This window comes from Natator depressus, chromosome 13 (assembly GCF_965152275.1).
Source record: "Natator depressus isolate rNatDep1 chromosome 13, rNatDep2.hap1, whole genome shotgun sequence".
Lineage (NCBI taxonomy): Eukaryota > Metazoa > Chordata > Testudines > Cheloniidae > Natator > Natator depressus.
In genome coordinates, this window is record NC_134246.1 from 12,500,316 (window position 1) to 12,561,263 (window position 60,948).

Below are 60,948 nucleotides of genomic sequence, written 5' to 3' on the forward strand. Positions count from 1 at the left end.
TTGTTGCATTGATTCTATTGCTTCACTAGACTTCATGAATGATTAAGGAGGGAGCAGTCCACCTTCCTGTTTCTCAAAGTGTCACGTTCCCCTTCAAGGCCACATTGACTACAGTGAGGCAGGATCAGGCCCCATGTTAATAGTTCTGGCTGAGTATCTCCCAGCCTAACTGCATGAATGAGAAGATCATGCCACTTTGCAATAAAGAGAGTCAATGTTTGAAAAATGGTATGCCTGATGTAATCTTTTGTTTTGTGACATACACGTGTTAGTGGAGTCACGAGCCATTGCTGCCCTTCCACAATGTATAGTGCAGAGAGCCTCTGGACGGTCACACATTTTCCCTGCCATATGACCAATTCTTAGTGTTCCTAGGCCTAGAGTCTTCATGATCATTGATTCATGCCGCTTATGCCTACCTTATTTCTGCCATTAGAAGTGTGTGGGCTCCTTCTTGGATTACAAACATATAATTACAAAACTCACTGATTTCACGTACCCTCCTTCCCTAGTTCTTCATCCTGCTCCAATTGATGGCAATAGCAAATCTCCACTTGATCTAAGTTGTGCAGGATCAGGCTCATAACAGATTCCCTGCTCCTGCACAAGAACAGAAGGCTAATACTTCCACCCTCTTTTGAGAGCTAAACAAATGCTTACCCCCATGTCAGCCAGCAGGAAATGTGTGTAGAGAACAATATCACCCGCTTTCTCCATGAGCGCACACACAGCACCTCTATGACATGTCTGAGCTCCAGTTCCTCTTTCTCCTCGCATGCAGGCAGGCTGCACCAGTAGAGTACTTCCAGAACTGGAGAAAAATTATGGTCAGCCTCTATTTACTTTGACTTTCCAGTTACTTTGCAAAAGCGGGCTCAGCTGCTGGTGTGACTTGGCTGAGCCACATCCCAGAACACAGGACTGTAGTAAAAGAACTGTGTTGCCCCACAATGTAGGTGTTACGACCGTAGCCAAAAGAGCCCTGACTACCAGCAATCATACCAGAGAGGGAAAGAGTAAATATGGTGAAAATAAAGTGGGCAAGGCTACCTTTATGGGAGGTGAGAATGAGGGAGGAAGACTAGTCAGAGCCCATTAGGGTGAGTGGACTTCCTCCCAGACCAGGGGTGGCCAACCTGAGCCTGAGAAGAAGCCAGAATTTACCAATGTACATTGCCAAAGAGCCACAGTAAAAAGTCAGCAGCCCCCCATCTGCTCCTCCACCCCCAGCACCTCCCGCCTGCCGGCAGACTCCACCAATCAGCGCCTACTCCCCCTTCCTGCCTCTCCCCCGCAATCAGCAGTTTCACATGCGCAGGAGGCTATGGGGGAGGGAGCAGGGAGGAGCGAGGGCATGGCAGGCTCAGGGGAAGGGGCAGGGGCCTTGGGGAAAGGGGTAGAGTGGGGACAGGGCTTAGGGCAGAACAAGGAGTTGAGCACTGAGCACCTCCCAGCACACTGGAAAGTTAGCATCTATAGCTCCAGCCCCGGAATCAGTGCCTAGGTAAGGAGCCGCATATTAACCTCTGAAGAGCCGCATGCGGCTTTGGGGCCACAGGTTGGCCACCCCTGTCCCAGACAATTCTAGGGCTGCTGAGGAAGGACCCCCCCTGTGAGCTTTTCCAAGCAATTCCCCATCTCTCTCTGGTTTCTCCTTGGGAGAGGCCTGTGAAGTATGTTTCTATCATGGGTCTGATCCAATGGCCATTGAATGCCCCCATTTCAGTGGGCTTTGGATCAGGCCTCATCACACGGAACTGATGATTACTATTTTTAAAACTGAGCAGAGCTACTGTGGAGCTTTGGCCTATTTCAGTTAACGTTGCTGTTTTTTGCCGGGCTCTAAGGGCTTTGCACTTGGATTTGCTATGGAGACCTTGCTTGTTGGTTACTGCAGCAACCTTGGATGGGACATCCCTTTCGGACGCTCTGTGGTTAAGTTAGTTATTCGAAGAACAAGAAATATACTGTGGGAATTGTTTGGCTTATCAGTTTTACTAATGCTTAATCTGGATGCTGGCCATTATCCAGGCTGAGAGTGGCAGAAGGGTTGAGACATCCTGGGGGGAAGTTGCACTGAGTCATATTTGGTTTGCTTTGTAGGAGGAAATACACTCTCCAGCCCTTTCTCTTTCTCTTAGCTTTTCAGCTTTGGTGGCCTGAATGCATGGTGACCTTTGCTCATCTCTGTGCTGCTGCTGCTCCAATAGACCTGCTTTTATAATCCTTTGTGGGTCACTTTTAATAAAACATTCAAACAGAGGATCTCTCCCTTGCCCAGGTGTGTTGCTTCGGTTGGAGTCTTTTGATGGGAACAGCTTAATCTTCTGAGTTATTTCAGAATTGGGGATTCACAACAGACATTGCACAGTGCTTTGAAAATAGGTATTAGCCTGGATTCGGTATTCTCCAACACTCTCACATCTCCAGACTTAATTTGTTACAGCTTACTTTTACCTTCGATGGAATGTCGGTTGGCAGCAGAATGTGACCCTTAGGCCATTGATAACACTAGGAAAAGAGGCCATGGTTGATGCTCTTAGGTAAGCTCCCCACTAGAGTCTATCATGACCAGCTATTTATTTATTTAAATTATTAATTATTATTATTTCCACAGTGGTAACAAGTAGGATCCCCAGTCATAGATTCCAGAGCCAGAAGGGACCATTCTGACACAGGTCAGACTAGATGATAACACAGGCCAGGGAACTTCCCCAAAATAATTCTTAGAGCATATCTTTTAGAAAAACATCCAATCTTGATTTTAAAATGGTTAGTGATGGAGAATCCACCACGGTCCTTGGTAACTTGTTCCAATGGTTACTTAATGTCCTGGGCCTGTTGTTCTAGTGGCTGTACAAACACAGAACAATGAGCTTATAGTTTAATCGCTGTCTACACTACGGACAAAGTCTTGGTAGTTGATGTGCTAGGCAGCATAGTGCCAATCACAATCTCTTGTCCTAGCGTAGCTAAGGCCTAACAGGTTTCTGTCTACACCCCTATTGGGAGCATGCCTCCCAGCTTGGGTAGCCAGACATGAGCTAGCTCCGCTCCAGCTAGCGTACTAATAATAGCAGTGTTGATGGGTCATAGTCGGGGGCAGAGTGGACCACAAGCTAAATATTTCTGTAACACTGTTGCAAAAAAAGCGAACATTCTGGGATGTATTAGCAGGAGTGTTTTAAGCAAGACACGAGAAGTAATTCTTCTGCTCTACTCTGCGCTGATTAGGCCTCAACTGGAGTAGTGTGTCCAGTTCTGGGCACCACATTTTAGGAAAGATGTGGATAAATTGGAGAAAGTCCAGGGAAGCGCAACAAAAATGATTAAAAGTCTTGAAAACATGACCTGTGAGGGAAGATTGAAAAAATTGGGTTTGTTTAGTCTGGAAAAGAGAAGACTAAGAGGGGACATAACAGTTTTCAAGTACATAAAAGGTTGTTACAAGAAAGAGGAAGAAATATTGTTCTTCTTAAGCTCTGATGATAGGACAAGAAGCAATGGACTTAAATTGCAGCAAGGGAGGTTTAGGTTGGACATTAGGAAAAACTTCCTGTCAGGGTGGTTAAGCACTGGAATAAATTGCCTAGGGAGGTTGTGGAATCTCCATCATTGGAGATTTTTAAGAGCAGGTTGGACAAACACCTGTCAGGGGTGGTCTAGATAATATTTAGTCCTGCTATGAGTGCCAGGGACTAGACTAGACTAGACCTCTCAAGGTCCCTTATAGTCCTATGATTCTATGTTGCAGCATGGGCTATCAACCCGAGTACAGACCCAGGGGTTCAGGTGGGCTTGTACTCAGATGTACACTGGTGCTGCAACATCCACACTGCTATTTTTAGCATGCTAGCTCAAGCGGAGCTAGTGTGTATTTGGCTACTTGGGCTGGGAGGCATGCCCTCTGTTGCAAACTCATTAAGATGTGCCAAGCCCAGCTCTTGTGAGCACTTGTTAGACCACAGAAGTACTCTGCTTGCAGCCTATTTAGAGCAGGTATTGCAAAGGATCCCCTGAGTTCAAACTGCAATGGCAGGTCATACAAAATGCTTCCACAGCAAGCCAGGCTCCTCTCACCAAAGCTCTCAGCCTGCCAAGGTCCATATATTGGATGCAATAGATAATAAAGATCTTCGAAGAGGAGCACAAAAATTATACATACATGAAACTTAAATTATACATACATGCTGCAGGATTCAGTGCCGTGTAAACAGCTTTTCATCTGAGTTCCATGATTGCTTATTTTTAATGATGTAAATAATTTTCATCAATAAAAAGTAAGGGGACATGAAATTTGTGCAGAATGTAGGTAACTGAGAGACTGACAGGAGTGACATCCCTAGATAGGAAGGGCACGTGTAAGGCACGCTTCTCAAACTCTGATACCCCATGAGCATGCTTTACACCGGTTTCCCAGGATGGTATGGGATGGGGATGAGAACTGGAGTCTTCATCAGAATGGCTATTTCTGTTCTTGATCCCAAGATGGTCTGCAGGAAGTTTCTCATTTGTGCCAAGACCAGAGACACATTTTATTATACCTACTAAACATATATTGTGCTTTATGCCTGTAAACATTCCTCCTCTGGCCTTTTATCTAGGCTTAGGTGTTTTTATCTCTGAGCACTTAGGTAGGTCTTGAATTGGGTTTGTAGGCAGGTTTCCATGTATATTTACTCACCAACTGTATCTATAACCACACCTTCTGGTGTAAACCACTTAATAAAAACAACAAACTATAAAAAGTGTTTTTAAATCGGCGGCGGGGGGGTGGGAGACGACAGTTGTGTGCCCAAAATTAATACCTAGAGGAGAAATCACAGAGCTCAAACTCATTTGAGCATTCCTGCCACAGAGACTGAATTGCAATGCATACCTAGGACACCTGGGTGGGGTCAAAATGTACCAGTGAATTGCGGCTTCTTATATGAAGAAGCCATGCCACCTGGGCTCTTCCCACACCCCCAGCTGTCACTACAGAGAATCTGCGTAACTAGGAGCTTTGTGATTTGCTGTTTATTGAACCCAGCACGTCCTGAGAGTACCACAAAATAGCAGAGAATGCCATTTGTACTATTCCCACCCACTTAGTTCAGGTCCCCCAGGGTTCACCAGGCATCCGAATCTCATCCATGCCAGGAATTGAAGTCAGCTGGGTGGTAAATCCAGTTGTATGGTACCTTCAATTGCTAATGTTGGGTGGTGCTGTTTCAGAACCTCCTCTTGTCGTGTCTGCCAGGAGAGGTGGATTATGGATCAGGTTGGCACCATCACTGCTTCTTGCCAGCTTCTCATAGTCTGGGCTCAACTGCAGAGTGCTAGCTTGGTGTTTTCTCTCCCAGATACTCTTGCGTTGTGTGTGGGTGTCACAGATAATCTGCCCTGTTGGGCCTTGGTTGGAACTTTCCCAGGTGTGGCCAACAGATACCCGGTTTGCCAATGTGTCCTTGACCAAGATGGTGCGAGATGCTGAAAAGGGGTGGGTGGACCGTTCAGTGGTGCACTCTGGGCTGGGAGGCGGTGGGTTGACAAGATAGATGTAGACTTCGGCTCGCTGGACAAGTGGCAAGCTCTGGTGAAATTCAGTCCCAGGATGGTGCTCAGGACTCCTCTGATGATATGCCTGGGACACTGGGTGGTGGTAATCATTGTTGAGACAGGTTCTGGACTCTGGGGTGGGAGCCAGGGCAGAGTACACTACCCGCTTAGGGCCTGGGAAGATTGGGCTGGGTATGAAGTGTGCCTCACTGACTTGGGGGTGAATGTGCACAGCAGAGCACTCTGAATGGAGGCCGATGGGTCCCTCTGTGTTTGGAACAGCAGATTGATGCAGGGAACTCTGCCGTTGCGTAGCTTCTCCTGCACTGTCCAGGCCAAGCTCTTTATCCCCAGTGACCCTCTGTGGGTTGTGTATGTAAATGCCCCAGTCAACCAAGCTGCCTCTGGCCTTGGCAACCTGCTCTGGGGTGCTGATGTGAAAACGCACTGATGACACAGTGGATCCGGCCGGGCACACTGGCTGCGGACTGTCACTGTCTGAGTGACGGGAGCTGGACTGACTCTCCCAGTTATGGTAACGTTGACCGGGGTTAGGCCGGTTGTTCACCTGACGGTGTTGCTGCTGGTGCCCATACCAACTGGCTTTCTCATCATCAGTGTCTTGATGGGTTGGCCAGGAACCATGGTAACCCTTGCCCTTCCTATGACCCTGGGGACAGTGGCTTTTCAGCCCATTTAGGTTGTTCATGTTCACGGTTAGCCTCAGAGGATCCAGAGTGCAGTGGAAGCGCACCATGGAGATATTCCTGTGGCCTTTGGTCAGAACCAGCTCCTTCCAGCTGCTGGATTTCTTGCTGCAGGAAATGGCTGTTAGTGCCTTGATCCATCCGTAGGCTTCAGGGGAATGAAGAGGAAGAATAAAAAATGAAGAAATGAATTAACAGAAGTCCAGTGTCCATGTGGTGGCTAACCTATTGTAGTAAGTTCATGTAATCTCTGGCCAGACAATGTCTGGTTCCTTTCTTCCCTCTTCCCCTGACCTGCCTGCACAGTGACCGTGGAAGAGATGGAGAGGGAAGGTAAAGGACAGAAACAGAAAGAGAGAAAGGAAAGGAGAGTGAAAGAGACACAAACAGGCTACATCTACACTGAAGATTTTGTTCTCAAATTTCCTACTGCTGCTAATCCTGGTGCAGTTCGGCTGGTGGTAGTAATGGTGAGTATGAGGGCTAGCGTAGACAGGGCTCCTGCAGACACCAGCATTTAGAGCACTGTGTCATCTAATAAGAACTGGCCCAAAACAATTTAGAACAAACGAACCAAATTGAACATTTCCTCATCTTCCTCAATTTACCTTTGGTGATGAAATAGTGGAAGATTCTCTTCAGAAACTGACACAGGTAAATCCAGACCTGAAAGAAGGGAAGAAGGAGAGAAAACCAGTGGTCATTGTGGTTAGCAGCTTTTCTCTAGTACAGATACTTTTGCCTCCCTGAATTCCTGTCCCTTTTCAAGTCAATGGGAGTTTCATCATTGACCTCAATAGGATCAGGATATGACCTCTGATCCTAGAGTGGAGCAGCAAATGGTTTTCCCATTCCATGAGAATTTTCAAGATTTTGAAGAATTTTCCCATTTTGAACAAGGACAAAAAGTCAATCTCAAAGTTTTTCACAAACCGAAAATCTGAAAAAAATTTGGTTCAGGTCAATCAAAAGTTTTAATTTTGGTTTTGGCTTTTTTTAAGCTATAATCTGACTTATATTTGGAAACAAAAATACAACTTTCCATTTCAAAAATGTCAATTAATTGTAATCAACCCTTTCCTACAAACAGCTTCAGTTCCAATGAATTGGCATTTTTGATGAAAAAACATTAGTTAAAAAATTCTTGACCTGGTTGTACCTGAACGGCAAGTGTAAGAGCCTTCAAAAAATTCAGTATCCACTGAGCAAACTTGTAATGGGATCGCACCTGAAATTGCAGGGCAAACTTGCTAGGAGTTGCCCACCCATTCTTGTTGCAAAACAAAAAAAACAAAACCCCCACAATCTTCAGGATGCCTTGGCCCTAGTATCACATGGGGGATATTTAGGCAGTCATATCTGTATGAACCTAATTAACAGCAATAGAACAGCACTGTATTCAGAATAGGACTATATCTGTAATAGTGGATCAGACACCCACATCCTGCCATATCTATCCTGTATACCACACCATTGCTTCACTTAATCTGATACTTCCCTCTCCCCCAACCTGCTATATTAAATCAGGCCACAGGTCCATTTGGTCTAGAATCCCAGTTCCTGACAGATCAGATCAGATCACTAGTCCAGCTAATGATCTGATATCTCTCCTCCCGGGTGACCAATGCCTCTAGAAGAAAGTGTTAAAATCCCTAATGCAGCTAGCCAACTGTGGAATGCCATTCAGGGGGAGGAAATGCCCTTTAGCTCTCTGCTGCAGGAGATCAGCATAAGAGCTAATTACCCTTCTCTCTCAGGGGCATAACTACAAATGTTATTAGCCATAAAGTTATCTAGCCTCCTTTTTCAAATACAACAAATGAACAGGGATCATTCACTGCAGAGGGGCAGCCAGCTGTGGGGTGGATTGTGGCAGCTGACCAGGGATAACCACTTTAGGATAGGAAATAAAGACTATATGCAATTGGAACTGAGAGAGGAGAGAATCACCAGTCACTGAGACTGGAATTTGAGCAAGACACCATGATTAAACTCTTGTCTTTTACATAAATTGCCAGATGATCTTAGATGATCATAAGTGCTCAGAAGACCTTTTCTGTCTTTCCAGAAGGTTCAATCAGCACAGCACCACCTAGTGCCATATCAGGGCAGTAGATTCGTTGTAACTTAGGGCAGAATGCCCATACTGAGTCACTCACCACGTTCCATGGAGCACAGCTCCCCCTAGCACCAAGCTATCACTATGGAATGGCAAAAATGCCCAGTGAATCACCCAGTGCAATACAGTGCCCCCTAACGTCACACTGTGGCAGTGGCATCAATACTGACTCAGAGGAGAGAATGCCCCCTAATTAGTAACTCACACCTCTCCCTCCAACACAGCACTGCTTACCACTTTGTTTTTAAGTTATGAGATAAACACCCAGGGCAGGGGATGAACCCCTAAAAATATTTTTCTTAATTCCAGTAGATAAATAAAATGCTTGGACACATGGGTCAGTACTGATTCAGGAGAGGAGCACCTAGCTAGGGCCCTGTGGTTAATAATGACTCAAAGAAAAGTGTCATTGGCCTAATAGAAGAAGTAACCCTCCTCACCCACAACATTGCTTGCTTACCAGGAGAGCAATTTTGATGGCATTATCCAGTAAGGCAAGGAGCCCCAACAAGAGTAGGATGGTAGCTAGTACATTCTGGTAGGACTCACTGATGGAGAGGCAGCTATTGGGAATCTTCTCTCCTAGCAGAGCCATAGTTAGAAAAGGAGTTGGCAGGGGTTAGTACACCATCTTTACTCTTGTCTTCCCAATGGTGCTGGTCATGGCAACAGCATCACCAAAGAAAGGTAGTGAGGTGGATAAGCTAGGCCAAACCATTGTGATGATGGACCTATGTCAGTCCTGAATGTGACTCAGACTGTCATATGGACCAAATATCTTAATAGCCTCTCAAGGACCCAAGGCCAACCAGGGCTTAGTAGAAGGCTCCAATGAAACAGATTTTCTTAAGCAATTCTCTCTATTGATCTCTTCCACCCCATCCCTCTATCTAATCTTTGTCTTTCTTATCTGCCATCTCTCTTTCATTTCTTTTATATTTCAAGAATTAGATAGACAGAGATGTACATTATATTATGAAGCACTGTGCATATATAACTCGTGTATATCAAGTCCCTCTTTTGAATGAGCTAAACTGCTTTACCTGCCCCAAGAAAGATCTGTATTTGTAGGTCTGGTTCAGTTTTTGGGGTCTGAATTCTATCTTGACCTTCTGGAATTTATGTTGGAGTGAAAAGATAATGGTTTGGTTCAAGTTTTGGTAATAAAATTACGGGACCTTATGTGTACACAGAAAGTTGCCAGAAGTTTAAGGATTTGAAAATAAGTTTGGGATGGAGAGTTGAGGGGGTTAACTGGCATTTGAGGGTTCAGATTTAGGGCCAGATTCTCTACTAGTGTAATTCCACTGACTTCTCTGCAGGTGTAACTGGTGAATTTACCTCTCCAAGCCACATCTTATTTTACCCAAACTGCCTTACTCTGCTCCCTAGTATCTTTCCTAGTATCTTAGAGGAGGCTGTAAACTAACAGCCAAAGATTTAGATTTTGTAACCCAAACTTTTATAAAACACTGAAAATAACAAATGTTTCCACCTTAAAATAAAAAGCCAAAAACAAAATATCAACCCCAACACAAACAAAAAACCAGTGGAAACAGTTATTTGAAGACAAGTTAACATTTCCTTCCAGTGCTAGATATTCTACATCCATTGATTTACATTGTGTGAGCTGGGAAATATGCAGAATAAAGAAAGGCAGAAATAATTGTGACATAATTTTAGATTTTAAAAGCTCGCGTTTAATAATTATTACATAACAGGCAAATAAATACTTGTTTACACCCATTTTTTTTTTTATTATGTAGGCTTTAAAACTGAGCCCATAGTGATATCCAAGATGACAGAATATCATCTTTGCACACACCAAATGTGAGAGAGGTTAGCAGAGTGGAGTGTATCCCTCTGTCCTACCGCAGAGGGAAACAGGAGCTGAAAAGGCATGCAGTCTCATTTCTAGATAAGCCCCATTTGAGCATAATCCAATCCAGGGCAATGCTATTGCTGTTCGCTCCAGCAAAGGGGACCTTGGCAGCCATTACAATAATGGAAGCTGCTACTGCCCTTCCCCTGCCAAGATCAAAAAAATGAAGTGATGTTGGCCACACTTTAAGGTCAGTTGGTTGTAATGGTTTTGACGATCAGTTGCTAAATAGCTTCTTGGCATTAATGTGGGTCACCTTCCATATACGGATAAGCAAAGCAAAGGTTCTAAGCTCCTGGGGGATGGAGCCAAGGCACTTGGAAAACAGGATCAGTATAAAATAGCCACATTTAGAGTTAACTTGCATGATGTGCTGCAATGCTTATCTAATATATGGCTACAAGCGTTACAGATTATAGTGCACCAAAGCAGCTTCACTGATAGAGTAGGCCCAGCTCCAGTAGGCAGTGGAGACCAATAATTAGAGCAGTAACACTCAGACCTCAGTGGTTTAGGAACCAAATTAGCAACCAATGTTACCCAAGAGCCACAGTAGTGTGAATTCATAGTAAATAAAACAATAGTACTATTCTTATTTAAACAGTATGACTAGGGAAATATTTAGTTTTTATATATACATATTATTCTCACAGCAAAGAAGTTAATAACTTAGTGCAAGTTGATAACTGAATTGGTAATAAAATAATAAAAGCATCCTGATTGGTTACTAACTTTAAGATAATGTGCTGCAAAGAGCCAAATGAGACACATTAAAGAGCTATTCATGGCTCCCGAGCCTCAGTCTGAGTATCACTGAATTAGAGCTTAAAACTGGAATACAAGATTCCAAAGTTCTACTTCCAGCTTTGTCACTGACTCCCAGCACCTTCAAGCAAGCCCTATTTCTGTGCTTCAGTTTACCAATCTGTAAATTGGAGATAATGCTATCTACCTAAGGTAAATTACCAGGGGGTTTGGACTTGCTTGTAAAGCACTATGAGTGCAAAGTATGCTAAATATGATCATATTCAAAATGGAATATTTCCTAGGTGATGGCCACAGTAATTCCAAATGTTTACTCTGTATTGGTTGTACAAACAGATTTCTTTAAAACAGAAAAGAGATGCAATATTCATCAGTGTCAGCTTTCTACTGACTAATTACTCAGTGTATACATTCAGCTAGAAGAGACACTTCAATAATTTAGTAGGAGTGGGCCAGGTAACCTAGGAGCTTTTGTCTGGTTGACAGTCTCTTAAATCAGGTGAAACCTAATCTCTGGTTTGTGTATGCAAGGAAGTGCTTTGGTGTAGCTCCTGTATCAAACACCACTGAAGAACAGATAAAAGATATAGCTAGAGTTACCTCTAAATAGGGAGAGATTACAGCTGCTTTGTATACATATGAGTAAAGGTCCACGATTCTGCTAGTTATAGTAATAGGAAAATGCTGAAGGTTGCCTGCAGAGGAAGAAATAATTGGGTTGGGGGGATTTTTTGAGCTTCTCTTTTTACATCTTTATGATGCAAAAGCCTGGCAAGGGTGTGTGTTTGGGTTTTGTTTTACACCTTGGAAATTCCTTCTTAAATTCTGCCTTTTTTTTTTTTCCATTAGATTTTTAATTGGAAGAGAGTGATTGAGAGAGGAAATGGTAGGACAGTGACATCAGAGATGCCATATAAGTGAAACATGATAATAAAGAGTGGTTTCATGAACAATATTTTAAATTCGTATTTAACACAACCAGTTGAGAAACACTTGGGAGAAAACCAGCTTTGTTCAAAATTCAAACACCCTTCACTTTTAATTGAACATCAGTTTTCTGGTAGTGTTGGAGGATGCTCTCATCTAGTCCAGTGTTTGTCAAACTCCTTAAAGGCAAGGGATCATTTTCCCCCTCCAAGCTTTGTGAGCCCTTTGTTATCTGCTAATTAATTACAGTCACAGTTTTGCTCTTCTCAATATAGGGATTCAGGCTCTAATGGCCTTTTTTGGGCAGCCATGAAGTAGCCCAAGTAAGCTTATTCAACTCCAAGATACTGACTAATTTGCAACAGTGGAAAATAAATCTTTTGTACAGAAAATAGAAGGCATCCTCCCCTAGGCATTTAAAACAAATATACCTTCTCCTCTGGTGCAACCTAGTGCACTCCAAAAGCATAAAAATTCAATTACACTCTAGAAATGTATTCAAGATCAAGAGCTAAAAGCCAACCCTGACAGGGATGGTTTAACAATATTTGGAGACAGATATAGAACCCAAAAGAAGCAGGAAAGTCACATACAAAGCCCAACTGTGGGAATATATATAGGAAGTGCCCCAGACCCAGTCTTGAGAATCCTTTTTATGAGGATTGTTCCTTATTGCATATTCTCCAGTGCTTTGTCCTGGCCAATTTTATGATGCAAGTGACCTTCCAGAGGCTATTCACTATCACATCCCCCTGAATAACCCTTCCCCCCCCGATATTAAGTCCAAATATACCAGGTTTGGCATGGGTTTTAAAAAAGCATAGGTTATCAATGTACTCTCAAAGCGCTATTTAGAGTGAAGAATCCCACAACATTTTAAGGAACTATATCCACGCGATCCTAATTTCTGGGGTAAAACACTACATAAAAGCCTGGGACAGGCAATAAATACTGTAGCCAATTAAAACAGCAGCAAGAATGTAGTTACTCAAATTGAATTCTGGGCAAGACTGCAGGACCAAGGCCCCCATTCTCTTCTTGCCTCCAGATCTTGAATGACCAAAAACATAAGCTTTATGTTTCATTTGAAAGGAAAGCACCCTGTCCCCTCACACTGTGCTGCAGATCTGATTCTGTTTGGACTGAAAAGGATGACTTATCACTTGGTGATTCACATTCATCACTTGCTGCAGGAGTCTGGTTTAAGAACATTTTCAAGACCATCAACCAGAACCACAAGTTATCTTACAAACCTAGCAAAGCCAACTTTTCCTTCTCCTGCTTAAATGTGTTAGTTCACAGCCTAAAGTGGTATAGCAGCAGACTGTAATTAATTGTTTATGAATTAATATATCTGCTTTTATGGAATGTAGCATATAAGTTTGCAAAGACCAAGAATGATCTTTGTACAATATCTACTAAGAGTTGTCAAACTTTTAGTGTTCGTATATAGTACTTAGAAGCATATTGGCTTGGTTGCTTCAGCTCCTCACACACAATAAAAATCCTGAAGGCCTCAAATGCAGTTTTGGGTGCTCCATATTGGATAGAGTTGATCAGACAAAAAACCCTATTAAATATTTAAGTGATTACTTTATCTGAGAGAGAAAAAACTGGACTCTTCAAAGACCTCAGCTTCATCCACTTCTGCATTCGAAATACAGCAGATACATATTTACATTTTTAATTTCCTACAGAAGCTTTAAGGTACAGTGAGGGTTTGTATATGACAGTCATCCATTACTCTATTTAAAGATTTCCTGGAAGACACCAACAATGGTGCCATCTTCTGGTATAATCAGAGATTTACAACAGCAAGTTTAAATTGAAGGAACTCTTCAGTTGAAGAGCAGAGCATTTATTCAACATAATCAGTCAGTCAGCATGCAGAATTAGCAAAATATGTGCTCATATCCATTGGGTAAATACTTTATGATGCAGCATTAACAATGGGGGTTCCCAAATGGATAGAAAGATTAGCTAGCTTCCTGGTTAAACACATTGCACAATGAAGTTCCACCAAAACAGTTCACTCCTTTAAAATAAAAAAAGAAAGGATTTGTAATTCGTATGTTTTGAGAAGGTATATCTTATGATGCAAGTGAAATTTCATCCACGGCTTAAGTAAACAAAGCCATTGGTTCCCTCATCCTCAGCCATCACAAGCACCTTCCATCCCAACGGTTATGTATCCAAAGGAAGTATCAAATATGTTGTGTTTGAGTAATCTGGAAGTAGGACTAATACAACAGACAAGTAGAATATATAAATTGCCTTAGAAGACAGAACAAGCAGACTTGTTATCTTCATCTGGTTACATCTTTTCAGTCCATGAATTCAAAATAACACAATCTAAGACCTGGCTTCAGGAGAGCACATGATTAACTTTAAAAACATATGCTTAAGTCTCATCAACTTCAGTGAGACTAATGCACATGCTTAAGTGCTCTTCCTGAATTGAGATGGTTCCCTGAATCAGAGCCTCAAGTACTACGTTTGTGATACAAAAATCAGTGCAAAACAATCATTTTTACTGGGAATGTAATATAAATCCAGGTCAAGATTAGCATCAATCCTAGCACATTTAGAAAAAGATTAGACAGAAAAACAGAGTATCACCTTAATGATAATCACACAATTAACCATATAATTAACAAGGTATGTTTGTTATAATTTGGAAGATATTTTTACTAGTTAATTTAGGGTATTTTATGCTTCTTTTCAGAACAAACAACCTAAAATACTACATTTGATAATTAGTTATTATTTAGATGCAGTTCAAAAGGGCATGCCATATCCCAATTTAGGATCATTAGTACAATGATAATCTCTTTCACAAAGCACCAGATCTCTGGGGTGCAAATTCTAAAATCCTTACTGCTTAGCCAACTCTCCAAAACTGATAGTAAGGCTGTAGAAAACCTTAACCTTTTTTCAATATGATAGTGCAGTCAAATACAATTATGAAATTTGCAAATTTCATGTTTACACCTTATAATAGAAAAAGCTGGGGAAACGGGTGATTGGAGATGGACTTTGTAGCCATTTACATCTACAGCTCTACTTCACATCCAGCCAAAGTCAGTAGCAAAAAATAAATAAATAAAATAAAAAAAAGGACTTCTCTATCCCCCTAGTCTATTTTACCTAAGATTTCGTACTGTTAGCACTCATTCAGCTCTACCGACAATACCAATACTGGGACAACAAAAATACATGAGGTGCAAATGGCTGTGGTCATTTTAAGCACCATACAGCATAGACCTTTTGAGCAGGGTTTGACAAAGAGCCTTAAAAAAAAAAAAGCCAGTGACTGCCTGGGACATTGTCTGCACTCGGTTTCTTCCCATCACTGCCACTCCTGGATCTGAACCAATGCTGGCGATGGGGTGAAATTTCAGCAAGAGAGTGTCTTATAGTGACAACTTTTTAAAAGAACACTCAGCATAAGGAATGGCAGGTTTGGGACCCAAGATTGCTCAGTCCTAGTGATTTTTCCTTGTCAGGCAACTCTATGCAAAGTAGAGCTAGTCAGTTTTGTTGTCAAAACAGTAACAAATTTTGAAGATTTTTTTTCCTTGTTAGAAGTGTTTGGTTCTCAGTGAAGTTTTCCTTTTTTGATTGAAAGACCAGAAATTCTCATAAGACATTTAATTAGCATTTTCAGATCAGCTCTAATGCAAAAAGTTTAGAGACACTATTTCAGTTACTGTTCCTGGTAGTGAGTCGTCATGTAGTACAATCATAAATCCAAATGAGAGTCAGATAAATATATCAGTCTGGTTGCATCAGGTCTGCATGTTTGTTACCATTAACTTTTCCTCTGTATGACATACAGGAATATTTCTCCTGTTTTCCCACTCTAAGTCCTGCCATTCTAATCCCATGATTGCATAGGGGCATGCTGTATAACAAGACTATAAAAGCAAGATTCGACCCAATAATTACACAGGAGTGTCAATACTTGAATTCTAATCTTTAAGGATGGCTCATGATGTCCTTTAAATATCAAGACTATTACAAGTGGATTGGGTACATGCCATCCCCCACCAAAATCAAACTTTGTAAGATTTTTTTTTTTAAATATACTTTTGGCACACAACTGCACATGAAAAATACATGGACTAATTTGAACACAGATGATATGATTTCACATTTAAATATGCAACTTCTCAACTTCCATGTGCTTAATTACCGGATTTGTGTGCACAAACATGGCCATTGCATATGGTAATTAGACACAAATAAACACACCATTAAAACAGTAAGCAAATCTGGTCACGTTCTTATGCCAACTGTTTTAGTTTTCTAAACCTACTTTATTAATTGACATCCTTAAATGGCAAAAGTTCAATTCCCTAGCCTAGGTAGCTGATCTGGTCGCTTTTGTAAAGCTTTCTCTCCACACACTCTCATCACTTCCTTTGCTTGCTGATTAACAGGGTTGTTGTATGTTCCTAGATATATTTCTTCTGTTCTACTTAGAATTTGAGCAATATAAACAGAGAATATAGTCATATAAAAGTGAACTCAGAAATTTAAACTAGGTATTGATCTATTTAACTTTAGATACAGCCCACTTCCCTCATATATATTGGCCAGAAATAAATACCATAGTATGCTGTGAATGGGTAAGTTTCCATATGTAATGTTGAGTTGTATGTGAATAAGGTCTTCCTACATGTGTGAACTTGGATGGAGTACGGATCCAGCTGTGTGTATTTTAGATGATGACCCCACAGCACCTCAAGCTGTAGTAACATATTGCCAAGGCATTTTTCTAACCTTGGTAGTTTGGATCCTGACTTTGTCCTCATAGTTAGATATATCCAATATACCGAAGTGCATAGGAAAGCAATTGACAATATTTCTTCCTAAAGCTTAACCTGAACAACTGTAAGTGTGATGGCTAAATATTTTTGAACCTTTGCTGATGGACAGAAGACATGAATTCCTATAGGAATCAGTTTTCAACACATTAACATGCAGCTAAACTGCCAAGCAAAGGGAGTATCACTGTTGGTTCCACACACCATAATGAAAATATAACTTGGCCAAATTCACCACTCCCATAAGCAGCCACAATTCCATTTAAGCTAGTGGAGTTGCACCTGCTTAGCCAGTAACAAATTAATTTCTTTTCTATATTTACTAAAATGTGGCTATTTGAACAAGGAATCAGATTTTTAAACTCTTAACAAAAGACAGTACATTCAGCTTCTCCCTTTTCCCCTGCACAATGGTACCAGCGGGAGTTGCACACACAGGTCAGAATAAAATATTTTGTCATCAATTATTACACTTAACCTTCATCCACATTCGTGGAGTAATGTTGTATCCCAGAAGCACATATGTTGCGATAACTCATGAACAAGTGTCCCTCCAACTATGCTGTTTTAGGACATTGTCACCTACACACATGTACACAACTGAGCAAAAAAAAAAATCATAGAAACATTTTTTCTATTAAAAATATGTGGGGTACAAATGTACTCCAAACGTGTTGCACTGTTATCCTGTCTTTTTAGTAGTTTTATGTACATGTTTGCTTCAAGTGAGAATATCTTGCAGCATAATAGTTAACATTTGCTAACAGCGGTGCTGCATATAGTTACCCTAAAGCAGAAGGTACTCCAGGGAGGTGTCCTTTCAAATTCAGGCTTGTTGGGTATCCCCAACACAAAGCAGAATGATGCTGGCTCTCTTTGCCTAACATTCTTGTGGGGAGTTTTTATCTAGGTATCGTGGCCCTCCAAATACTGCAGACTCAGGAGATTCTTGAGGGGACTTGTGTGTGTTGCGCAATTCAAGATGGCAAATGAAGAGCACAATATTCTGACCATATAAAAATGATTTGCAACTCTGAACGCCAAGTTGTCATGAGATGACAACATATTAGATGATAGTTCCTTTGTGCGAGATTATGTTGACAGTTGCTCTGAGAAGGAAGACCATGTTTCCGTTGATTGTTCATCAAGTTAGTCTTCAGCCAATTAGGATCTTGTGTTCAGTCCTGGTACAAGATCGGATGAAATGTAGTGGGGGATACCTTCTTCACCAGTATTCAGCTTACTGAAGATCTACTTAACAAAAATTTGACCTATGCTGGAACAATCCGATGAAACAAGATAGATTTACCCAATGAGATGTATCCACATAGCAACAGAGAAACATTGTCATCAGTGTTCGGGTTTGCTGGGCTACTCACCCTTTTTTCCGATGCTCCAAAGAAGGGCAAGTCAGTAATAATGTATCAAGACAAGGCTGTTGGAGGAGACAAAAAGAAACCCCATCTAATTCTCCACTACAATGACACTAAAAGCGGTGTTGATAACGTGAATCACCTTGCAAGAATGTACTCCTCAGGTGCAAGATAAATAGGTGGCCAATGGTTCTTTTCTTTAACATGCTTGATATTGCAAGTTTCATCATTTGGGTCTGCAACAGTCCTGCTAGGCACCACGCTTACCCAAGACAAAGGTGCTTGTTCTTGTCAATCTAGGAGAACAACTTGTAGATACAAAGAGAAGAATCCTTGATACCTGTCATCTCACCATGCCCATCAAAGCAGCACTCTCGTCCTTGCCTCCCATAAAAAAACAGCCACCATGGGAGCACCTAGAAAACTTGACAGTGGACACTGCCACATTTGTCCAAGGTCAGCTGACTAGAAGAGCCATAAGCAATGTGGGGAATGAATTTATATGTGCTGACCACTCCACATCGATGCTGATGTGTGAAAACTGCATATAGGCTTACACTGAATAAGACTCCTATTAGTTCTTTCAATTTGCTAGCTAAATTTTTTTTTGCCTAAAACATTGAAGAGTTGTTGTTAGTATCTGAATGCATTTGGGGGACAAAAGTCCCCCACAACACAGTTAATGTAACTTTTTTCTCAACATTGGATTAAGTTGACCTTCAGCCTGCTCAGTACTTGCTGGCATTCATAGCATTAATTCAACTGTAGAAACTAGAAATATGCTTAGCACGAAAGATTACAATACTATTTTTCTTTCAGAAAACGTATGCAAACTTAAAAAATGACATTCAACAAAATAATAACTGCTTAAGCAAACAATCAGTCACTGCTAAAACAGTTGGAAATTCTCATCTCTATTACAAAAAGAATGGGAAACTACTCCATTCTGTGCACTTGAAAACTAAAACCAGACAAACATAGCAGTACAGGGTAGAAACCTATCTTGGATAATTAAACATAATAAAGAGCACCTCTGAGAAATAGTGGCATATTGCATGATTATTCCTCAAAAATGCAGCTAACAGCTGTTAAATCAACACTGCAAACAGAGGAGCACCATTGAGCAAGAGATTTTGATGATAGCATGATTCATTTGTACCAAAAACATGCTGCCAGGTGGTTGACTGTTGAGATACCAAGGAACTTGATTAATTCCATTAAACAAAAGGCCTTTATATTTAATGAACTAAGAGGAGTAGCGTTGAGACAAAAACCACAGGAATGATTTATAATGAAATGGCAAGTGGCAAATGAGGTAGATTTCCAACTCAGGACATTTTTTGTGCAACTGCATTTAGCTGTTGCTTTAGTTTTAGAAGAGAAACCTGAAATTGCAATGAAAGGCCAAGAAGCCACTTTTGGAAATGTGGCACAAACATGCTGGCCTGATGCATTCTGTTCATATTATTAAAGGAGATTTAGAACTACTGAATACTCAAAAGCATTTAGTAAAAATTTTATTTTAAATGTAGCTATGAATCAGTAATCACAAGTGTTACAATGTATATTTTTACAGAGATCTTTACAATAAGACACGTCTTTGTATACATGGTGGCCCCATTTTTTCCCCAAAAATAATACTCAAAAGGAATAATAAGCAGTCAACTTCAAAAAGAAAAAACTTTGGCATGTGTACAACATTTAGTTAACAAAAATAAACAGTAGCAGATTTGAGTCAGAAAAAACCCACATCATTTTTGCTTAACTTCACAGCACTGTTTAGTCAGGGATGAAACCCACATGCACTATAAACTATCCAGTATTAAAGTGATCAGCCTTATTTCAGCCTGACAAAAATGTTATGGGGAAATTGGTGGCACACTGAGTTAAAAGAACAGCCTTTCAACTCTGGAGACATCTGGGTGATCAAACAGTTTAGGCCACAAGTGAAAAATCAGTTTGGTGGTCACATCTTAACCATTAGCTATCTGTCCATGTTACTGAACTATACCACCTGACGCAACTGGCAGTCTCTGCTTAGGACTGGGATAAGGAAGGGCACTGCAAGTTAGGACTGAAGTACACTGTTGGAGTACACGGAAAGAGAAAAGGAGAGTTTGCACAAGGCCCCTCTGTTCTATGTTGGATCTTCGTCACTATTATTGGTCACATACATAAATACCAAATTAATCCAAACCCTGAGGAAAACCAAATTTGCAATGCCTTTCTTTCTGCTATACAGTCGCTAACGCTTCTATATTAAAATCAGAATGACCAGCCCCCTTTGAGACAAGTTATTCATAATTCCCCAAATAGTTAAAAGAAACAGTATCTGTACAATTTTTCCAGAACTATTGTAAATGTACATATTTTATTGTAGTAATGGTAAAATATTGGCATAGACATACTTGCATTTCTAAACAGTAGAGTAATACCAGTCTTGAATTTAGAGATTTTACAGCAATTACTGCAGAGGAACAGATGTACGGTAAGTCATCCTGCAAATATCAGACGCTCCTGTACACATCAGAATACATAATTCAAATGATGTTCTCCAGCAAGTCAGAATACACTTTGGTATTATTTATAGGCTTTCCTGCTAAATGTTAGCGATCCAAAATTGACAACTGCAAGGGAGTCCAGTGGCAGAAAAGTACTGCTGTAACACCAGTCAGAATTATACACATTACTTCTTATTCCTGGGCTTTAACTCTTCTGCTGCATTACGCAGAAAAATGTAGTTTTTCTTTTGTGGATTATAAAATTCATGGCCCTAAAAAACAGAAAAAGTTAGCTATATTTATCTTATTCAAAGTATCAACTTAATCTTGAAATACAAGAAGCTGAACATTCCGTCAATTCGATTTAGTGAGACTTTACAATTTAAAAATATGGACTTTTAAAGATCAGATTTACTATGCAACCCAGGGGAAATATTGGTGGGTGTGCACTATAATTAGAAACAATTCACTAAGCAAGGCAACTTTCAAAACAGGTCTTTAAGCTTAGAGTGAATGAACATTCCTTAAACTTTTGCTTCACATGCAAAATTCAAGTAGTTTGAGAGTTAAGAGAAGTAAAAAGATTGTTCTAGACAGAGATAAAAATGAAGAGGGGACATTATAAAGATACTACAGCCTTACTGTACATTCTGTCTTTTGAGCCAAACAAAAGAGGGCCAAATTTTCAAACAGTGAAGCGCAGGGTCCACACACAATTATACAATTACTTTTATTTATCAATTGTGAATATAAATCTAGTATTCCGCATGTGAAAATGAGTAACTGTCAATACTTATTTGCATATACAAATGCCAAGTGCACACACCCATTGCAATAACATCATGAATAATTCATGTGTTAAAAGGCACGTAAGATCTTAGGTCTCTTTGAAAATCTGGCTCTCTTTTTTGGCATCTGGATTTCCTTGGTTTTCTTTATTCAGACACTGACATTAAAATTATGCATTGGGTTGTAATAGTTAAGTTATGGACTTTCATTCTTGAAAGAAAAATGGAATCTAGAAAGGAGACTTACTGCCTACCAACTCAAGTTTCACTACTAAATATCAGTTCATAATCTACAGATCTGAAAGATCAGTTAGTTCATATAAGCCAACGTGTCCCATTCATGAAAGTAAAAGGCTTATGTCTTTGACTGTAACAATAAAAATAAAATTATAGTGTTTCTCATCCAGCAGGACCATAAAGCACATTAGTAAATTTAACTACATACAGATATCACTTTATCTACAAATGAACTCCTGAGATGTGACATGCCACTGTTCAAGAATGAACAGCAAATCTCCAACAGTTTACAACAGGAAATGAAAGATACTTCATCAAATTTAAAGTACAACACAAGGTATAATAGAAAGAATAATGCTACTGTAAACAACTATTGGTATTGGTTAGATTTCAACCTTCCTTTTTTCAAACTATTAATTGTATTGTCTCATTCTGTGATTCTATCAGGTCTCAATATCTTCGCACCGAGTGCATACTGGGAAGACTGACCTTAAACCATCACAAAGGAGCTGTAGAAAGTGGTATTGGAAATTAAATACATAACACTCACCCACTTGTTTAATAAAAGTAACCATATCCCAGCATGTTTTTTAGCAGTGCTCTAGGTGTGCTCTTTGGAAGAGATGCAGTATCAATTTTACTTATGGTATGATCCCACGGTATTTTTCCCATTAGCATTCACATTTGGAACAAATTCCTAAATCAGGTAACTATGTTCAGCCTATATTCAGTTGGGTAAGATATTCTTTGTTTCTTGGCCTAAACAACTATGTACTGATTCTGTGCTATGTTTCATCTGAAAGGTGGCTAAAGTGATCCCATATCAACCTATTCCCAATCTCCCGAGTGTATTTAGAAGACTTTATTAATACCTGTAAAGAACTGTGAGACTCTCAGATGAAAAGGACTACTGAAATATTGTCTTCTTAGTTCACAACCACTGATATGAAATTTAAATGCTAATTCTTCTTACCTTGGACCAGTCGTAACTGGAAGCATATGCAAAAATATTCCCATTATGGTTAAAACAACAAGCAGATATCGGCTGGTCAAGCTGTTCTGATGTTTTTAGCTTTGTTCGTGCATCTTTATCCCAAAAGCTGAATCTACCATCAGATCCTACAGTTGCAAGGGTGCCATGGGCAGGATGAAATGCTATCCCATTTACCTGCAGTTATACAAACCATCACATAAAACAACCAACAATAGACAAGATGGAGTTTTACACTGCATATACTGTAGTCAGTGAGTGTAAATATATTATGTGCAGATTTACCTAATTTAAATTAAGACTAGTTGCATTTTAGTCTTGACAATGCATTTTTTGCCAAAAATCATTTGTTCTTCCTGACCAGGTATACTTTAAATACAAATTCCCATTAGAGAACACAATAATTCCCTTGATGTTGAACAGATTCTTAAGCAGAGGCTTAATAAGTAGTATGTTTTTCCATAAACAAAAACTTGGGTACAGAAAAATATATTGAATGCATTGTCCTAATAAGTCTTAATAGAAAGTCAGCCAAGTTGTGGGTTTTTTGGTTGTTTATAACAAAGGGCAGAATACTTTGCCTACTCCTATTTTAATATTTGCATATGATAATTTTTCCTCTAAGCATAAGCAAAAGAACACTTTAGGTACAAGAAAAGGTCAAAGAAAAGAGCATTAATGGTAGATTTCATACAAAATTGTTTATTATGTGTATGTAGCTTCTAACTGCACTACAAAAATGATGCAATGATATGTGCTGAATACTTACAGCATAGATATCCTGAGGTGCAGATGTGTTTGTTCCATTGGAGCGATGACATTTAAAAGTGAAGTTATCTTTGGCTCTGAAAAGAAAGATATTCCTTCACATTTTCTTAATTTCAAAATGAACAATATAATGCAGAGTGTTTTAAAAATCACACTTACGGATTTGGTGGGTTGATATAGTGAATTGCTACCCTTCCTTCTATACTTCCAAGGGCAAATCCAGTAGGTTTGTTCACTTTGTCTTTAAAAATAGCAACACAGCGATGCTAAATTTGAGAAAGATACAGAGCATTTTAGACAGAAGCTTAAGGCCAGATGTTCTAAACATTGCCTCTCTATGGGGGCACAACTCACTGCATGTACTAACACCACACGGAGAAAAGCACATACAATATTAGAAAATGGGTCAAAGCCCCTCTGAAAATTTGGACCTGAATATCTACATTTCTGAATTCACTTGGAGATCAGTAGCAGACATTCCCTCAAAACGAACACAACAGCTTTCCTCCTTCACCAAGGAATTACACATACAAAAATCTTTTGCATATTAGGTGACATGACTGAATTTGAAAGATTTCTCAAAATTCCATGTCCCAAACTGTACATTAATATAGTGAGGAAAAATTACTATATTCTAGCAAGATACCATCAATCCTGCTTCTCTGGAAGAATTACCTGTTATACAATACAGCACTGTATTAGTCTTGTTAAGAACAAACAGGAAGAAGGGAGACTGACATTTTGGACCAAAATTAAAAACAATGAAATTGAACTGTGAGCCTGATCCTGCAAGTCTTCCTCTCCACAGGTGCCAAAATGTGCTTGCAATGGGTTTGCAGGATCTGTCCCATTAAGCTGAACTGTAAAGTTTTTACTATTTAACTAAAATAGTTCCTGATTTTAGTTGTAAATATTCAGATATATTTCATTAAAATATTGTAATGCATAGTCTTTCACTGTTCCTTATTCCTATAAAGAAAGGCAGTCAAATTACTTCATTTGAAGTAAATCTTAACACATTTCTTAATGCCATGTGTTTTCAAGAAACCTTTTTCAGTTATCCACTTGGAAGGAGATATGTACAACAGAGTTGCAGAATATGCACCACATTGAAAGTCTAAGTGTACTCAGGGGCACAAACTATACGGAATGAAGAGAATGTAGTTTTAATTTTTTATTATTTTTAAGAATCTAAACCACCATTTTATATGCTGCATTAATAAACTTGTAATAAATATAATTAATGATATAATTAATGATTTACCTGGTGTTTCAGTGGAGATTCTATTCTTCTAAATTCAGAAGGCTGATTCTCCAACTGGTATACTATCAAACCCCTTTCCGCAGTTGCGACAACTGCCATGGGATGCACCTGAACAAGGACGAGAGGGACTGGTTGGAAGAGACTAGGTAGGCTACGTTAATCTCACAACAGAGAATTTTATCTCTGTCAAGTTACTTATTTCACCCAAACCCCTCAAAAAGTCAACTCAAAGGAGCAAGACTGTTAGTTCTGGTAGAAGGTGACCCATAGACTGAAAATTTTATCTGCAGAATAGGTACAGCAAGGGCAATAGTAGCACAGGCTTCTTCCAACATGAAGCATAAATTCTGATATGGGCAAGGAAGCAAGGGCAGTTCAGTTTCAGTGTCAATTCTATTTTTGGCCCCTCTCCTCTTAATGCCAAGAAGGCCACTACTAGTGCTTCATAGGAAGGGAATGTCGATCCACCCGGAACTAGACTGAGACCAAACAGCTGTCAAAGAGTAACTTTTATTTAATAATAACCTGGACTGGTTTCATATGACCTAGGTATCATGGGCTTTGAAGCCATTAATCCTCTGAGAAAACTAGTTCCCACAAATTTCATTTTATGAAACAGGAGTTTATTTATTGGCTTACCACATCAGCACAGTAGCATCTTTCAGGCAGCTGTAATGTCATCATAGGAGTTGGTGATCGTGTATCCCAGAACTAAGGAAAAAAAGAAAATCAATGGACTTAAAAGACTTGAAGAATTTCTTTTGCCATCAAAAATACCACATAAGCAGTTGGAAATATTGGAACTGATTACTTTAGCACAATGAGCCTGGCCACATTTTCATTTTAAGTTGTTTACAACTGGCCAGAGGGGGATAAAAAACACTCATTTTCTTAGGGCTAGAAATTATCACCAATAAAAGTGACCTCTTGATTTTTTAAATTAGTATATTTCAGCAAAATTTATAGTAAACACTTCCAGTTTTACGTATATTAGCATAGTATAAAACCCATTTATCAGGTACAATTTTCATACCTTCAAAGTTTTATCCCAACTTCCTGTCATCACACAGCTATAGTTTGGTGCTTTAATCCAATGGACAGTCTTAACGGGGGCTTCATGCTGAAGGAAAACAACCAAGAACAATGCACATACTTTTTTTTAAAATAACAGCCTGTATCACTTTTTGGTTGTGTACAGCAAAAGAATGGTACAAAGGCAGGATATAAATGTTTATTAAATCACCACTACAACCAAAATTTGTATGCTTCATCACAACTAAACTATAAGAAAAGAGTGAACATTTTCACTTATTTAACTTTACATTAAGCAACAGAAATAAGTGTTTCATATTAGAGTAAAAATATGCATTGAAGTTGAATGTAGGTATCAGATTCTATTAACAGTGCACTTATGAAGTCAATACCCTCATGAAAGAGAACTCAACAATTACATATAAGCTCTGTTTTCCTACAATCTTAGAGCTCATCCAAAATCTATGTAAAAAAAGACTGGAGAGCAGAACAAACTATCAGTGAAACAGAGCAAGAAAGCAGCACAGAGAACTGGGTAACTGAAACAAAGAAAGCGAAGCGGAGCCAAAATGAGGTGGAGAAGCAACAATGGGTAATCAAAGGAGCAATCAGTATGCAGCTGGGTGCTACAGTGAGGCCATAAGGGATGGGGAATCTCTTGGGGGCACACAGGACTTTTGCCTAAGATTTGATTTAACTAGGTCCCAGTAATCATCAGTTACGGCCACCTTAAAATTTAGCTAGCAATTTGACAGGCACCTTCCTCACATTATTCTTCATATAACAGCATCTAATTGGAAAATGTTGAGTGTTATTTTAAATTGACTAGTAAAGATTCCTTTTTTTAAAAGATTTATTTAAAAGAAGTGATGATTTAGCATCTCTCTTGAGGGAAAGAACTTGGGAGTTACTTACCTGTGCAATTTGTATGGCCTGGTTACTGTTGAGATCCCACATTTTGGCAGTTTTATCACAAGAGGCAGTAAATACTTTACTCCCATCCTAAAATGAGAGAAAAATAATTCAGTTTCATAATTTTAAAAGATTAAATATTAACTGCACCACAGTACATGTAATTTTATGTTTGTAATATCCAATACCCATTAAAGAATTGCTGGGCCTGATTCTTCACTGCCTAGTACTTGTGTAGTCATTTAATAAAATGGGTATGTATAATACTATTCTGAGAGTATTTGCATAGGAGTAAGCGACTATATACGGTGCAAGGTGACCTACTCCTGGGGGAATTCTGTGCCACTCACTGCACGTGTACAGAATTCATGTCCCCCGCATAAAAATGACTTTCTGACAGGGAAGCAAAAGGAAGCTGCAAGAGCAGTCACGCAGCACTCCCTAGCTGCACAGGTACATCATTTCAGGCACCTGGACAGCTGGCAGAGAGGTAAACCATCGCAGGCTGGGGACACCCCAGCGAGTGGCTCCTACTCCGAGTCAGGATCAGCTGATAGTCCTGGCTGGGCTGGAGGCAGGAGAGGATGGGACTTCTTTCCCTGCATGGAGTGGCTGGGGCCATGTCAGACCCACCCCCAGAAACTTCCCCCAGCTGCAAGAAGCTCAGCATCCTCCCCACTTCCTGCCCCCATCGCTCCTCAGCAGTGGGGGGAGGGGTCACCGTAAAGGGAGCTGCTCCCCCATCTGCCCAACCCCCATGTATTTGGACCTCTCATACCCAGACACCCCTACCAAGTTTCACCCTGTACACCGAGAACCCCCCTAGCCCTCCATAACTGAACCCCACCCCACTGAACCTCAAGCCCTGCATCTGGAACCCCTGCACCAAGGCCCCCCACCTCCGGACCCCCAACCATGCACCCAGACCACCCCCACTGAACTCCTTGCACTCAAACCCCCACCCTGGTGAGCCCCACCCCTCTGCACCACCTGTGCCCCCCCCATCGAGACCCCCATACCATTGATCCCAAACTAGCTGCACCCAGACCCCCACCCCACCATGCCCTACTCCCCCAGACCCCACTGCTGAGACTCCCACACCCAGACCTCTCCACTAAGCCCCAACCACTTTTACCTGGAAACCCATGCAGAGTCCCATTGCCCTTGCACCTGCCCCACCCCGCCCAATGAGCCTCTGTGCATCCAGATCCCTCCCCCCCCGCCCCGCACTATACCCCCAAGCTGCCTGCACCCAGATGATCCCTCCCCCCCCGCCCCGCACTATACCCCCAAGCTGCCTGCACCCAGATTGTCTCACACAGAATCCTCTTACCCCACATCTGGATCCCCCCCACGCTGAGCCCTTCCACATTTGGATCCTGCCTGGTTAAACCTGCCTGCCCCACACCTGGTGCACCTGGCTCCAGAGTGTTTCTGGGGCAGGCCCAGGCCTTGTGCTGTGTCAGAGTCAGGTGCAGCGTCACCACTGAGTCCGTGTCCCAAAGGTGGGGGGTGGGGAGGCTGCGGGTTGTCTCTCACCTTCGTGCAGCCAGTGGCCTGTGCTCCCCACTGCCATGCTGGAGACTCTGCATTTATTTATTGACAAATAAAACTTGGAGAATATTGCAGAATTTTAAAATACTGTGTGCATAATTTTGAATTATTTGGCGCAGAATGCCCTCAGGAGTAAAGATAATGGAGAATCAGGCCAATTGTCCAAAAAACAATCATACAAAACAGCATTTTGCCTAATGTTCATTATCTGAATCACTCTCTCAACCGTTATGTACTGTTTGTCACTACATTCATCTGAATTGACAAACACGTTGAGATTGCTATCCAGTTGAATAGACTGATATTGTCCTGTTCTACTGCTTAACAGCAGTCCAAAATTCTACTTCATACCTTTCTCCTAATTGTTTTCTAGTCTTATAAATATGCAATGCTTTTTCTAATCAAACAGTGGACACACAAGATAAGATGCCCCAAAAAACTGAGAAGCATCTTAGATCTCAAAGGAATGGCATTTTATTTTTTTTAAAAGAGGATAGCGAACAACATGCCAATATTCCACTGTTTTCCTTTTTCCAATACTTACAAAATATTGTACAGAAGAATATACTGATACTAGTATTTACTAACTTTTGACAAGTGTTTTAATTGGTCAAATCATAACCATGCAGTTTCAAACTGTCATAATAGTCTACTCATGTAAGGAAGTCTCACATATTAATTTAAACAAAACCCTAAAAATAATTTACATTCAAAGACCAAACTGTGAGAGAAAAAACAAAGAACAAAAAAGTGTTGATCAAATCTGAAAGAGCACAAAATTCAAACTATGAACGGGAACGAAACAAAACATTCCGCAATTATGCTTAAAATAGTAAAAAGAAAAGGAGGACTTGTGGCACCTTAGAGACTAACAAATTTATTTGAGCATAAGCTTTTGTGAGCTACATGAATGCATCCGATGAAGTGAGCTGTAGCTCACGAAAGCTTATGCTCAAATAAATTTGTTAGTCTCTAAGGTGCCACAAGTCCTCCTTTTCTTTTTGCGGATACAGACTAACACGGCTGCTACTCTGAAACCTGTCATTATGCTTAAAACAGTAATATTCTAGGGTGAAATTCACTCCAGTACATAAGACTTATGGAAGGCCTTTTGTACTACCACAAATTATTGAAAACTGTACTAGCTATTAACAGCTTAAAACAACCTCCTACCATTGCATCTGCACACCCAAGTAGTAGTCTAATTTATTAAAACAAACGAACCATGAATTCAGACGACAAAAATCTATGCTACAATTTTAGGATTATCTACATTTTAAGTCTGTGTGTGTTTTGAAACTAGAAGTAAAGATATTTGTTTTCTGGATAAAGTTATCAATTTCTTTGAAAATACTTTTTGAAACAAAGGAACATACATCACTCCAACACACATCTAGCACAGGCCCTGTGTGCATCTGCTGAGCTTTCGGAATTGTCTGTCCATTATCTTGAACTTCCCAACACCGAACCTATGAGAAAAGATGCACATACCAATTTAGTAATATATTACTATTGTTTACGTACCCAGGAATGTGCTAGATATCTCTCAGAAACAAGGCAATGCCTCTGCCCTGAAGAACTTACCCTTACTTGACACACTGAATTTAGATGGAGGGGAAGAAGGGAAGAGGAAAGGCAACAGTTACAATCATATAATTGCCAATCATAACCCTTTCTGATTTTGCCTTTGATGTCAGCAACACGGAGCATTTCCTATATTTACCAGTGTACATTTAACTGTGGATAATCCTTTTTCAAATTGTACCAAGCTTTTGGCTTAAACGATGTCTTGTGGCAATGAGTTTCCCAGATTAAGCACTATGTAAAGGAATGTTTTCTATCAGTTTCTTTTATGTTTACAATTTCACTGAATAGCTCATTACTTTTGTATTATGAGAAAGGAAGGATAAATAGGAGCACCTATTAAGAATTCAAATGCTATAGAGATTCATGATTTTTTTTTTAATTACTGAAAATGTTCAGGAAAGCCATTAACTCCCTTCGCTCAATACTTGTTGTTTAATCTAAATTAAACTGGGAACTGCAAGATCTTTGATATTGGACTGAACTTTGTCTAGTTCAGGAGACCCCAATCTTTTAATAGCATGAACATCTTAACATTGAGATTGACTTGTGGACCACGTTCCCTCCCATTCACAATTGCACAGACCACCTCACCTCCTACTGGAAATCAAATAGCATCCATACATAAACTACACCAACTTTTCACTTTGAAAATGAAAATTAGGGAACTACTTAGGCGGGAGCCAGCACCGAGACTAATTCACTGTGGACCACTGGCTGTCCACATACCACAGTTTGGGAAAATCTGCATCTGCTGAAATTCCAACCTCTTACAACAATACTCTGAATCATAACCTGTATCTGCATAGCATACAACAACTGTCTGAGGAACAGATATAGAGAGGAGGGGATTATTTTCTTCTGTTTAGTGAAAGTAGCAGACAAATGTAACAAATACATATGCTACAGAGACTAGTCCTCTCTACAGATATACAAATTGGACTAGCCGTTATAAAGCACAGAATCAAGAAGTAAAAGTCATTCCCTTGAGCTGAAGTTTAAATGACACTGTCAGCTTGAAATGCTGTCAACTTCAAAAAATTTATGAAAAGTAATTTCGGGTACTACGCCTGCCCTTTGCCGATTTTCATGTTTACAGAACCATATTTCTGTTTTTTAGAAGTTATTTTCTGTGCCCTAGAGCTATACAATGACACAAAGAAAATAAGGGAAAAACTGACTTTTCAGATGAAACAACAAAACTTGTTTTAGGCAAACTTCTGTCAATTAAATAAAGGAAAGTGGGGAAAAAAGCTCTTTTCCTCCAATCTTTAAACTCCAGCAATCTTAGGTATAACTTGTAACAAGAGTATGTAAGTATGTATCAGGCTAAAGAGATTTAAACTGTCCTTTTTACAGACAACGCTCATTTAATACTTACATCATTTGCCCAGGATCCTGCAATAAGGAAGTTACCCGGCAATGCTAGGGGACTGAAAGCTAAACAACCAATGCTGTCATCAGGTGGAGATGTAACTTCAATATCCTGTAAAAAGGCCAAAAAAACAAAACAAAACCCCAAATATTTATACGTCATAGAACTTAACAATGTGTCTTCTAGTCATAGTGGAAATTAACAAAGCACTGAGTTTTGCAAAATAGATAGTACATGAAAAAAGTATTAAAAGGGCATATTAAAAAAGGATATTCAGAACTGCATTTGATAACAAACCCTGAAACTTCTCAATACTTAGGAAGAATGAGTTTGGGGAAAGAGAGAAAATAAATAAATACATGATCACGTTCACTCCTAATTCATGGAAAGGAGATTGCCACTGTTTACAAGTAGGTTAATACAAGTACCTTCATAGGGTTGTGATTATCTGTTGCTGTATTTCCAAACATGCTGGTACCACCAGCTCCAAACCCTGAGGTTGATCCAAACAAACTCATCTTGGCCCTGCAAATGACAAGAATGCCCATTAAAAGCAACAGACCTTTACTTGGGGACATAGGAAGTGTTGTACCAAATCAGAGTGGTCCATCTAGTTCAGTATCCTTTCTCTAACAGCCAGTACCAGATGCTCTCTAGAGGAAGGTGCGGGGGAAACAAACAACATAGTGGATAATTATAAAATAACCTGCCCACAAAATAAGTTTCTTCCTATCCCTGTCAGAGATTTAACTTGTGTGTGTGTGTGTGTGCGCGCACGCAAGATTCTGCAATGCTTATTCAGCTCAAGTGTTGGCCTTGTCCTCAGCCTCACCCTCATTTTCCCCAGAAAAATCTGATTTTGGAGGGTCAACAATTCCTCCAATGAGCAATAACTACGCACAGATCATCTTAATCTCATTGGTTATGTCTCTGCACAAGCCCAGAGAGCTTTGAAAAACATTGCTACCTTTGTCTTTCTTATTATTTATGTTAATAACAGTATTTTTGCTCATGCAACACTCCAAACACCCTTTGGAAACAGAGAAGAAACTTCATAAATAAAATCTGTTACATCGGGGAAGGGTACACAGGGAGAGGGAGGAGGATCCTTTCTAATCAGGTAGGACCATTTGCTGAGGCCTGTATAATAAACATTGACAGGTCAGCAGATGGGGGGTGGGGGGTGTAAGATCAATTGTTTCAATCAATTTACATGTCTGAGGAGCAGTTTACATTGAGGCAGGGAGCATTAGGAGGGGAAATAGGGGCACTAGGGCAGGGAGGAAGGAGCAGTTGTTGGCTGACAAGAGAGAGCTGGGGCCAGTTGCTGGGGGATGGGGCAGGAGAGAGCTGGGGCCAGTTGCTGGGGGATGGGGCCAGGAGGCAGCGGGGCAGCTGCTGGGGGCAGCAGGGAAATAGGGAGCGGCCGCCCGGTGCCCATCGGGAGCTCTCCAGAGGAGAGCGGGCCAGCGGCGGATGTGGAGGGAAGGGGTGCCAGGCAGGGAGGCGCTGAGGGGGCAGGGGAGGTGCTGGGCTCAGACACCCGACTCGGCCTGCCCCGGCGAGGGCCACGCCGCACTTACCCAAGAGCCGGGTGAGCTCCTGAGGGAGCGTGAGGCGAGGAGCGCGCTTCGGGGGGCAGGGCGGGACGAAAGCGAGTGAGGCAGCGGCGCAGCACCACCGGCTCACACACGGCCGAGCCCGAACAGGCCGCTTCCCACCGCGCATGCGCTACCCGGAGCTGAGCTCACAGAGGGCGCCCGCGTCTGTTCGGGAAAAGAGGCGGGACTGACTCTGAGCTGGGCCGAGCAGGGCACCAGAGGGCTGCCGGTCATGGGGCGGTAACGAGGTCATGTGACCAGGCACATCGCACACTCACCGGCCTATGGTGTTGAGGGTGTAAGCAAGGCCCATGTCGCAGAGGGGCCGTGGGCAACTCTCTGCTGTTTTTCCCCCATCAAGAAGGAGAACTGTTATCATGCATTTAATTATACCAACTTCTCAGGGGGCCGCCCAAAGACAAGAGGGAGGCACCAGCTAAAAAGGTGCATCTGATCACTTAAATTCTCTTCCCAAAAGGCTAAACAAACCTTTAAAGATTACAAAGATGGAAACATACTTAATGAAAATGCACTTAAATAATTAATACCTTCTGAAGAAGAATGGACATGTAATACACTATGTTGGGATGGTGGAACAGGACCAACTGAGTTGTGATGTTTATATCAAGCAATATAGGACAGGAAATGTGCTACATCAGTTACCAGCTAGAGAAAAGTGGAATTTTAATGATCGTAAGAATTTATTACAACTACTGATTAAACAAAACACCAGTGCATTAATTTTCTGGTTTAGGCTATTTTTGTAGCTAGACACTTGAAGTGATGCAAATGACAGAGTGCCACAATGCAGCAGAACTAAGGTACAGTACAGTAGGTAGAAAAAGTGGTTCTCTTTTAAATAAAAGAACAAGTGATGTAGGCTACAGACATTTTTCTTTGTCAGGTACTAATTTGATGTACTATACTTTAAATTGCAGTTCTATGAAAAGTAACTGTAGCAACAGCACGTTCTTATTCATAAATTCATGGATTCCAAGGCTAGAAGGGACCACTGTGATGCTTTCACTTGACCTCCTGTATAACACGGACCATAGAACTTCCACCCAAAAATTCCTAGATCATATCTTTTAGAAAAGATTCCGGTAGAGTCACTATCTCTGCATTCAGTCATATATAATTACTTAACTTACTTTTTGTCACTACTACTTTTTATTTCTGTCAGCATTTTAGCACCAACAAAACTAAGGGCATGGCTACACTTGCAGATGTAGAGTGCTGTGAGTTAAACCTGCCTTCGTAGAGCACAGTAGGGAAAGCACTGCAATCTGTCCACACTGACAGCTGCAAGCGCCCTGGCGTGGCCACATTTGCGGCATTTGCAGCGGCATTGGGAGCGGTGCATTATGGGCAGCTATCCCAGAGAGCACCTCTTCCCATTCTGGCGCTGTGGCTTGTGGGAAGGGGGTGGGGAGTGTGGGACATTCTGGGTCCTGTCCCAACACCCTGTGATGCATCGGTTCGCATCCCAGCATTCCCTTTGCTTCTGTCCACATTTGGCGCCATCTTTCAACATTTTTTGTCCTGAGCGTTCTGTCTTCCCTTTTGGTCTGCGGGAATGGAGCCTGAACTGCTGAGGAGTATGCTGATGAGTCTCGCCAGCACGTCACGTTTGGCAGTTGAGTTATTCCTTATGATCCAAAGTGATAGTGAGGGCTCCGACAATATCGACTCGAGTAACGCATATGACACGAGTTTGCTTGTGGCATTCATGGACGTGCTCACCACCGTGGAACGCCGCTTTTGGGCTTGGGAAGCAAGCACTGAGTGGTGGGATCACATCGTCATGCAAGTCTGGGATGATGAGCAGTGGCTGTAGAACTTTCAGATCAGAAAAGCCACTTTCATGGGACTGTCTGAGGAGCTCGCCCCCATCCTCTGGCGCAAGGACACGAGATTGAGAGCTGCCCTGACAATGGAGAAGCAGGCAGCTATTGCTATCTGGAAGCTGGCAACTCCAGACAGCTACCGATCAGTCACTAACCAGTTTGGAGTGGGGAAGTTGACCATTGGAATCGTGTTGATGCAAGTTTGCAGGGCCATTAATCACATCCTGCTCAGAAGAACCGTGTCTCTGGGTAATGTGCATGACATTATGGCTGGCTTTGCACAAATGGGTTTCCCTAACTGCAGAGGGGCGATAGATGGGACACATATTCCAATTTTGGCACCAGCCAACCTAGCCTCCAAGTACGTTAATCGGAAGGGGTGTTTCTCAATGGTTCTCCAGGCACTTGTGGATCACCGTGGGCATTTCATTGACATTAACGCAAGCTGGCCCGGAAAGGTGCATGACGCATGCATCTTTCGGAACACTGGCCTGTTCAGCAAGCTGTAAGCCGGGCCTTCTTTACCAGACCAGAAGATCACCATAGGGGAAGTCAAAATGCCCACTGTGATCATTGGAGACCCCGCTTACCCTTTAATGCCGTGGCTCATGAAACCCTACACAGGGAGCCTTAACAGCAGCAAGGAGCAGTTCAACAACAGGCTGAGCAGGTGCAGAATGACTGTGGAGTGTGCTTTTGGCTGTTTAAAGGGCCGCTGGAGCTCTCTGTATGGGAAGCTAGACCTGGTCGATGACAGCATCTCCGCGGTTATATCCGCGTGCTGTACCCTCCATAACATTTGTGAAGGGAAGGGTGAAAGATTCACTCAGGCATGGAACTCGGAGGTTCAACACCTGGAGGCTGAATTTGAACAGCCAGAGAGCAGGGCTATTAGAGGGTCCCAGCGTGGGGCTGCAAGGATTAGGGATGCTTTGAGGGAGCAATTTGAGGCTGAAAGCTACCAGTAATGTCTGGTGCCCTGCACAGGAGTGAAGTGCAGTGGTCCAATGTTAGTAGGAATCTGTGTTTGCTATGCTGAATTGCAATGCCTATTTCTTTCCTGGGCCAAGGTATCTTTTACTTTACGCAATAATAAAAAATGTTTTCAAAGCCGAAAAATCCATTTATTGAAAAGAGACAACTTCTTGGGAAACAGAAAGGGCCAAGGGCATGGGGTGGAGAACGGTACAATCACAGATTTGTGTATGTCCTGTCTGGAGTGCTGTGCAATGAGTGCTAGACTTCAGGTTGGCTATACTGCATGGTGATGAGGGTTGAGTGCAGAGGGTAAGGGTCATAGTTTTCAGGGCTGGGTGGCGAAGCTACAGGTGTTGGAGGCAGCTAGTGGCGGTAAGAACCTGGATGTTGGGGAAAGTGGCTTGGAGGTGACATGGGGGCACAAGGGAAAGAGTTTTGGGACAAGGGCTGCGGGGGAGGGAGGGCGCAATAGTGTTCCGCCTGCATTGCTACGAGCGCCTGTATTGAGTCCGCTTGCCGCTCCATGATGCTTAGCAGTCACTCCGTGCTTTGGTGCTGGTGATCCGCATTCTGCTGGCAGACCCTCCTTTCACTCTCCTGCCACTCCTGCACTTTTTGATTTTCATTACTGGAATGCTGCATTACTTCATGCAACATGTCTTCCTTGCTTCTACGTGGCCTCTTTCTGATTCTTTGGAGTCTTTCGGCTGGTGATAACATGGACGGCTGAGATCTCAAGGTTGCATCTGTAAAGGCAAAATGCAACACTTAACAGAGACAACATTGTTCACACCAGACAGAGCAATGATTCCCCCATACTTAAGGGCAAGCACAGTCTACACAATAGCATAATTTGCCCGTCCCAAAGCGAGTGCACATAACCCACGGGAGCCCCAAAATGGTGAGAAAGCACAGAGTCAAGCATGACTGATTGTTTCACGGCTGTACTTTCCTCTGGGTTTCTGTGCCTTGGGGAGAGCCAACAGTGGCAGGGGGCCCCTATACTGAACACTCTCCCCACGTTTTCCACAGGAGTTCATCCTGGAAGATATCTCGCTGCTGAGGGTGACCTGGGAAGCAAGGGAGGGTCTTCTACTGCAATGTGGCTTCCGCCCTGGCCCATATGCAGCTTGCCTGCGTGCAGCAATGGTCTCCCTGCCCCTCACGGCACAGTGGCATGGACAAGTTAGCCTGACTGGAACAAGGACCACAGTGGCTCTCCCAAGAAACCTGCGCAAGCGCATTGCCCAAGTTCTGGATGAGACTTTTGAAGACATCACTGAGGCCGATTACTGCAATGTGAAAGAGTGCATCAACGCCCTATTCTGCATCTAGGCATGCATGCAGCCCTAACCCTCCTTGCCCCAAGAGCCCGCACCGAATAACTTCCTTCCCAAAATAAAAGCCGCTTACCGGGAACCTCCTCTGGTGTTTGTCCTTCCCCAAACACCAGCTGCCGCGATTGGCTACCTTCCTCCTGGCTTGAGAACAGCTCCTAGCCGCATGTATCTAGGGATTCCCGGGTGTCTTCCTCCGCCTCAGCACCCTCGCTCCTGCTTTGCTCCTCCTCCTCCTGCCTTGTTGCACTGGGTTCTGAAGTGTCCATGGTGGTCCCCGGAGTGGAGGTGGGGTCACCCCCAAGTATCACGTCCAGCTCTTTGTCGAAACGGCAGGTTGCAGGGCCAGCGCCGGAGCAGCAGTTTGCCTCACGGGCTTTGTGGTAGGCATTCTGCAGCTCCTTCACTTTAATCCTGCACTGCAGTGCGTCCTGGTCATGGCCCCTTGCCATCATGTCCCTTGATATCTGTCCAAAGTTATTGTAATTCCTACGGCTGGAGCACAGCTGGGACTGGACAGCTTCCTCCCCCAGACACAAATGAGGTCCAGCAACTCGCCATTGCTCCATACTGGGGCTTGCCTGGCGCGTGGAGGCATGGTCACCTGAAAAGTTTCGCTGATAGCACTCCACGCCTGGCTGAGCAAACAGAAAGGGATTTTTCAAAATTCCCAGAGAATTTAAAGGGCGGGTCTGACGGTTGGTCACCTGAGGGCAGGGCAGTAGAGTTCAAAGTGATGACCAAAGTGGCTAGCACAGGCATTGTGGGACACTTCTGCAGGCCGATCAGAGCGCACTATAGGACCAGGGCGTCCACACTGGCGCTGCGGTGCTCCAGCGGGGGCGCAGCAAACGTTATTACACTCGCCGAGGTGGAGTACCAGCAGCGCTGTAACCGCGGAGTCAGAGCGCTGTACATGCCTTGCCAGTGTGGACGGGTAGTGAGCTAGTGCGCCCAGGGCTCCTTTATTGCGCTGTAACTCGCAAGTGTAGCCAAGGCCTTAGAGTGGTCTATGGATTCCATTGTCCTATACATCGTCAACAGAATTGTTTACTAAATTCTAATCAGTAAAAAGTGCTTGCTCACTTGTGCATTACAATGGGGGTGTAGGAACTGAGGGCATAATTTGGCCTGCAGATCCTTATTACTGTTGCAAATGTGCAAGAATGAAAAAAAACATCTTGACTTTCTGATCTGAGCTAGGGTTTATGGAGTTGGCAGTTAAAAAATTCATCTCTTTTATCTGCAAGGTAAGCACATTTGTTATGGATTCATTTATGAGGAACATGACATGCCATGTTTATAGTAATTTTTCAGGCGATTGTACCTTAAAAATATTACAGTAATTTAAATTACTTCCCTGTCTTCAAAAGTAAAACGTATCAGAAGACACAGACTTAGTTTGATTGTGCTTTAAAGTAGACTATGAATTAACTGACACAAATTTAAACAAATATAACTTTTTAATTTCTCCCCTCAAAATAAATTTCAGTAACTTTTTAAGGATAATACTTTTACAGTTGGAATTATTGCTACAGTTATGTACAGTAGCCACAAAATGGAAAGAAAAAATTGTATTTAAAATATGTTCATGTCCTTAAGGTACACTAGGGAAAAACAATCAAAACTGTAAAGAAATTAAACTGTTGACCTAACTTAAAAAAAATTGAACAAGGAGCTGAAGCAAACCTTTATATCTCTTCACTGAATATGTAGAACATTTGCCAGAAATAGTGCAATGTTATGCAATTTTTGTAAATAATGGCTTATATTATAATAGCTCCAAAATAAATCCACATCAGGAAACAGTTGATCTACAAACAAATATTCATATCCATCCACCAAATTGCAATTTGCTTGGTAGATACACCCTGGAAAGGTAATCTGATGAAAGAGAAGTCAAAGCTTGAATTTCAGCCTTCATTTTAGATGCTGCCATAATTTCCATCTGAAAAAGAAAACATTGCAAATTAATGTGCTGTAGAGAAAGGCCTGACCCATAGGCTGATGTAATTAAATGTTTAAATTACATTAGATTTGATTAGTATTTATCATAAGGAGATGTGCTCTCTATTGTGCAGTCCACAGTAGCAAAATCATAGCAATTCATACAACAGGGCAGTGTAATCAGAAGGGGAAAGCACATAATATGTTTTCCCACTATGTAACCACTATATATTATATCTGCATGAACTGTGCTTTGTGTTCTAAATTATGCAGGCGAAGCTGGAGGTGGAGGTTAAATAATTGTTCCACATGGCATGTTCCCCCTCTTCAAGAGTTGTAATTTATTCTGTGATATTTAAAATGTAATAACCCCCCTCTAAAACATACGATCATGAGATGACCAATGGCAGCAAAGCCTATCATGCTGTTAGTTCTGTGCTGGGGAGGGAACTATGAGGCACACTGGTACAGAGACAGCCTGCATGGCTCTTAGTCCTGACCGCTCCAGGTGGAGTTCAGCAAAACCTTATTGGTTCTGCTGTGTTCAGAGCTCACCATAGCCAGGAGGGACAGCATTGTGGTAGATAGGATTTGTTCTTTAGGGATTAAGAAACAGAAAACAATTTAATTTGTGCATACTTCTTTTTTCCACATTGGTTGGCAAGCCACATAAGGCCTCTTCTGCATACTGGCGAGTTTATTTTGATCTTGTTTAGTAAGTGGAATCAACGCATCTTTGCGTATATTTAATCTGAAAAAGCAGATAAAAGTTTTAGCCCGCTTAATATTTTTTTTTAAAACTACATATCGTTTCCTACTTAAATTCCTATTTCCAACCATCAAAATGCTCTATAAAAAAAACAGTAAGTTTATTGAGAGCAGAATTAACAGTTAATTGTCTTTTGTGGATTTAAATCAGACTTAATGTTACATATACTTTTTGTGATAGAATAGAAGGATAATTATACTCAATCTAGGAAATAACTTACCTTTCAATATCAGATGGAAGGAGACCAAGCCATCTTATAGCTGGAACTGTGAGATGATGGGCTTCAAAAGACATTGACTACAATATGAAATGTCATATATTATGTTCAGTGTCCCTTTAATTTGAATTATTTATGTTTGTCTTTGAGAAAATATTTATGCTTTTTTTAAGGACAGGGTCAGGTTTTGTAAAAATGAAGCTAACTCTATTCACAAGTAGAAGTCTTTATGAAACTCAGGCTTGTAGAAATTGGGACAAGTGGCTGCAGTAGGTAAACTACAACTCAGGGAGGGAAAGGGGGGAAATTAAAATCCAGCTGGGGTTCTGGGGGTACCACTTCCTGCACCCTCTCCCAGAGAACTGTGCAGAGGACAGTCTGCCCCCGTTAGCCATGAGAGCTTGAGTACAGCCAGTCAGAAATGCAAGTCAGCTGGAGCAGAGACAAGCAATTATAGGATATATTTGGACACAGATGACCTGATAGTTTTTACTGTGGACATTCTCTCCACTCTGCTGATTTTCTGTCCAATTCACTCCTCCCTTCTCTTCCTCTCTCTTTCCTTCTTACCCCCACTCCTTGCAGTGTAATGTGCCCTCTCCTTTCTTTTCTCTCTCTGTTAGGTAACCCCTTCCCAACAAAATGTCCAAAAATTAATATATAATAGTAAATATTAATAATAATAAACACTCCATCAAAAATCTGGGAACATAACATGCTGTTTACAAACTATCACATTGTTCACTCTGCTTACATGTTATATCTCCTCCCTTCATTCTAGATTGGTCTTGTCTATATAGACTGTAAGCTCTCTTTAGGGCAAGGACTGTGACTTACTGTATGGACAACATTGCCTAGAACAGTGCAGCACAGATCTCACTTGGGGCCCCCGAGCACTGCTGTACCACAAATAATACATAATAATAACAATAATATGGACAATTTTGTATAGCAGGCAAAACTTCACATTTTGTCAGACTTTAAAAAAATGAAAAATCTGCCATTTTCACACAATTTCTTTTTGTTATGGCAAAAGCCAACTTTTTGCTAGTGACAAAAACTTGTTTAAAAAAATAAAGCACCCTCGGCCCAAAAGTTGTTTCTTAGTATTAAAACAAAAGAAAACACACATCTGAACTACACTTTAACAGTTTTCACATTCCAGCTCCAAGGCTGGATGACAAAATAACTAAGCAGACCTGAAGTGGAAAACAACTATACTCACCACAGATCCATACTTGTAGATGCACATTATTTCTATACCTAATTTACAGAATACCAAATGTTACATATCTATTTGTCTACATTTTGGGCGTGATTCACCATTGTGTTAGTTTCATGCTTATGTAAGCCCATTCGAGTTACATTGGTGTAAGACTGGACTGATGAATCAGGCCCTTTATATTTTACAATTAGCTTTACAGCATATTGTCATATACAATCGACATTTTTGATAATGTGACACTTACCTCAATTTATTTAATATTTCATACCTATTATGCATAGGCATCATACAAAAGTAATGGACACCTGAATCTTGTTTTTTTACATATTGTACTTTTGTTCTATGGCAACTTAATAGACTTCAACATTGTTGATTTAATCAATTATTCTAAGTTTTCATACTTTTCATTTGACAGTATGAATTAATTATTTTATGTGTTAATTGTTCAGATAAGTTATTAGCATTTTTCCTTTCACGGTATGATAACGGGAAATTATCAGTGTTTTCAGGTCTACAGTTGTACCTCTTAGGTCTGGTCTATGCTACAGCCCTCTATCGCTCAGGAGTGTGAAAAATCCACACCCTTGAGCGACACAGTTAACCCGCACTAACCCCTGGTATAGACAGTGCTATGATGGCAGGAGAGCTTCTCCCATCAACGTAGCTACTGCGTCAGTGTAGAGCGTCTTCATTAAAGCACTACAACAGCACAGTGGTGCAGCTGTGCTGATGCAGCATTTTAAGAGTAGACCTGCCCTTACTGTCCCCTTAAGAAACAACATTTTGATAACTCTCCCTCAGATAATATCTTCCATTGTTGTTTGCAATGTTTCATGTTGGACTCAGATTCTGAGAGAGACAAGGTGGGTGAACTAATATATTTTATTGGATAAATTTCTGTTGGTGGAAGGGACAAGTTTTTAAGCTTCCCAGAACTCTTCTTTAGGCCTGGAATACGTAACCAGAGTCTCATAGCTCAATACAAGGTGGGACAGGTTGTTATCCATAAGGTGTTAACACATGTTGCAAGAAGCCACTTAGAATGAAGTGGGCAATTAACACCTCTGCAATCATAGGACAAAAGAGGGTTAGTGGGTTACAGGGATCACCACACTGACCTCCACAGATCCAACACTATCCCAGACACACCAAGAAATCTGTTATCTACAGCCAGACACTCAAATACCACAGAATATGCTCTGGGGAGAACATCTGGGATACACACCTTAACACACTTAAAACCACCTTTACCAAACAAGGACACTCCATCAGAGAAGTTTCAGAGTAACAGCCGTGTTAGTCTGTATTCGCAAAAAGAAAAGGAGTACTTGTGGCACCTTAGAGACTAACCAATTTATTTGAGCATAAGCTTTCGTGAGCTACAGCTCACTTCATCAAGTATGCATCCGATGAAGTGAGCTGTAGCTCATGAAAGCTTATGCTCAAATAAATTGGTTAGTCTCTAAGGTGCCACAAGTACTCCTTTTCCATCAGAGAAGTAGATCACATAATTGAATGGGCCACCCAAATACCCTGAGAGAACCTGCTTCAATACAGAAAAAGAACCTGCACCAACCACACACCCCTTGCTGTCACCTTCCACCCCACACTGGAACCCATACAAGGTATTATGAAGCAATTACAACCCATCCTTGATGGGGATCACATCCTGAAAAAAATCTTTCCTGGACCCCATCTTCCGTCCTTCAAACAACCCCCAACCTTGCCAAGTACATCATCAGAAGTAAACTCCCCACAGACATAGGTGCCGACTCTCTGGGTGTTCCAGGGCAGGAGCACCCACCAGCAGCCAAGCTCCTCCCTCCTTGTCTCCTTCTCCCCACCCCCCCGAGTGTGCCATGTCCCTGCTCCTCCCCCTCCCTCCCAGTGTTTCCTGCCACCTAACAGCTGTTTGGTGGCACTTAGGACCAGTGATGAGCTGCCAGAACTGGTTCCTTCAGTTGCTTCGGGTCTTTGGCGGCACTTCCGCGGCACGTCCTTCAGTCGCTCCAGGTCTTCGGCGGTGCTGAAGGCCCTGCCGCCGAAGGCCTGGAGCGAGTGAAAGACCTGCTGCCGAAGTGCCACAGAAGGCCCAGAGCGACTGAAGGAACCAGTTCTGGCAGCAGCACCCTGCTGCTGGGTGAGTAAAAATTCTCAGGGGAGCTTCTCCAGCCGAGAGCTCAGGCGGGACGGAAAGGACGGTCCCGCGGGCCACATGTGGCCCACAGGCCACAGTTTGCCCACCCCTTTAATAACCGGTTCTAAACCGGCTTCAAAATTTAACAACTGGTTCGTGCAAACCGGTGCAAACCGGCTCCAGCTCACCACTGCTTAGGACTTTCCGGGAGGGAGGGGGAGGAGCGGGGATGCGGTGCGCTCAGGGGAGGAGGCGGAGAAGAGGCAGGGCAGGAGAGCGGACTTGGGGGAAGGGGTGGAATGGGGCAGTAAGGGGGGGTAGGGCAGGGACTTTGGGGAAGGGGTGGAATGGGGTTGGGGCCAGGGTGGTGCTGGGGCGGGAAGAGGCGGGGTGCGGGGGGCAGTTGAGCACCCACCCGGCAGAGGGGAAGTTGGCGCCTATGCCCTCAGACCAGGAGACAACAACTCAAATTGGCACCACACCTTCCAGAACAATAGATGCAAAACCTGCATACATATCTCTACCACTACAATGATCAATACCTGCCAGAATACATCTTTCAAGATCTATGTGTGTTACACATACCTATCACAACTTGTGGTGTACCTCATCCAGTGCATCAAATGCTCAAAAAACCACGATATGGGTGAAACCAGACAATCACTATGCTCTTGAATGAAATATGATAAAAGACCAAAAAACCCCCCAAAAACCATCATCCATGGGCGAACACTTTTCACAAAGCAATCACTCCATAGCTCACCTGTCAATCCTCATCCTCAAAGGCAACCTGCATAACACCTTCCAAAGGCAAGCATGGGAACTTAAATTTGTAACTCTCCTAGACACTAAAAATCATGGTCTCAACAGAGACAATGGTTTTCTGGTTCATTACAACTATTTGTAACTACTAATCCTTCTTTGTCCTATCACTGTTAGAGGTGTTAATAGAACCACTTCATTTTAAGTGATTTCTTGCAATGTGTGTTAACTCTTAGGCTTGACAATCTGTTCTACCTTATATTTATTTGTGAAACTCTGGTTATGATTTCCAGACTTGAGGAAGAGTTGTGTGAAGCTCACAAGCTTATCTTTTCCACCAATAGAAGTTAGTCCAATAAAAGATACAGTACTACTTTACCCACCTTGTCTTCCTCAGATAATAATAAGAACCAACCAGCTCTCAAAAGGAAAGATATAACAGTTCAAATGAGCATCTCCTATTTTACATTCAATGGATGAAATCCTGATGCCATTGAAGTCAATTGCAAATATCCCACTGAGTTCAGCTGGGCAAAGATTTCACCTATTAACTGTGGGAATACACAAAAACTGTTCTATGTTTTTCTAAAACAGAACTATACACTATGCAGTCAGGCTATGTTAAAATAGGATATATAGATGGTTAAGAAAACCTTTTTCTCAGCTAAATCATATTTTAAATTTAGATCATTCTCTGAACAGTCAACTGACAATCTCAAGCATGCTTAATATAAAACTGACTTTAATTTACATTCCATCTTGGTTTTGGTTCAAATTCCAGTTAATTATATTGTATTATTACTGGTAATGGAGACTACTAATTAATTAAAATGCATATTAACAGCTACTAATTTATAGATTTTTAAAAATGGGATTCCATGACCACACCTAGTTCTGAGCAAAAGCCCAGTCAACATGGAGGGTGTCAAGCTCTTCTTCAGTGTCTCAGTTTTTACCCATTTTTCCGTTGTACCTCATTTTAAGTTTTAATTATCAGCATTCTAACTATCTTTAGTCATAAATTCGTTAAACAAAGCTATACATTAGTTTAGAAAAAGTCACATTTCAAAGAGTAATTACAAAACTATACATCAAGAAGCATGTTCTGTAGTTGAATCATCAGATGAAGCTTCTTAAAGCTTGCTTCCCGCTCCAGCAATGAGTTACCTTCCACCAACTCTCAGCTTCATTGCTTCCCCCACATCATTGTCACAGAAATATGGAGACAGCAAAGATTCTGTCATCCATTAAGTCTGACCCTCCTGCCTCCCACATAATGGTGGGAGAAAGACTGCAACACTTATGATGGCAACTGGAATAATTCCTTGTGCTCCATCCCCAATATTCTTTGCAGAAGTGAAGAGGCAAAATGTCATTGTCCATGACGTCTCTATCAAAGTATAGTGAAAATTTAAAGAGAAACAACAAAAACCATTCACCTTTCACCAGAAAAAAATTATAAACTTGTGAACAAATCTATATTCAGGATTCAGATTTTAGCTGTAGAACACAGTAAGATGCATTTTTATTTTACTTAAAACACATCAGGCAACTTTCTTAGGGCTAAATCCACTAGGCCTTAATTTGACAAAACTCCCATTAGAGTCAATGGGAATTTTGCATGAGTTGTAACTGGAGGATTGGACCTGCAGTACATAACTGTTTGTCTATTAAAAGAAAACAAAATTATGATATTTTAAAATATTTCCTGTTTTTGCTTTTTCCAATGGAATAATATCCAAAGAACCATTCTGAGATGAGTCATCATACTGGTAGCTCTAAGTGATCCTGCATTAAAAGGCACAACCCTCATTTTAGACTAAAATTCACTGTAACCAACATCAAGTTTGTAGTATCTAGCTTTCGGAATGATAATTTACTGACATTACAAGTGTTGGATTATGAGGGTGGAGCTATAGAGAATGTTGGTTACCCTAAATCAAATTTAAAAAAAAATCATGATGAAAAAAATAGTACAAGATTGTTTCAAATATATTATTTTGATTTGCTTCGCATTTGGGCCTTGGCTGAGAAGTGTATGCATCACAGTACATATAAAGTTCTGCTGAGAGGATGTGGCTAGCTTTCCTTCAGTGCCAAATTTGGAAAAGGATGCAAAAAGCCCTATTCCATCCTCCCATACATCTGCCAAGGGGCAGCTATAGTCTAAGTGTGGACTATTCAAAAATGCCTACGGGCCAGATTTTCAAAGGTACTTTGGTGCCTAAAGATGCAGATAGGCACCTAATGGGCTTTTCAAAAGCCCCAAGGCACTTAAGTTCCTTTGATATAAATGAGATAGGCGCCTAGGCACTCTTGAAAATCCCACTAGGTGCCTATTTGCATCTTTAGGTGCACAAGTACATTTAAAAATCTGATCCTAAGTGACTTTGACTCACAAGTTCTATGGAAAGTCCTTTCACTCCTTAGGCATAAGGTCGAGTATTGCCTGGAGTCAACAGCTGTGTTAGTCACCCCAGAGGGTGAGGGATGTCCCACTTCCACATTAAACACTGGAGGAAGGCCAGCATAGATGTCACAGTACTCCTCAGTACTCCTGCAGGCATTCTGGTTGAGTTTAGAAATTTCTGCTTTGATGGAGAACCTCCATTCACATACCCATACCACGAGCTCTGGTCTTAAAAGTCAAATAAATAAGGTTCTATTCTCCTGTTAGCATGCAATTACCATGTGGATCTGCATCCATGAGGGTGAAAATAGGAATATGACATGTATCCCACAACTTTCTGACTAGAAGTCTTGTGTTCAGATCTGGTACTCCTTTTCCCTAAGGTTAAAATAAAATAAAATCATAAGTTTTGGAATGAACTAAAACAAAGTCTGACTAGACATGTGTTTATGTCTAGCAGGAACATTTGTCCTGCAGTTATTGTGTAGGGAGAAGATGGTTGCCCTTTTGTAGCTCCAAGAAAAGTTACAAAGCAGCATGGCAGATGTCCTGTATGATAGGAACCATGGGTGCGGGTGGGGGAAGAACGGAGTAACAGGTATGCACACAGGCATAATCAGATGTCTGTATCCAGTCATGCTCCCTATAAAAAAAACCTGTGCTTTTTTTCATATTAACGGCACAAAAAGAATATGTAATGTGGCTGTAAATATGGGTGGACTTCACCTGGATTTGGGCACACATACATATACTGCCGAAGTAGTATTGTGTGTGTTTCTGAGGGATGGGGTAAGGTAAGCTACTTTCCTTACAGTAGCCAGAATTTTCCCCTTTGTTCTTTCATTACAAACCCAAAGAAACTCATAGAAACAAACAAAAAACCCTCAACAACAACTACTGCGATCTGTTCTGTTCGTGCTTCTCTACCTTTAGGAAATCTTCACAATAATTTGATATCAGGAGCTATTCTCTGTACTTGATTTGTGCAATCTCAAAAAAACCTCAATCCATGAATTATTAATTTAATCAATTGTAATACCTTTTTTAAACACAGTATATCATGTCATATGTTGTTTACATGTTTTTTTTAAAATACTAAGATATGTATTCCACATTTCATTCTGTTATATGGCAGAATTAGGAGTACTAATTACAACTCTACTTGAAATGTTTTTGGAAAAGAAGATTATAAAATGTGTATTTGTAAATATGTATAAGAACAGTAAATACCTTTTAGTCTTAAATATAATTCAGTTTTTATCCATTTTTATGGTATTATATTAATAAAAATGGAGGAAAATGTTGGAGTTAAACATGTCTAATTTTTATTTTAGTATATTTGAAACTATTTTTGGAAATCACCACACTGTTACTATATTATTAAAACTCTTAGTTCTAGAGGTGGAATGTGAAATGTCAGATGCATACCGTAATCATTATGCATGGAGACAATTTATTGCAGAAGTCATCATCCAGGAGCCTCTGAAAAGTTGCATCTTTTTCTACAATTAGTATAAATTTTGCATCTGTGATCACATCTCTGATATTAAGGCTAGCTACATGTAAAATGAAATCGGTGGCATTGTATTATATTAATCAACTACAAAATGAATGCTCTAATATACTTGTTTTCAAGCCAAAGGCAGTGCTCATAACTCAATTTCAGAGCCAAGAAGTAGAGCAAAAAATCATAAAAACATTGTTTAACTTGGAATATACTTTGTTTATACTTTTTTTTTTTTAGTTTACAACTAGACTTCTTGCTCAAAGGATACTTCTAATTCCTTGAACATTAGATGGCACAATGACTGCCTAAAACAACAAAAATGAAATTAATAATTTTAAATAAAGAAAATGATGTATTTTAAAACAACGACATTGGGTAATGAAGTCAAAATTACATCCTGAAACCACCATTCATCTTTTTGTATACAGCATCGCTCTTGACACCGTCACTGCTTTTTAGGCATAGTCTATCCTATATAGCCTGCTGTGAAGCAAGGATGTATAGGGATCCTACTACTACCATGAGGCATCTTTCAAAAATATCTGATGCTACTTGCACCCAGGATCACTCATCACATGATCACTACACAGTGATGCAGCTCCCCATTTTCCTTTGTGTTTTAGCCAGGAAAAAAGCCACTGGGTGTGAGACTGCAAGTTTAAAGCAGGTTTAAAAGTGTACTTGGGTGCTTGTTAAAGATCTTTACAAAAGACCTTTAAAACTCCTGCTTTTGATAACCTCTGTTTGGAGTTTGTTTTATATTTATAACTGTTTGGTGACAGATAATTTGAGATATGGTAATGCTTACTTCACATCTCAGATTAGGATTTGGCTCAGTCTGGCAAACATACGGATGAGATAGCAGGAAATGGAAGACGATCTTGGCAAAACAGTCTGTATATATTGACGTGTGTGGTCTGTTTTAATTTCTTACTGCTGTATCATCTCAGGTGCCAATGTGGACCAGCTCCATAAATAGAAATGTGAGGCCCTGTAGAGGAGCACTGATAATGTAGATCTTTAAAGTTCTGATTTAGATGAAAAACAAAGTAAAGATAGATAAGGTTTTCTTTCCATTTTTAAATCATTCACTTGTGCTTAGGGTAGAAACATTGTCCAGGGAATGATAGCAGAAGTCAGAAAATCAGTTTCATTTCCTGCTTTCTACTCACTAGCAACATGATGTTGGGCAAATCTGTTAGGCTTAGACTTTCAAAAGAACTCAGCTCCCATTTAAGGTAGTGCACAGATTTTCAAAATCTCAGACCAACTATTGGTGTTGAGCATTTGAAAATCTGGCTCTTAACTTCTCTTTACCTCATTTTCTCATCTGTAAAATGAGGTTGATGACAGAACTCTTTCTGATGTCTGTAAGTGGTATGATTATAAATAGCTTTCTAATATGTAAAAAGAAAAGGAGTACTTGTGGCACCTTAGAGACTAACCAATTTATTTGAGCATAAGCTTTTGTGAGCTACAGCTCACTTCATCGGATGCATCCGATGAAGTGAGCTGTAGCTCACGAAAGCTTATGCTCAAATAAATTGGTTAGTCTCTAAGGTGCCACAAGTACTCCTTTTCTTTTTGCGAATACAGACTAACACGGCTGTTACTCTGAAACCTTTCTAATATGTGAGACCCTTTGTTATAAGCCATAATGTGGCACAATACTTGGATATGAGTGAGTTGAAGACTTTTACTTACCCTGATGGAAGTCACGAGTGCCTCCACTGAACTCAGTGGGTTTTTATTGGTGTAAAACTTGTGTAAGTGAGAAGAGAATCAGATCCATAAATAAATTCCTGTCTCTGAATATATGGCTTGATTCACTGTATGTGCTTTTACTAACACAGATCCTAGTGGCATGCCCATTGCAGTGAAAGGTGCACCCAGAGGACAGGGTCAGAGTACTGCAAAGGGATTGTTCTCCAACTCTGCCAGAAACACACATGGCCAGAAATTGTGTGTGTTCATGTGCCCAGGACACTCAAATTCAAAGCACAACATAGGCAGAGCAATGTCATAGAGAGCCTCAACCACAAATTAAATGTCTTCCTCTGCAGAACTTCCAATATGGAAGGTAATGTAAGCGTAGTTTGCTCTTACCAAGAGGTAAGTCTTTCTGTTGATTCTATAGCTGACCCCCAAATTTAGACTACATAAAGCACACAGAGATAACATTCAAAAGTATATGGAAGTTCTGATCTTACAGTCCTTTCTCATGTAAAACTTTTGCTGCATTCCTTAAGAATTTTGAATGTATAACATTTGTAGGAAGTGGGCATTAGTAGTGAGAGTTTAAAAGTACAGTAATGTCTAAGTTTGCCACAGGCACAAATGTACATACATAAATAAATTAGGTCACAACAAATGTAGGAAATCACACAAATATGGACATAAAAATGTTAATATTAGTAATACATACTGTTGCACTGCATGTACAATTCACTTTCGTACCGTCTTCCTCAGTATAACTTAAGTTACCAGCAATGCAACCTTTCGTTGTAGACAGCTGGGGGAAAAATAGCAGTAACTCAAGTTTTGTAAGTAAATTTTGTACATTGGCTAGGAAAAGTTGGAGTCAGCTACAAAAAACTTCTGACCAGAAATAAGCTGTTACTGACCATTATGATCATCATGAAATACAGATTTTTTTAGTTCATTCATCCTACATAACTTAACATATGCTACTAATTGTGTTTACAGAGAAAAAAATGTTACAAATGTCAAGGCATGAAACAAATATAAAATTTGAAAGGATGCCATGTTCCTCTGTTTGATATGTTAAACCCTCATTTAGACCCCAAATCAGCAAACCAGTCAAGCACAAATTACTGAATCAAGGCCTTAGATTCTAAGGCTGAAACCCTGGTTTAATTGAAGTCAATGGCAAAACTCCGATCAACTTCAATGGAGCCAGCATTTCACCTCAAGCTCTAGTACATCCATCAGTGCTATAAAAATAATAAATAAAGAGTGTATTTTATTTAACAAAATTACAATTTTTAATTTTTGCTACATACATGCTTCCTACCAATCATTTTCTTAGTTTTTCAGTTGTTCATATAATGCAATATATATAATTTAATAATAATAATAATAACCATATGCAACTACTTACTATATGTAGACTTCTCCTAGGTATCTTAAGCATGCAGGAAATGTCATTGACTAGATTGTCCACAACACTCTGGTTACCAAATAGTAGTGTATCACTGTAATATATATCTCTATCAAGATAAAATATCATATTTTTAAAAATAAACTAATTTTAATACAATACTGATTGAATTATAGGATTCTGAGATTGTAAAAAAACATTTTAATGAGCACATGAATAATTAAATCAGTTTGAAATATTTTACGTACAAAAATGCATTATGATATTTGACAAGCTTAATAGCTAGGTTCTTCCCTTATCTATATAAAATTCTTAAAATATATTTTTGATTTGCAGTTAGAGAAATGCAGTCCATTACCTTTTGGTTGCATACGTATTGTTCTGCACCATCTTGTAGATCACAGATAATATTTTAAGAATTAGAGCTGGAAAATAAAATACTTTGCAATAATATTTTAAACTTATCCAGTATAAAGCTATAGAATAAATAAACTAAATTATATTAGAAATGAAAACAATGGTTAGTTATTTTTTGTAAAGTAACCCATTTATTTTTAACAATTTAACAGTTGTATCCCACATTTTCAAAACCGTGTTTGCAAAAATATGTATCCAACAGGGATTTCCCTACACCCTCCTAGATTTCCCCAACACACAACCCCCCCAGTGGACAACTAGTTACATGCAGTGTTGCCAATTTAGTTATTGGTTGGAAATTTGAATTGAAATCAAAACAATAATGCATGCTTTAAAAGCATATACAGTATATGATAAAATACTTGTACTTGAAAAAGCATAACAGGTTTGAAAACTATGAACAAAAACTAGCTTCCTCACACAGCTGTTTTTTTCCTCACACAGCTGTTTGGTGATGTTGGCCAACCTTATAATTTCAAATTATGATTTGTAAGCAAGGTCTGAATGAGCTCTCCCCTGACAGCTAGTGATGAGCGCCTCTCCCCTCCAGCCTAGGTGCTGCTGCAGGGAGAGAGAGCTGGGGGCGAGTCCTCTCTCCCCACTGTAGCCCCAGGGAGCCCCACTGCACCCCAAACCCCTCATCCCCAGCCCCACTCCAGAGCCCACACCCCCAGCTGGAGCCCTCACCCCTATGCACCCCAACCCTGAGCCCCCTCCCACACTCCAAACTGCTTGGTCCCACCCCATCACATGAATTTTGTTATGTGCACCAATATGGAGGTGATGTGTCACACATCACATCACCTCCATATTGGTGCACATAAAATTTATTCCATATATGGGTGGGAAAAATTAGAGGGAACACTGTTCAGGACCAGACTGTATTTGCCTAGGTATCCAGCAGACACAGCTGTGTTGCCCAAGTGATCAATTTTGGCTGGTGTTGGGTTACAGATCAGTTTAGTTTTGAATGTGGGGGTAATTAAATATTGTTATTGTTATTGTATGAGTAAAGGGCAGCAGAATTGTGCTTAGCTTGTCCTGATTGAGGGGGTCACCTCAGTGCTTAATTTGTGCCAGGACTTGCCAAGGCTGAACCCTGGCACCTCTAGGCTTGGCAGTTAATAGCCCCGGTACCTCTCAGCTTGCCACATCAGCAATGAATATAAAAAACTTACTTGAGCCCCCAGCATCTTTTTCATTGAAAATTAAGCACTGGTCACCCTCAACTGAACTGTCCTTGTTAAGTAGAGGGTTTGGATGCCAGATCCCAGTGGGGAGAGAGAAAGTGATGGAAACAGGTCTTTTGCTTGGTGGTGCAGTTCAATACATACACCAGCACCCACAGAAACTAATTTCTACTGTATCAATCTGAAAGGTTCTGTATGAATTATTAACTATTTCTATGGCAATTAACATTACAATTTAACAGAGCTGGGAAAGACTGGGTGAGGACTGGGGCTTAGAAGATAGATCTGGGTTTTACTTTATTTATATACTTCTAATGACACAAAGTATGTTTTATTTCTTCTACGGAATACTGCAGTATGATAAACAAACCTAAAAGAAAAGAAAAATCTAATAGAGAACTCCGTTGCTATATTTTTAGCTTACCAAATTTTGGTGCTGATTTGGGGCAGTCACTTTTTATTTTTCTTGTGGTATAATGAGATATCATCTGTAGACCTACAGAATCTTTAAACCTGACATTTTGTGAACAAATAAAATAAAAATGTAAGTTGATGAAGGGAAAGTACAATTAGTTATTTTGTGCCAGGTAGTTCACACTAAGTGTTTATTCCTGCAACCAGAACTGCTAGTGCAGTTTTCAGGACCCATGCAGAACCCCATTAACATCAATGGGGTGGCTGAACCCATCTGGAAAGCCAGTGTTACTAGCTACCTGGGGATCCACTATGCTGTTTCTGTACTACCCCACCTCCTGGAACAATAGGGTGTTTATATTTCCATCCAATTACTCCATATTAGCAAAATACTAACAATATTTATTTTAGATGCCCTTGACAATTTTAGCAAAGTGCCTCAACTCCGTCTATAAAACTTTGTGGATCAAACATCTTCTGTTCCCTATTGCCTCAAAAATGGATTCATCGAAATTTCTTTTTGTCAGTTTCACAGTTGCAGGATTAACAGTCGCCAGATTATCGAAAGGTATAATCAGAATAAAATTTTTTCTAGTGCCATTTCTTATTTGGCAAGAATGATTTCTACAATTATTATTGTTGTTATAGATCATTTTTGTTCGAAAGCACAATGTTCCCACAAGAGTTCTACATGTATTTATCCTGTTTTTTAATAACTGATCTTTTAAAAAGTATCAATATTAAAATGACAATAATAGTTTCTAATACACTAACATAACACTTCTCTATTTCTTTACTTGTCACATGTATTGCCTCATGCATCCTTTGGGTGGCAGAACACACCACACAGCACAGCATGAGAATGTGCAGGGTGTCACAACGGACAAGCACAACAATCTAAATAAATAAGAGAAAAACTGCATAATTGAAGCTATTAGAGCAACAAGGTTTTTGTTCATTGTTATTTTGTAATATCAAAGCTAAATTGAAGTATTTTGACAAATGTACAAGCATCATCTTCAAAGCTGATGCAACATAGAATGATGACACTTTTCAAAATTATCAGACTTAGGGTGATGGTAGTAATAATTATTTTATTAAGTATAATTTTATTGAGTGTAATAGCATCATAACTGAATATGGTGCTTTATAGACAATACGTATGAGAAAAAAGAACAGCAATGAATATCTTCTCTCAAATCCATTGTATTTGGCTTTTTAAACAACTTTTTGCTCTTGGTCTGCAACACTGCAGAGAGGTGTTCCTGCTTTTCAGTTGGATGCACCCTATAGTGTACCTACATATTGTAAAATTCATGAAAAGGGAACAGAAGGCCCAAGACACTCAGTTAGGCTGACTTCATGCTGTATGTGAGAAGTGTTCCCTTTAGGGAGCACTATGCTGAGCTCTGCAGGGAAATACTGAGAATAAGCTTATGCTCAAATAAATTGGGTAGTCGCTAAGGTGCCACAAGTACTCCTTTTCTTTTTGAGAATAAGCTGTAAACACTGTGGCTCTCAGAGACACTTGGATAAAGGAAGCTCCAACCTTGCATTATGTCAGAGGTCCAGCAGTGCTACCTGGCATTTCACTCTAGCCAGAAGAATTCCCTACTGATTCTCCTCTCCATGATTTTACAATATCTTCCTTTTTGAAGGAGGTATAATTGGATAGTGGTAACTAATGGTACTACTGTAGGGACCAGTACTACTTATTTTCAGACAGATATCCAACTGGATATCTACCAGTGTTTATGAGGAATATGCTAAGTATGGAGCTATTCCCTAGTTCCACCTCTTCCTGCTCTGGAAAGGCTCCTGGGGAAAAGGGGAACATACTGCCACCCGTTCTGCTCCTACTTACTTTTATTTGCTTTCTTCTAGGCTTCACCTCAAAGTGGACTATAGGTGCCTTACTTCGTTGGAACTACCTCTCTGAGATTGGAATTTGGCCCATCATAAATAAGGGTGTAATTATTTTTATTTAATTGCTAACATCTTATTTTAACACTATGGTATTCACTTGTTTTGATTCGAACACTTTTTTTCTTCCTATGTGATCTGATGGCATATATCTCATATTTGGTCTCCTAGCCTGGAATGTCAGTGCCCCTAACATTGCCAAAGATTGTTATACTATTTTAATTTTATTGCCATATAAGAAAATCATTTTTGAAACTATAGGGACATAAACAATTAAATCCACCGGACCATACAAAACCCTTTGGTTAACTGAATATCTTTAGGCTCTTCAGTTTTTCACTGGGAGAAGTTTCTTATTCTCATTATATAAGAATTCCTTATATAATAATTTCCTGCAAGTGCACTCAGAATAGAGCAACAAAGAAACAGCATTCAGGGGAGGAAAGACACTAAAATAAGAGGACAGAAAGAAGAGAGAATAGCAAAAAGGGTAGAAGCCTAAACATCACATAGTAGATGAAAGAAGCAGAGATTGAGATGAGGAGATAACATGAGGGAGAACAGAGAGAAGAAATTGAGAAAACAGAGAGAATGAATTAAAGAAATAGCTCCAGCCTGAACCAGGTTTCTCAATCACATGCAACCCATTATCTGTGTTTTCTTTTCCCACCAGAAAAGGATAGTCTAATATCCTCTGTATGACCTTTCTCTCCTTTCTTCTCCCTTTACAGTGGTGTCACTCTCCCCTCCACATTGTGTTCCTCTGTTGTGGTCCGTAATGACTCTTTGTGCATAATGATTATTAAAGGTCACTTTTTTTAAAAACAGCTTTTAAGGTTGGTGGTTGCTTTTTGTTTTTTTAACAAATAAAGTTATAGTCATAGAGTTTTAGATCAGAAGGGACCTCCTGAACTTCACAGGCCCTAGCACTACCCAATGACACTCCACCAAGTGTGCCACAGGTAAAGAATGGGTGCAACAATGCCATAGGCTCCTGCAGTGGCAGGGATTTGATTAAGTGACACATACTCAGATGTTGCCAGCAAGCCACCCATGTTCCATGTGCAAAGGAAAATGAACTCCAGCTCCCCAAGGTCACTGTCAATCTGACCTGAGTGAAAATTCCTCCTTGGCCCCACATATGGATGGTGATCAGTAAGATCTTGAGCATGTGATCAAGACCACCAGCCAAGCACCTGAGAAAGAGAATTTCAGAACCACCTCACAGCATTGGTCTACTCTAAGCAGTGACCCAACTCCAGCTGTGGCAATCGCTGATGCTTCAGAGGAAGAAGACAAACCCACACCCCAAAACCCAGAATACATTGAGGAAAAAATTTCATTCCTGACTCCTAGAGTTGATCAGCTGAAGCCACGAAGCATGAAGTCATTTATTGATTCTGTTGTACATGGGATTTCATAAGGTGGGCTCATTTGAAAATATTTAATGGAGACAAATAACAACCCTTTGTGCCAGTTATAATAATCGAACACACACACTAGTAATACCTACTGTATATTTCCCCAATCTGATCTGTTAACCAAGGTCAGAACAGGTGCTTTGTTTCTGGCTAGACTTGTAACTATATCTTGTATAACATTTTCTATTGCTCCAAGGATCTCAGAACTGAAACAATGAATATTAATTAAAGTTTTGTATGATTAACCATAATTCACTGTCAATTCTTACCATTGATTCCCTCCCCTAAAATCTACAACAAATATTTAAAATCTTAATTGTTATAATTTATGTATTGGTTTTAAAGATGCATAACAAAACATTCTCCCACTACTACTTTCCTGAACATTGTCTTGCTTAGTTTCCCTAGAATCCTTGATTTGCCATTCCACATGCATGACTGAGTTGTACAAATTAAAAATACATTTGCAACCACTCCTCATACCATCAGATTTTCAACCAGCTGAACTTTCAGACCAACTGGTTGGTTTGAGACTAATGATTAATGTTTTAGTTTAAATGATGTAATATTGGTTTTGGCTATGATTTGGGTTAACTTGTTTTTAAATGCTGTAAATTGCAAAAATATTCAAGAGTACAAATAATTCCTGTTGTACCATATCACATTAACCTTTTGATCTGCTGCCCTGAATGAACTGTTGAGGTTTTTAATTATATGAAGGATTTGGCTCAAAAGATGCACAGTGAAAAGGACAAAATCTATGTTTTTCACCTAAGCAGACAAACTAACCATGTAGCAAATCCCTTATAGCAAAACAGTAGGTTTGTCCAAGTGTTGTGACAGATGCCTTTTATTTTCATAAGCAATCTGATTCCAACCTCTGAGCTGTCCTTAAAATTACAAGTGCACAGTGTGCCAGTATAAATCTGGGTAAGAACTAGAAAATATATTAAATATATTTTAGCGCAATGTTCTGCCTGCAACACAATTTTGTCGCTAAGGTCAAATAGCAACACAGTTGTAAAGTTAATAAAAATAAAAAAGCTTGATCATACAGCCCCTGCATAAGTTCACTTGCCATTGTGAAGCAGCTGCATAACTGAGTCCCCTATCTCTTGACCTTCAGACATATACTCAACTTCCTAAAACTTAATTACTTCTAAAAAAGATTTTAATGAGTGCAGAGAAAATGGGCAAAAGGTGAAACACTGTAAAATGTAGAGAAGGGAGAGAGTAAAATAGGAAAGCAAAGCTGAATAGGGCTGTTCTGCAGGTAAGATGTATACTCAGATGCTATGGTGATGAGGGACATATAAATACCTAGAATAGAATGGTAGATAGATAGAAAGATAGATCATCCAAATTTTGGCATTGTCATGCTTCTTTTAGATACTTTTATCATTAGCCTCTTCTGACTCTAACTATTTCTTTAGATACCATAGTTATCTATTATGTTCCATATGCATCTTGAAGTTTGCCTCAGATCTGCACAACTCAGACTGTTTTGCCAGGTCTCTTCCCATTTCTGTAATAAAAAGTCTGCTCTACACTATCAAATGGAAGGTCCAGGCTTCCATTTCCTATCCTATTCTTGCATTCTGGGCCATCAGAAGCTGGGAGGGCTGCAAAATTCTACCAGCTTACATATATTCTTTCCTCTGTTCCATCTCCTTTTCAAGAGATGAACTAAGTTCTAGTAAGTAAGCACACAGTGCTGGCCGACTATGCCTATTTAAAATGCACTTTGGGTTAATAATAATGAAATCTGGGCTAAGACGTGCTAGGCACTATAGATCTTACATCAGTATACAGCCTGTTAGCTCATTTCTAACAGGTCACACATGAACATTTAGTAGTTTGGCATAGTACATGGAATGCACTTAAATAATTATGTCATAAAAGAAAAAACTGTTAAAGAATTAATCTTATAGTACTTTTAGCAAACAATGATACGGAGACACAAAAGTAAAACTATTCCAAATGCAAATCTGCAGTTTGTGAGACTAATAATTTTATACTAAATTTTAATCTGAGTTTGTAGTTTAAACTGGGAATGAAGATAAAAATATTTAATTTTATTTATCTTCATGCTTAATTTAAGCAATAGAATACAAATTATGGTTTTGAAAAAACTGATATTAAACTCTATTATTTAGAGTAGGTATGTGGTTGCATATGTGAAACCTGATGCTCTGATGCTGTGTGTGTGCTGTGACATTTCTGACAATGGGGGACTTTAGGGCACATCCTCCACACTGGGCCGGCATGGTTCCATCAGTACACTATATCTGTATAGTGACACAAATACCTATTTTGCTCAAGCCAATGGGGCATTTTGGGGTCATCATCCTTCCATATTAGCATGAGTGGTCAGGGCAGTGTGTGTGCAATGGTGCAGGTACCTGTTTTTGCCTATGCCAATGGGCTTTGGTGAGGATTGTTATTTTCCACACTGGCATGAGTGAATTATAGCACTATGTATGTGCAGTGTCACAGGTACCCTTTTTGCCTGTGACATATAGCATATTTTTATAGGAGAACTTGTGTCTTGCCTGGACATGGAGGAACTGGGACACTGTGTGTGCAATGGTGCAGGTACCTGCTACACCCACACCAATGGAAGATTGTCTGAGCACCCTTTGAAACTTCAGCCTGTCAAGATTTACCTAGTGATTTGGCAAACGTTATTGGAGGGGCCAGTTTCCCCAATTCTGGTCTCTTCTCTGGCTGCCTCCTTGATGGAACGCAGCAGGGAAACCCTGTGGTGGTCCAATAAGGTGAATGCAGACCAGTCTGTCTCCCCGGGCAGGGACAAAGACATTCTGAAGAAGAGGTGACACCCTCAGCAAAAGGATTAAAATGGGGTATTATGGGCATCAAACATCAAATTCCTACCCTCCCCAACCCAATAATAGGGGCAGCAAAGGCCCAGTCAGTGAGGAGGAGGAGCAGTGTGAGACCAACGGCTTTTCCTGCCCTTTCTGACTGACCAGTGGCTTTTCTTGCCCTTTCCGACTGACACTTCTTTTCCCGCCCTTTCTAATGACCAACGGCTTTTCCCGCCCTTTCTGGCTGACCAACGGCTTTTCCCACCCTCTCTGACTGACACCTCTTTTCCTGCCCTTTCTGATGACCAACGGCTTTTCCCGCCCTTTCTGGCTGACCAATGATTTTTCCCACCCTCTCTGACTGACACCTCTTTCCCCACCCTTTTTGGCTGACCAATGGCTTTTCCCACCTTTCTGGCTGACCAATGGCTTCCCCGCCCTTTCTGACAGACCAATGGCTTTTCACACCCTTAGTGAAATGACTAACCCTTTTCACACCCTAATGACTTTCCCGGAAGCATGCACGGATTGAGCCTTGATTGCTCAATCTTGATCCCTACTCGCACAGGCAGGTGGCTAACGAGAGGCAAGGTGGACTTTTTAAATAGCATGATAATAGTTGCCATGTAGAAAGAGCACCACATGTGGAGGAAATAAGTGGCTCGTAGGCAGGGACAAAGGGTTGTACAGTGGCCCAGGTGTGCGCTTGCAAGCAAGTAGTGGGGGTGGAAGGTGTCCTAGGCTGAGGAAAAGAGAAAGGGGCTGCAGGGGCGCAAGGCTGGCACAGGTGTTGAGAAGTTTAGGGGCAGGTACCCAGGTCTGTGGCAGGCAGCCTAAGTCTGTGTCTGACCAACGAAAGCTACCCAGAGCTATTAGAAGTACAAGGCCATGAAGAGTATCCATATGCTGTTTCCCAGACAGAGTGAAACAAGCAGGAGAAGGGAAGGAGCTAGGAGAGGTCTTCGGTGCTGGGTTATTAGAGAAGAAACAAGGGGAAGTGCAAATCAAGGAGGACAAAGGGAGGACACTGAAAACTGCAGTGGAATATTTTACCAACCCCAAATATTCAAAAAATCATGAGTTACCTTCCCCCTCCCCCTAGACTCTGACTTAAAATTATGGGGTTTTGAAAAATAATAAATATTTTGTCTTTTTATTGGTCTTCTGTTTGAAACTTCAGTGTATACCTGAGTCATGTTTTCAAGTTTCTCTCTACAAACAGGAGGGCTAGAAACATATTTTTTAAAAAACTGAAAACTGAGGTTCTGGATCACTGGATTCCAGGAGCTTGGGCTTTTTGAAAAAAAAAAACAACCCACTAATTATTGCATGATAAAATCATGGGAGTTGGTGTGGGATATGCTTAGCCAGAGAGTATTTTGCAGTGTCACTCTAATTGGGATGCCAGGGTGCTGGAAGTGGGAAACTCTGTGCACTTGCAGGAATAAATACAATAAATTTAAGTTTTTATCATATTCAAGTGTTCCAAACACTGTTTCCCCCTGTTAGTAAGACTTTTAGCTCTCTCTCTCTTTAAAAGAAAAAACAACCTTTCTTTTCATGCCACCTTTAAAAAGAGATGACCTGGCTTAAGGAGAACTTCTGAAAACCTATAGTCTGCAACCCTGCATGGGCCAATTTCTGCTTTCACACTAGTCCAATCTGATCACAGTTACCATTGAGCCCTCTCGGTGTTGCATGCGTATGTTAGTAGAAATCTGTCCTCTATTTCTTTAGTAGTGGTTGTT

At 40.6% G+C, this 60,948-nt stretch overlaps 2 protein-coding genes across 3 annotated transcripts; both read right to left on the reverse strand.

Annotated features, from left to right (window-relative positions):
- Window positions 1-19,686: 19,686 nt before the first annotated feature.
- Window positions 19,687-32,939, reverse strand: RAE1 (ribonucleic acid export 1). Of its 2 annotated transcripts, none has more exons than XM_074969475.1 (12): window positions 32,733-32,939; window positions 31,577-31,674; window positions 31,156-31,271; window positions 29,567-29,659; window positions 26,640-26,726; window positions 25,726-25,812; window positions 25,332-25,403; window positions 24,693-24,800; window positions 23,588-23,694; window positions 23,430-23,505; window positions 22,643-22,837; window positions 19,687-20,916 (listed from the first exon to the last, which is right to left on the reverse strand). In XM_074969475.1, exons 2-12 carry the CDS (start codon window positions 31,665-31,667, stop codon window positions 20,830-20,832), a joined length of 1,119 nt encoding a protein of 372 aa, XP_074825576.1. In that variant the 5' UTR covers window positions 31,668-31,674; window positions 32,733-32,939; the 3' UTR covers window positions 19,687-20,829. The 2 variants fall into 2 exon arrangements, with proteins under 2 accessions (XP_074825576.1, XP_074825577.1); XM_074969476.1 differs by having other exon boundaries at window positions 19,688-20,916; window positions 31,156-31,260; window positions 31,578-31,674.
- A 5,801-nt stretch (window positions 32,940-38,740) lies between these two features.
- SPO11 (SPO11 initiator of meiotic double strand breaks) lies at window positions 38,741-59,193 on the reverse strand. The gene is made up of 13 exons (XM_074969780.1): window positions 59,039-59,193; window positions 56,465-56,578; window positions 53,039-53,127; window positions 51,366-51,432; window positions 51,008-51,116; window positions 50,312-50,398; window positions 48,155-48,191; window positions 47,808-47,917; window positions 46,658-46,757; window positions 41,071-41,108; window positions 39,849-39,925; window positions 39,499-39,610; window positions 38,741-38,860 (listed from the first exon to the last, which is right to left on the reverse strand). Exons 1-13 carry the CDS (start codon window positions 59,191-59,193, stop codon window positions 38,741-38,743), a joined length of 1,215 nt encoding a protein of 404 aa, XP_074825881.1.
- Between the last annotated feature and the right edge of the window lie 1,755 nt (window positions 59,194-60,948).

Bases quoted from the DNA above. Each gene is read 5' to 3' on its own strand.
- RAE1 (XM_074969475.1), bottom strand. From the start codon at position 31,667: ATGAGTTTGTTTGGATCAACCTCAGGGTTTGGAGCTGGTGGTACCAGC. The intron at 26,727-29,566 runs GTATGTTCCTTT...CTCTCATTTTAG, and splicing joins TAGATGTGTGTTGGAGTGAT to GATGGGAGTAAAGTATTTAC. The intron at 25,813-26,639 runs GTAAGTAACTCC...GTTTTCCTTCAG, and splicing joins AGGCCATACAAATTGCACAG to CATGAAGCCCCCGTTAAGAC.
- SPO11 (XM_074969780.1), bottom strand. From the start codon at position 59,193: ATGTCTTTGTCCCTGCCCGGGGAGACAGACTGGTCTGCATTCACCTTA. The intron at 51,433-53,038 runs GTAAGCTAAAAA...TTTATTTTCCAG, and splicing joins CAAATCAGCACCAAAATTTG to CTCTAATTCTTAAAATATTA. The intron at 48,192-50,311 runs GTATGTATTACT...TTGTTGTTTTAG, and splicing joins ATTGTACATGCAGTGCAACA to GCAGTCATTGTGCCATCTAA.